The following is a 72,089-nucleotide window of genomic DNA, read 5'->3' as shown; positions in this document are numbered from 1 at the left end:
TTCTTGACAAAGGGGTCATCAGGCCTAGGACATCTCCTTGTGGGTCTCTTATTGTTTTGGCTCCAAAGAAGGATGGTACATGGTGCACGTGTGTGGATTTTAGAGATTTGAACAAGATCACCGTAAAGAATCACTATCCGATTCCTCGCATTGATTATTTTCTAGATCAATTAAAGGATGTTGATTACTTCACTAATTTTGATTTGAGAAACTTTTATCATCAAATAGGGATTGTTGAAGATGATATTTGGAAAATTGCTTTCAAGACAAAACAAGGTTTGTTTGAATGGTTAGTTATGTCGTTTGGGCTTTGTAATGCACCTGCAACATTCATGAGAGTTATGAATGATGTGTTGAGACCATTCCTTGATGATTTTGTCTTAGTATAATTAGATGATATTCTGATTTTCATTAAAACTTGTGAAGAGCATGTCAATCATGTGAAACAAGTTTTAGATGTCTTGAAAAAAGAGAATTTGTATTTGAAGATGTCTAAGTGTGAATTTGGGAAAACATCTTTGGTTTATTTGGGTCATATTTAATGAGGGGGTGAATTGAAAATTGATCCCTCAAAAGTTGAAGTCATTGTGAGTTGGCGAAAATCCACAATGTAACAAAAGTTAGGAACTTTTTGGGAGCAACCCAATAGTGGAGAAAATTTATAGCTAACTTCTCACTCATTGCAGCACCATTAAATGATTTGACAAGTGTGAAGTAGGTCTTTCAATGGGGAGGAAAGCAGCTGAAAGTATTCGACACATTGTAAGACAAAATTAGTGCAACACGAGTTCTAACACTTCTAGATATTAAGAAGCCATTTGAGATTCAAACTGATGCAAGTGATTATGCCATAGGAGCAGTTTTGATGCAGCATGATAACTCTATTTTTTATCATTCTGAAACCTTTACCAATGCAGTAATTAACTATCCAACCTATCATAAAGAGTTATATGCTTTGGTACAAAGAATGACTAAATGAAAGAATTATTTAATGGGCAAAGAAATGATTATTCATATTAACCATCAACTTTTGAAATATTTACAATCACAAACCAAGCTACAACAAGCTAGACATTTCAGGTGGATGGGATTCCTAAAACAATTTAATTTGGTAATCAGGTACAAGAAAGGTCTATACAAAATTTGATGATATGTTATCAAGGCCTATTGTTAATGCATTTTTCATTCTTAAGTATAACTCAATCATGCATGAAATTTATATTGAGCAGTATGCTCAAGATGATGATTTTAAATATGTTTATATAACTCTTATTCATGGCAATCATGTTGAAGATTTACATGATCATGTTCATAACAAGTTGTTGTATCACCTTGGCAAGTTAAGTGTTCCACGGGGTGAAAGAGTCAATGTCATAAGGGAAGCCCACACTTCTCTTATTGCTGGTCACTTTGGTGTAGGCAAAAAAATTGCACAAATTCAGAGTTATTGTTACTGACCTCGCATGAATGAAACCGTTTCAAGATATGTAAATGGATGTTCCATGTGTGCTACTATTAATCCTAGCAAAAGGAAATTGGATTTGTACACTTCACTCCCTGATCCTTCTCGTCCTTGGGAAAGTATTTCTATGTATTTTGTAGGGTGACTACCAATGTCTAGGAAAGGTCATGATTATCTACATGTTATTGTGGATCATTTCAGCAAAATGTGTGTGTTGATGCCATGTAAGAAACATGTTACAACTGAATAGACCACAAATATATTCTTCCAAAATGTGTGAGTTCACTTTGGGTTGCCCACTTCTATTATTTATGATCAAGATTCTCATTTTTTTGAGAAGTTTTGGTCAAGTTTATGGGAACTCATCGACACTAATTTGAAGAAGAGCACATCATTTCATCCACAAACCAATGGCCATACATAAGTGGTAAATAGAAAAGTATTTCATCTCCTTCATGGATATTTTGGTAAGCATCTTAAACTTTGGGATGAGCATTTGCATTACATTCAACATGCCTCCAATGTGTCAAGCACTCATCTATGCAAGTATCTCCATTTGAAGTTTGTTTGGGTTATTTTCCAAAGTATCCTTTAGATTTCATCTTTGGTACAGATATTGCAGTGGATGGGCAGAGGGATGTGGACAAAGCCAAAAATTTCATTGAACAAATTCAACTAGTAAAGTAAAGAAACCTGAGAAAAGTAACGAAAATTATAAAAGAAACCTGAGAAAAGTAAAGAAAATTATAAAGCAAGGAATGACAAGCATCGAGTTGATAATGATTTCCAAGTGGGAGATCAAGTTTGGTTGCATATCAGAAAGGAAAGACTTCAAGGTGGAGGTAAAAATATCAAACCAATCAAATATGGCCCTTTCAAAATATTGGAGAATATTGGTAATAATGCTTTCTGATTAGATTTTCCACCTTACGTGCAAATTTATTCTATTGTGAATGTGGAAAAATTAAGATTGTATGAGCCTCCAATGATTGATGATCATGAAGAGAATGTTCAGATTCCATCTATTGAATATTTTTCTCCTGAATATTTAGATGAGTTGTAGGAAGACTCAATTCTTGACAGGAGAATCAGGACTTCACATAGAGGCAATGTGGAGTATCTTCAAGTGGGGCTCAAAGGTACCAATCCAAGTAAATCAAGGTGGATTGAGATCAAGAAAGTGAGGGAGTTGTACCCTAACTTACTTGTTGAGTAAAAACAAAATGTTGGTGGTCCAAAAGCTTCTAGTGGGGACAAATGATCCAAGGGATCAAAAATATGCTGAAAAATCAAAGTGCTTAAAACTTCCAAGAAGTAGTTCGAAATCATATATCATTTTGTTCTAATTCCAACGATTCTTCAATCACCTCATTACGACACTTTATGTGAAAGTTATCATGTTCTGAAGTTTTTGGCAAATAATGAAAAAGTCAACTTGCAGGGTTGACTGGGATGCTGACTGGGAAAGCCGTATAGTGACGTGATGCTAACGTCAATAGGTTGACTGGGAAGGTATGGTGATTAAAGAGCCAATCCCTCGCTAACACGTGGAAGGTCATACAGGTTTGGGTGGTGGAATTTCATTGGTTGTTGTTGTTTTGGATGGACCAACAAAGAGTCACCACATGGCCTGATGGGAGAGCGCCACGTGGCCCTCAAGATTTGTACAAAATATTGCTGGTCCGATTACCTGACTCAGTGGGGTTCGACCTCGCAACCTCTATCAAATTTACCAATCGCTTTATCGTTCTGCCATTTTAGTTATTGTTATATGTATGTGGCATGATTATATTTAAAGTGGAGTCATTAGTAGATTTGTGGGGGAGTGAGCCGATGGGATTTCCTGACCCGCCCTGACCCCGGGTCATATAACACCATACAACCATGGTAAATGAAAAAGTGGAAGGGGTGGGTGGTTAGCCCAACCCCCGGTCTTGTTGTGTTAACATTACCGATGACTAATAACGCAGAGGGGCAGGGCACGTGGCATACTTCCTATGCTATAACCCTCGGTCACACGAAAACCAATATGAACAAGAGCGTAGACCCTGGCCAAATGGCTCCATATGACCAAACTTGAGGGCTAATACTTAGCGCTCAACCCTTATTGGTGTGATTAAATTTTTGACAAAATGCACCATTATTTGGAGGAATTTCCACCACTACCATGCTGATTTGTCTCCTGACGGTTCTGTCAAAGGAAGAAAATGTTGTCAGTTTTGTGAATCTGTAGGACATATAGCAAAGAAAGGAATAAGGATGCCTAACTTGGTCATTTTTCAACCTTTTTGAGCCCAAGAAGAGACTACGAAAGGGTTTTTGGGTGTTCTCAACACAATGACAACATTAATTTTGTGATTTGAGCATTGTATGTTGATCTAATTTACATTTTGAGCATATAATTTAAAGGGCCAACATTGGAAGCTAGACCCGGAGACGTAGACTAGGAAGGGTGAACTCTGTAATCAAATTGTTGTTTTGTGATGTTGCATGTTGTCTATTTTTCTTTGGTTATATCTCCAAAACTAAATAAAATCACTAAGTTTATGTGCTTTTGCAATTTTGATCCATTTCCCACAAGACATAAACTAGCTTGCAAACTTTTTCAAGAAGCCTTCAAATTTTAATTTAAAATCAAACAAAGGAGTTAGGGAGTCCATCCATGACCAATAAATTTGTCTTTGATCCATGTCCATCTGTAATTGCTTCTACTATTGAGTAACAATGCCTAAGATTCTTGAACATGCATAACTCACCCTTTGTAATAAATTTCCAACACATTATAAAATCCCCAATTGATATGCATTTTCCTCTTTGAGTTTTGGGGTTGTTTCTTGATGTATGATTGAACAATTTCCATTGTGAATGCTATATTTTTATCCAATTGTTCTACTCATGTCAATTTAATTGTTGGAATAGAATCAAGTTGGAACATGTTTTAATGGTATGAGTTATAGCTCTAGTTATTAATTATGGGTTCATTTCTTGAATGTTATGCAATGGCATGCTCATCGATGCAATCCTCTAGCTCAACATCATTTAGTATTGAACATATTGTATAAGTTTTGTCCATTAACCTACAATTACTATTAATTACCCTAATCATTAGTTCCAATATTGGTGTGTTTTATTCATGGACTATTGGATAGTCTCTCCTATAAATCACTTGAATGAATCACTTGTAGGTAGGAATATACATTGTTTATTCCTATGTAATAGCCAATGTACTATTTGATTTAATGGTGGGAAATTTATTCTATTGGTTTAGGTAACACATACAATCTCCACACCAATTTCTTATTACCAACCACCACCCCATAATTTTCTTAGTCCAATAACATCTCAATACAATTACAACCCAACACATTGAATGGACCAATCTGTATGGTAATGTGTATGAGGGTTAAAGTGCCCCCATCTTGATCACTTTGTTTATTTGTCCATTCCCTTATAAGAAAGTACATATTCGTCACATGGGATGATGGAAAGCATTTATTGCTAGTGTCTTGTTAATGAGATTGATAAGCTAAAATAGTCATAGATAAGGTCTACTTTAACTTTCCATTTGCACCTTCAAATAATAAGATATATATTAAGACAACACTTCAAGTTCTCCCTTGAATTTGTAAGCATAAAACACAACTAATAGACCAAGTACAAAAACCCATCTCAAAAATGAAAATGGAGCTTGCAAAGTGGAAAATGTTTATTTCTACAAATGGTTTATGTTGATAAAATGAACATACCATTATCCCATTGTTTACAAATTATAAACTTCTTTAGTCTTTCTAAATTTGCATAAAATTATTAGTGGGCAAAGAATTTGTAACCAAAAAACAAAAAGGAAAGGGAAATATTAGCAATTTCTTTGGAAGTGTTGTTGGGATATGAATTAATATTTTCCTGAAAATTGTATAATATGAATTGTTATACTACGATATCAATATTATGATAGTTGTGTCCTAGTCAACAATATGTGTGTGTGTGTGTGTGTTAGATGTTGTTTTTTATATTTTATTTATGGATGGCAATGACCTATTTATCCATTGTGACTATCATTGTTTTAAAAGTGTTATGGTTGTGTGGGTATGGTTGATATTTCTTCCTGTAATGACACGTGAGATAACATGTTCAATATATGATTACATTGAAGTTTATTTTAACAAAAATTAATCATTTGTTCATTTGATCAATGAATGGTCAGGTTGGCTCATGCAATCTAGTTTATTCGGTTGTCATATCATTCAACATGACACCCATTGGTAAAGTTCCTCATTTTTTGTTTATTGAATTTAAAGCATAGTTATCTAGTTATTAGGTATATTTTATTAATTTATTGAAAAATATTAAGAAGAAAAGATGGATTTGTATGAATCAGTATATTATAAACTTTGAAAACACTGAGGGCGGGGGGGGTGTGGGGTGGGGCAAATCAATATTGTATAAATTTTAACAATTCTCTTTTACTAGAGGACACCAATAAATACTTCAACATTAGTTCACATGAACATAAAAAGAATCAATTATTAGAAGAACAAATATAACACATAAATTCTTTGAAATTTTCTTCAATTTACTTCCCAAAGATAAGCTTATATATTCTGTTACAAATTTCTTTGGCTACAACCAAAAGGAAGCTACTACTCCCTCATTTATCAACTACAACTGAAAGGATCTACAACCCCTGCTCTATCAACTACCATTGAAAGTAGCTACAACCCCTAACTATTTACCATCCACTACTAGAAGGATCGACAATCCCTGATATGCAAGCTGATACTTACTTGACCTCAATGATTCATCTTTCATACAATTTTCAAAATTAAACCATGAGGGCCACTTCCTTACGTAAACAACTTTCACCAAATATGGTGTATAATGCCAAATTGCACATGTTGTCAACCAGTTCATGCTAAACCTTCATAGTATAGGCCCAATGAGTTAAAAATAAAGATTATAGATTTGTGTTTGGTGCTCAAGTGCTTAAAGCAAAAACCACACATACAACCACTGGATGGGCCCACTGTTTTAAGCCTTGAGGAATTATCCACCATTCATTAAAATTATGTGCCTGGGGTTTTACGTCTGCATAGAAACTCATCCCAGTCCTAAACTATAACTCTTGACCTTTATTTCTTAGTGAATACTTTCTTAGGAAAAAATTTGTGCCCTACTCTGGATTACCGTCGAGAAAGTTTATTTCGAGAGCATATTCCTACAAGTTCGCCTACCTAATGATGCAACCAATAAAATAACCTCAAAGAATGACCTACCTATCGCATCATTCGTCATCTTGTGCCATCAATATTCACATTTCTTGACTTCTATCTTCATGGAGCTTTTCACTAGTGCACCCTTCAATATTTTCTGAGGTTATTCCTTCTAAGGACTAAGTTTTCTCCATGTTGATGTGTCCTCGTAGACCAATCACAAAATTTTCAAGATTCCACCTCAATGCCATCATGTCCTGGACTAGTTTCTCAAATTTTATTTCTTGGAACTTTTCACTAGAGCCTCTCGGTAAAAACTTCTCAAAATTGTTTCTTCCGAGATTTATTTCTTTTGGGGTTATGTGTCTCCCAGTTTTTTGCCACCTCTATAAGGGTGCCACATATCACTCATTTTTTACCCACTCAAGTCCCCGAAAATGTTGAATGTGAAAGCCATATGTCACACTCTGATTGGGCTACATCATGTTGATGTCATACTACCCTTGTCTCCTTCAACCAATCAAATTTTGCCATGCGTCTTATTTTGGTCGGTCCATGTAGTCATGTCATCATGAAATGACGAGGGGGTCTGAGCCCTTGGCTTTTTCATAATTTTCTTTATTTTATATCGAAAACAGTTCATGGGTCGAAGAACTTAGTGAATATCAATTTTTCACACTTGCTCCTTCTCCCGACCTCCAAAACGCCTAGAAGTTTGACTACGTCCCACAAGGTTGGGGGTTGAGGGTCAGAGTGATATCCTTATTGCATACCCACACCTTCTCCCAAAGGTCCGACCTCTGACTAGGTTAAAGGCCTAAGTTCCGATCTCCACCAACTACTTTGTTGATTTTTTCCAAACACCAAGCTTTCACCAATTTGACCTTACCACCAACTATAGCTCTGCAACCTTTGACTTTGGGGGAACTAATATTTGACTTGGGAATAACATATGATCTAGGAGAATATTCACAAATTTCAATAAACCATTGGAAATATCTTTCAGATCTATACCCATCTAAGTGTGCCCCAAGTACACTTGAGTTGATCTACTGAACTAAAAATGGTTGCAAAGTCTCTTCACCTTTAGCATTCTTCTTATAGCTACATGTGCCTTTACCATCATCTTCTTCACCTTTTCGATCAATGACAACATATTTCTAACATTCTCCCCCTTTAGTATTGATGGCAATACCAATCACAAGCATACAAGTAAAATCTAAGTGTACTTCTTCTCCTTTTTCTCTTCCTTTGGATGTTACTCCCCCTATGTTGCACTTCTCCATAGGTGTACTTTTGTTGGTGTACTTCTCCTTTTGTGGTGTTACCTATCCCCATTCCTTTTGTTGGAGGTACTTATCCCCCTTAATATACTTTTTCTTTGAGGTAATTCTCCCCCTTTTTGTTATTTTGAGGTCCTTCTCCCCCTTTGACATCAATGGAAAAGAAACTAATATGCTCCCCCTGCAAACAATCTCCCCCTCTCTTGTGGATCCTGTGGACCTCACAACTTTCATTTGATATGTTGATTTCTTGTTGGATGCCTTTCCTCCTCTTGAGGAAGATCTAGTGGAGGTAGGTAAGAGGAACTACTACGAATCTTTGCCTTAAATACTCAAATTGATCTCTTGGGAGAGGGTTTTTATTATATCAACTACCTACTCTTTTGTAGGTACATATCCCAACTTGAAAATCTAATTTTCACTTTCTCTCTTAAGAAATGTTACTTGATTGGAATACGCTTTGTCTTTGAATAAAAAATAGGGTTCTTGGACATGCTTATGGAACTTGTATTATCACATATGATTGGAATAGACTAATCATAGAATACTTGTGCATCCTATAAAGTCTTCTTCATCCATAAGAGTTGAGTGCAAAAAGAAGTTGTTGATATATTCTACTTCAATGGTAGAAAGGAAAATTGAAGCTTGCTTCTTCCTCAACCATGAAACATGAAATTCACCAAGAAAGAAAGAACCACCACTAATGCTCTTTCGATCATCTACATCACCTTCCCAATCAACATTAGTAAAACAGATAGTGAAAAATATTTACGATGGGGGTAGCAAATTCCATAGTCCATTGTGGCTCTTAAATATCTAAGAATCCTCTTGGCTACTAGAAGATGGCTCTTCCTGGGAGCTGCTTGAAATCTTCCCACAGTACCAACTGCCTGCATGATGTCTAGTCTTGAGGTTGTCAAATATAAAAGGCCACCAATAATAGATTCGTATAAATTCTGATCCACCTCTAGTAAATCTCCAGTGTTGTCGATCTTGCATCCAGTCACCATTGGAGTGCTTACCAAACATTCCTCTATGCCAAATTTCTTCAAAACGTCCTTGAGATAATTTCTTTGTGACATAGATATTACTTCAGATGATTGTGCAATCTATAAACCAAGGAAATAAGAAAGTTCTCCAAGCATAGACATCTCAAATTTGGCCTTCATATCAGCTGCAAATTGGCATGTTAGAGAGTTTGAATCACTGGAAAAGATAATATTGTCAACATAGAAAACTACCACTAACAATTTTCCATCATTATATTTAACATATAAATTACTATTAGTTGTGCCTCTTTTAAAACCGCACTTAAATAATTGTCCTACTTGGAATACCAAGCCCATGGGGCTTGCTTGAGACCATATAAGTCCTTTTTCAACTTGCAAACATAATCATGCTTTTCTGACAGCTGAAAACCATCAGGATGCTCACTGTAGACTTCTTCCTGCAACTCTCCATTCAAGAAAGTGTATTTGACATCCATATGATATATCTTGAATTTATTGAATCTAGCAAAGGCCAAAAAAAATTGGATTGCCTCTAATCAAGGAACAGGAGCAAAGATTTCATCAAATTCCAGACATTCAATTTGTGCACAACCTTTGAAAACTATTTTTTCTTTGTTTCTTACCACTTCACCATGCTCATTCAATTTGTTCCCGAAGACCCACTTCGTTCCAATAACATTCTTGTTTGTTGGACTAAGAACAAGCTCCCATGTCTGATTTTTATCAAACTAATCAAGCTCTTCATGCATGGATTTTAACAAATTATCATCTTGGTTGGCCTGAGAAAAATAATTTGGTTCTATCATATAATATAACTACATGCACTTGAGTAGGGGGGTTTTCCAATATTCTTCTTTTCTGCACATTTGAATTTAAATCACCAACAATTTGGTCAGTTGGGTGGTGTTTTTTCACATACCTTGCAAGATCTTTGGTTTGAGGACTAATGGATTCTTAATTTTACTCATCTGAAAATGGTTCATCAACCTTCTCATCATCTTTGACTGGACCATTGGAATTGTTATTTATTGGATGATAGGCTTCAAATTCAATGTGCTCATCAACTTTGATAAACAACACCTTTTTGTCTTCTCTTTTAGGACATAGACATTACTATCTATTCTTACAGCTTTAACTACTATTTCTCTTGTGCCTGCATACTTGATTTGACAATTTTTAGCCTTTAACAACACATCATAGCCTTGGTCACACATTTGAGGCACATTAAGTAAATTATGGTTCAGCCCATCAACAAACAACACATTCTTGGATTTACTTCTTCCATTTACTAGGTTGACAACACCTTTACCAACAATCTTACTAGGTACATTATTTCTAAAGGCCACATTACCTTTCTCAACCAGTTTCCATGACAGAAACTTACTTTTGTCTCCTGACGTGTGCCCCGAACAACCACTATAAACATACCAATGACTTCCTTCATTCTGAGCATATAGGACAATATTATGTTTCTCTGTATTTTCCTTTTCCTTCCACTTTGGGTTACTCACTTGTTTGCTTGAAAATTGAATCATGCCATTTATTCTTAAGCCTGCATTTAACTTATTTATGGCCAAAATTATGACAGTTATAACATTGAATCCAATTATTCAACTGAGTAAATGGATTGTTGTACCTAGGTCTGTTCATCCTTTCCCTGAAAGATTGATTAATAGGGTGATAATTTCTTCTTCGTGGTCTAAGTTGTCTAAATGAAAAATTTACCCTGCAACTTGTTGCCTTATTCCCATAATTAGTGCATGTAAAAGAATATCCTGGAAAAATTCCTTCATAACTAGGAAAAAATCGATTTTTGAAATCTCGTTGGGTTGCCTTCTATGTATTTCAATTTCCCTCTACATTGTCTTTTTACTTTTGTTGAGTCAATTTCCTCTTTTTGATCATGTAGTTGCTGATTAATATTTGACTGGCTATTGGACCGTGCGTTTCGTTTGTCTCTTTGTTATTGTGTTGGATCTCCCTTTTTGGTTTCTCTCACAAATTAATCACTTTCTTGCCCTTTAAATTAGTTTTTTAGATTGGCTTGACCACAAATCCAAGCTTTTCTCTATTATGGGAGACCCTTTGTGCTTCAAGAATCTCATTTAAACTTTCAGTTCCCTTTCCAAATTTTTTATTAAATCTCAACATGGTTTTTTCCTTCTCAAGCTCTTTTCTTAGCAAAACAATTTCCCCATCAAGCCTTTCACATGATTGATTTTTCTCATTGAGAAGTTGATTCAGAGTTTCTTGAATCTTTTTTCCTTCTTCAATTTGTAGGAGAAAAGGTTCTATAGCTTCATATTTGTCTTTAATCAACAATTCATTTTGGGTTTTATTTTTCTTCCTCAATCTTTCAATCTCTTCAAGAGCACTGACAAAATATCTTTTTAAGACAACCTTGACCTCTTCTCCATCATAATTAATAACTTCTACTTCCAAATTATCTATGGCCATGAGCATAAATTCATTTGGACTTTCATCATCTCTGTCTTCATTTGAAGATTGACTACCTTCACTTTCAGAGGAGTTGGCATCTTGGGTGTAGAATCTTTTATTTTTAGCCTTCTTTATATCTAATGAGCCTCATAAATGGGTAATTATATGGGCTAATTTTACCTCCTAACCTAGTCAAATCAACCATTCTCTTAGCTTATTGTATGATTTTCTGATTATATTTATGCTTATGGAGTGGGTTGAGTTAGTTATGATGCCATGTGGTCTAACATGTGTTTAATGCAGATTATTGTTGAATTTTGAAGTCAAGGGCAAGGAACCAGTGGACAAAGGGCAGAAATAAATCGAAGTGGACAAAGGAGAGGACTTATAGGAGGGAATCCCCCTCATTTATTACTCCTCACTTTTAATTCCCCTTCATTCAGCTCGGAGTACAAGCAACCAAATCATGCACCAGAAGGCATCCTAGCAAGTGGAGGATGACTGATGATTATCTCGAGTTTTGGGAGCCAAGCCTCCCTGATTTTAAGGAAGTTGTTGGTAGCTTCATTTGTATAAGTAGAGAGGCCTAGGGCCTCACTAGGGTCAGATTTTTGTTGAATTTTTTCTTATGTAAACTCTGCTCCAACTTCTAGCTCATTATTTTTGAGACAGTTTCATGTAATCTTGTTATTGTTTTGATAATAAAGATGGAATCGTTTTTGAGCTAGCACTGAGTTACCTCAGAGGGCTGAAACTCTTGGGTTAAGGCCAAATCCGAGAAACCAAGCTCCTCTTTGCTTGTATTTGTATGTTTTATTCAGTTTGTAGATTAGGTTGTTGTTAAATGTATTTCTTTGATGGTTAAGAATATGTTGCTTTTGATGATTCAGTATTTTTCTTCCATTTGTGCTTTATATAGCAGGTTAGGCAGTGATAAAGAGAAGATTCAAAAGGCTAGCAACAATGCCTTGCCCTTTCTTCCTCCCTTTGGGACCATGATTTGAGGCAAAGACCCTCTTGTTGCCCCAAAAACACAGATTTTCCTCATTCATAGGACTTCTAGTGTTTGTAGCTTTTTAGTGGTTAATAGTCTAGTTTTGCTTTGCTTCAGAACTTCTTCATCATGCTCACTTTTTTATTTACAATAGTCTTCTTTCATGCTTTCCTTTCTTGCAACAGTTATCAGCATTTCCTTCCATAGATCATAGTTTATAATATTTTGATGCAAAACTCTGTTTTCCTAGGTGCACTTATTTCATTGCTTGCTTGATCTTATTGGTTGACTGTTAGTTGTTTATGCAGCAGATATCTTCTAGCAGTAGGCTAGCCTATCATCCATCCCATCCTCCATCTGATCCATGCCCTACAGGTCGCCCAAGTCTCCCCTCAATTATGCCTTAGTTTTCTGCATTTTCCATAGAATTTCTTCCTCTCTCCTTGAGCAAATCCAATCATCTTTCTCTCTCCTGATGATTCTTGGTAGACCCTAGGTTCCCTAACACCTCATTCCAACCTTCATCCACCTCTTTCACCCACTCTCACACCCTCAAAACAGTGAAAACTGCTCTCGGCCTCCTCCTGTAGGCCTCCTATAGAACATTGTTTTCCTCTTGTAGATTTCCTGTGTCCACCTGTAGATTTTCCTGTAGGCTTTCTTTTGAAGGCCAAGTGTGGAAAAAGCCTCCAAAAGGCCACCTGAGATGTCCTAGGACCCATACACACCATCCTACATCTTCTCAAGTCCCAAAACCACCCTCCAATGCCACCTATTCACTACCACATTCACAAACAATAAACTACATGCATGTCAAATTCACATAAAAATACATAAAAATCCAAAAAGATGTCTTTTGCTCATTTACTTCCAGAAATAGCTTAGTTAGATGTTGTTTACTTCCTTGAGTAGGTAATGGCATTGTTTTCTCTTGGGTGTGGAGCATGATTATTTAGAGGCCTTTGTTTCAGTCGGATGTATACCCGAGGAAGTTTGTACACCCCTCCACGCGGGGGGGTGCAGGGGGGACTTGTCCCCCCCGCGGGGGTTTCGGGGGACTAGTCCCCCCCTGCTAGGGGTTTCGGGGCCCAGTGGTCCCATGGTGGGTGTTTCGGGGGCAGCGCCCCCAAAGATAAAAACAGATGTAAAATTTCCTTGTAAAAGTATAGCAATTTCTAGTCAATCTGGGCCGTTCATTAGGAGGATGATCTGACGGTAGAAATTATGTTTATTTTAGGGTTTTCTTCCCTAGAAGGAAACCCCTCTCTTTGTATGAGGGCATTGTATTGAGGTTGTGTATTAGATGTGTATTCTCTGAGTGAGAAATAGAGAGGTGAGACTGTGAGAGAAAACAGAGGATATTACAGCGGATTTGTTGTAGGTTGTGTCTCTTCATTTTGCTGGATAATAGAAAGGAAGGACTGGCTGTTCAGGGTGGACGTAGCCAAAACTGGGTGAACCATGTATATCTGTGTCTCTCTGCTTTTATGCATTTTCTGTGTTTATATTTATGCAATATTCTATGTGTTCCATTTCTCTGTAATATATAATTTTCTAACATTTTCATGGTTTTCATAGTGCTTTTTGCAAAAGTTGGATTAGTTGGTTAATTTGGGTTTACTAATTTTGCTTTATATGTCAGACTTTCTCCTTTTTGCAGTTAGGATAGTATCTGTAGAGTAGTCTTTCTCTCCACTCATCACATATAGAGCTTCTTTTGGAATCCATAGAAGTTAGCTTGAGCTCCTAGTGATCTTGTGCCAGCTGACCAAGTGACAACCTACAGTAAGAACTAGTACTTGTGCATACAGCACCGTCGCTTCCAACTTTGTTACGAACTGTCGGGTTGATAAGAGTAAAGTAGGCAGCCCAGGAGTTGCAGCATTATTGCTATAATATTGGTGCTCACCACTTTTTGGCGCCGTTGCCGGGGAAGCGTCAAAGTATTCTGTGATTACTGCTTTCTTCTATTTTCTATTGCAACATTATGCTAATAGTTTATTTCAGCAAAAGTAGACTAGTCATTTCCTTTCCTTTGAAGTTCTATATTTCCTTGCTTTCCTTTTCAATTCTGAAAATTTCATTTCAGCAAGTTCATTTCAGTGAGTTGCAATTTATTTTGTTCCATCAATTTTAGTTTTGTAAGTACTATCAATGTGGGAAAAAGAAACAAAAACCAACCAAAAAAAATTATTTTCATGCCTCGTAGGAATAGAGATAACTCAGGAAAATTTTTGCCCAACACCCCCACTGCTTCACAGAGCCAACCTTCTCTCTTCTTTGGTGGCTGCGATCAAGAAGAACCCTTAGGTGAATAGCCAGACATATTTGAAGAACCTATAGGGTAAGAAGAAAAAGAAAACATTCCTTTGAAGCCAATGGCTGAACACAAAAATGCTAGGGGGAATGGAGAGAGAATAGAGGGTACCTTTCCCATTCGGGAGACAAATGGGGATACCAAAATGAAGAATATAAGCCCTTCCGCCCTACCTCATTTCCATGGTCTGACTACAGAAGATCCTGCCACCTTTTTGTTTGAGTTTGTTGTTATCTGTAGAACCTATGACAATGCAGAAGATGAGAAGAAGTTGAAACTATTCCCTTCTACTCTCAAGGATGCAGCATTGCGCTGCTTCATGGGATTACCTGGAAATAGCATCACAACTTGGGCTCAGATGCAACAAGCCTTTAACAACAAGTATCGAGACTATTGTAGGTCAAAATATACTAAAGAAGAAATTTTCCAAATTACTATAGGAAGTGATGAGTCCCTAGAAGACTACGAAGAAAGGTTCCAGCTCAGTTACAAAAGGGTCGGGTGTACACTTGACCCTAAGTCTCTAAAGTTCATCCTGCTCAGAGGAATTCGGGAAGATATTTTAAACACCCTCCATCTACTGGCCGGGGGAGACATCTACCAACTATCCTATGAGGACATAAAGACTATTTTTAGAAACCATTCTAGAGCAACCAGAAATAAAGGTAGGGGGAGTCAACCCATAGCTAGTACCTCATCCTCTAAATCATCCATTAAAGGAGAAATTGGAAACATGCTGGAAGACTTCAAGAATGAGATGCCGTAGACTCTTGCCATGAAGATGGATACCTTACATATCAAAAGGAAACAAGAAGAAGCAGAGAGGGCTTTGGCCATTTTTTTCCCTAGATGCACCCAAAAGGCATCCTAGGAATGAATGCCCATTGAACTCTATAGAGGTTTGTTCAGTCTATGAAGAAAAGCATTCTACAGACAAATGCCCTTCCTTACCCAGACTTAAAGCTATATATCAAGGGGCAGAGGGAGTCATTGAACAACTCTATTACATAAAATAATTAGGCCGCATGGACCTAGACCATATCAGCAGGGGATGCAAGGGACATCTTAGGCATACTACAACCCCAACCAAGTCACTTCCATACCTTCTTGGGGCCCCCCTTATCATCCTTCCTGGTCCACACCTCCTCCTTGTTCCTTCACATCTCCATATCATACCCAACCAGCCACCCATTCATTTCAATCCTATGCTCAGCCACAGCCTCAGTGGAATGCATCTCATTAGGGGTGGAGGCCCCAATACAACTCTCCTCCCGCTCTTTTGCCTCCACCACCTGCCCAACCACAACCATTACCTCCTGCTCCACCAAAGCAACCCCAAATGCCTACCTAGCCAAATCCGAACCTGAACAATAGACGGGCTCAACAAGTGTATAGTGGGGAACCATCATGCCTGACTTATGCTGTGGAGATTCAGGAAATTAACTTGCGATCTAGGAAAGTTCTCCCAGATATCCAGCCTCCACCTAGGGAGGTTGAGGAAGATAAAGAGGAAAGTGAACCTAAAGCAAATCCACCCTTTCCTGAGAGACTATCCGTGACAGTCCAGCCTACCCCAGAAGAAACTGAACTCCTGGGAGAATTGAAACATTTATGTGTGAAGATACCACTTCTCCAATCCATAAAATATGTGCATATATACAATAGGTTGATCAAAGAGAAGTGCTTTAGGCATCCAGGAAGGCACAAGAGAGATGCCTCAACCATCAATGTCATAGGGCAACTCTCCGACCTGATGTTAGGGCAGGTAATATGTCTAAAATATCTGGACCTTGGAAGCCCAGTAGTTGATGTCCACATAAATGACACCATGATCCCACACACCTTGATTGATCTAGGAGCTGCCATTAATGTGATGACAAAGAACACAATGCTCAAACTCAACCTCCATGGCTCCTTGAGGAAGACCACAATCGTGCTGTAGCTAGCAGACCGCTCAACCATGACCCCTAAGGGGATTGTGGAAGATGTGATGGTCTCCATTGATTCTTGGGAGTACCTTGCTAATTTCTTAGTTCTCCAACCCATGGAAAAGCTCACTGGGTATCCTCTCATTCTGGGAAGACCCTGGTTGGCTACTACCAATGCCTACATTAGCTGTTGAGCTGGGAACATGACCATAAAGAATGGGCACATGTACAAACAGGGAATCCTATATCCTCCTACCCAACCCTTGCTAGAACATGATCTACCCCTTTGGTTGGAGGAGGAAGATGAGGATGAAGTCTATTCTACACCGCTTTGCACATTAGAAATCACCATGAGGAGAAAACCACAAGATGAGGATGATATGATTGAAAATCTGATTTAGAATCACCTCCCAGTGTATCGCCATTAGAGGACATAGTAAGAGAAACCCAAAACAATCCCTCAATTTATCTCTGTGCGGTCGACTCCACTTCTCTCCGTGTTAAGAATATAGAGTTCGGCCCAGGAAGAACCTTGAAAATCAATCCATCCCTATCCACTTCCTAGGAGAAAGAACTGTGTAGCCTGCTGAGAAAACACCAAGATGCCTTTGCCTGGAGTTATAAGGAGATGAAGGGAGTACACCTTTTAGTATGTACTCAACATATATACATCAAGTAGGGTTGCAAGCCAGTCAGGCAGCCTCAAAGGAGGATGAATCTAGCACTTAAAGATATTGTTAATGAAGAACTGCAGAAATTGCTTGATGCAGGATTCATCTATCCCATCTCTGACAGTGAATGGGTCTCTCCTTTGGTGCTAGTGCCCAATAAAAATGGTAAGTGGAGAATCTGTGTCGACTATCAGGAATTGAACAAAGCCACTAAAAAGGACCATTTTCCTTTACCTTTCATAGATCAAGTGTTAGACGGTCTGGCAGGGGAAAATTTTTTCTCTTTCCTAGATGGGTTTAGTGGGTACAATCAGATTCAAATCAGCCCGGAAGACCAAGATAAGACCACTTTAACTTGTCCTTGGGGTACCTTTGCATACCGGGTCCTTCCTTTTGGCTTGTGCAACGCTCCAGCCACTTTCCAAAGACCGGTATTGAGTATATTTTCTGAACTGGTTCATGATGCAGTAGAAACATACATGGATGATTTTACTCCTTATGGTTCTGAATTTTACGAAGGTTTGTCTAACATAGGAAAAGTTTTGGATAAGTGTATTAAGATGAACCTGTTCCTCAGTCCGAAAAAATGTGAATTCTTGATGACTAAAGGGACTGTGCTAGGTCATGCAATATCTCAATAAGGACTGCAGGTGGACCCCAACAAAATTTCCATCATCCAAAGGGTCCCACCTCCTCAAAAAGTGAGAGATGTTAGAAGTTTCCTAGGCTTAGCTGGGTATTATCGGAGATTCATTAAAGATTCCAGCAAGCTAGCCTCTCCTTTGTTTGGCCTCTTAAGTAAATATGTCGAGTTCATATGGTTGAAAAACTATCAAGAACCCCTAGATACCTTGAAGAGCAAGCTCGTGACTGCCCCATTTCTGAGAGGCCCAAACTAGGCCCTACCTTTCCACATTCACACAAATGCCTCGAAAAAAGCAATAGGAGTAGCCTTAGGAAAAATTGATGAAAATTTACCATATACCATATACTTTATAAGCAAAAACTTGTCAAAGGCAGAGTTAAACTATACAATGACCGAGAAGGAATTCCTAGTTGTAGTGCATTCCTTAAACAAATTCAGACATTATATCACAGGCTACCAAACCTTTGTGCACACGGCTCATGCTGCAATTAGATATTTAATGAACAAACCGGATTTAAATGCTTGCATTATTAGATGGTTGCTTTTACTGCAGTAGTTTGATTGGACCATTATTAATAAGCCTAGTAAAGAAAATGTTGTTGCTGACTTTTTGTCTAGAGTAAAGCTGCCTGCAGGTGAAGAAGGAATGGTGGATGACCAAATGCTAGATGAACATCTATTTGCTATCTCAGTACTCTCTCCATGGTTTGTTGATATAGAAAACTACTTGGTTTCAGCACAGTTCCCACCACACCTGTCCTCAAAAGAGAAGAGAAAGATAGTAAGGAAAAGTGCCCCTTTCACCTGGATTGGGGGCAATCTCTTCAAACTTGGCCCAGATCAGATCTTGAGAAGATGTGTCAGGGAGGAGGAATTCTTTGACATCCTCTTAACTTGTCATGACGGGCCTTGTGGAGGTCATTTTGCAACAAAAAGAACTGCCTTCAAGATACTGCAAGCAGGCTACTACTGGCCCACTCTTCATTAGGATGTGAGGAGATATACCAGCCAGTGTGATCAGTGTCAGAGGATGGGGAAACCTACTCCAAAGGATGAGAGTCCCATGCAACCTCAAGTGACCTTTGAGCCATTTGAGAAAGCATGGACTTTGTAGGGCCTGTCAACCCTCCTTAAGAGCAGAAACAATACATCATTGGGTGCACCAATTACCTAACAAAGTGGGCAGAGACAAAAGAAATCAAAGCAGTGACAGAGGAAAAAGTAACTGAATTTTTGAGAGAGAACATATTCTACAAGTTTAGGTATCCAAGAGAGTTGGTCATAGATCAAGGTAGTCAGTTCACTTCTAATTTGATTGAAGACCTGCCCACACATCATAGAATCAAGCACAAGACTTTGACCCCTTACCATCCACAAGCCAATGGGAAGGTGGAGGTCACTAATGGAGCATTGGAAGGGATCCTGACAAAGGTAGTGAGCAACAGTAGAAAAGACTGGGCAGAAATATTAGTTGAGGCCACTTGGGCCTACAACACAACATGGAAGACCACCACAGGGTTCACACCCTATGAGCTAGTCTATGGGAAGAAGGCTTTGCTATCAATAGAATTTGAATTCAATACCCTAAGGATGGCAGCTCAGCTGGACCTATACCTCAGCCATGCACAAAAAGAAATATTAATTCAGCTCAATGGATTGGATGAACATAGAATGCAGGCCCTTTTCCATACAGAGGTAGTTCAGCTTCAAAGAAAGATATGGCATGACAAAAATATCAAGGAGAAGCAATTCCAAGAGGGAGATTGGGCACTACTCTATGATTCAAGATACAAATATTTCAAGGGAAAGCTAAGGAAAACATGGTTGGGACCCTACAATGTGGAGAAATGTAATGACAATGGTTCAGTTTTGATCAGAACCATTGATGATGAAGCCATCCCCATGCTTGTCAATGGACACCGGTTGAAAGTCTACAAGAAACCCCTCTCCAAGAGAGAGTTCATTGAAGATATGAATAAGACAATGATGGTAGTGGAGCATGTCTTAGCCACCACTTCACCCACTCACTAAAGAAAAAGAAAAAAAAAAAAAAAAAGGACTCAAGTGAAAACCTCCATGAGGCACCTGAGTCCCATCATTAGGTTGAAAACATCTTCTGAGGCGGCCCAGTGATGTCAAAAAGACAAAAGAGAAAAAATAAGATCCCGGGGTGAAAACCTCCTTGAGGCGCCCTAGTTGTTTTCAAAAAAAAAAAAAGGAGAAAAAAGAAAAAGAAAAATGAATTTTCATTTACATTGCAGGTTTGCAGGAGGACTACAGGAAGCAGCAGAAGGTGCTAAAGGAGCCTTGCAACTAACACCAGCACTTATCCTACCTTCCCATACCTTTCTCCATCATTCTTGGCATTTCTTTCACCTCACTGTGCTTTGTTTTCAAGAACTGTGTTTTCTACAGGAGGCTCCTATAGGAATTACAGAGAGCCAGAAATGGGTATAAAAGGCAGTTTGAGGGACAGGGAAGCTTCATAAAGAACCTATAAACCCTCCTACAGTCTTTAAACCTCCTTTCCATCATTTCTAGCCTGCATCACACCCCAAGCATCATTCTTCTTCCTGTCCAAGAAAAACACAGAAAAACCAAATTTTTAGGAAAAGAAAAAAAAAACAAAAAATAAGAAAGGAAACAGCACCATCCACCTCACTTGAAGCCTACCTATTACCTCTCCAGCTCTATTTACATCTATGGCATCATCCTCACAGCTCCAAGCATAGAAAGAAGCTGAAGTTTCAAGGGGAGAAGCAACTACATGAGCTCCTGTAGGAATTCCTGTAGCAGCTAATCCCATTAAAATCCAGCATCAGCAGCAAGAGAGTGCAAACATGAAGGTTGAAGAAGACACCTGAAGCTCAGATCCAGCCAAAGAAAAACTTGCACAAGACACAACCACACATCAACAAGAAGATAGCATGCATCAAAAGTAACAAAAGCATGCAACAGAGAGAGAGAGCCACAACACCTCACGACAAATACATCTGGATCTCAGGTAAGTAACTAACTTGCTCCTATGTTTGCATTTGTGTAATTAGAAGGCATGCAAAAGTAATGAGATGGTTGAGGTTGAACAAGGAAAAGGTGGCCAGTTAACTTGGCCACCTTCATCTAGTTGACTCCACTCATCCGAAGATGTCACCCACACGTGTGCACAATCAACTTAGGAAAGATGTCAAGGACATGTAGTGGAGGAAGTGTGAACTCCAATGCAATCATGAGGGATGATTACGAGGAGGGGCATGATGACAAGGCAGGTGGGGACCAATGGTCCCAATATAGCCAATGTATACTTTGCCAGCTCACCCTCCATCAGGGGCAATAAGTACTCCTCTCCGAGCACTCTCACCACCTTTTCCTTCATTCTCTCCTCAAAACTCAGCTACAACAGTTTCTTTGTGCCCCCAAAGCCTCGTAACCATCATTCTCCATTGATCTCTGCCATATTCCTGCTCTCGGCGTTTTCTACAGGAACACTTATAGGTTCTAAAAGAGCACTTACAGGAGTTCTACAGGAGGGACAACAGGCTTCTATAGGAGGGGCAGCGAGTTGTTTGAATGGAGAAAACACAGGTTTCAGCACAATTTTCAATCTGAGGAGGTAGGTTCCATGCATGCCCCCATTGAATATCAAAATATGCAAGCAGTGGTTTAAATTTGAGGAGGAGATAAAGCTTTTAGGAGGAGGAGATACATAAAAAAAATTCTACTTATTTAAAAAAAAAAGCACAGTCTCCTCTGTTTCTCTATTTTTCTTCAAAAATTGTTGTCTCCATCTCCACATTTGGTTTTCCAAAGAAGTATAAACAACATGACAAGAGGATTTATGAGGAAGGAGCCCACCAACTCCTCCAGGCTCCATGCACATCCCCAAGTAGTGGACATATTCACAAGAGCAATTTTGATGAACTTTTTTGAGAAATTCCGAGGGTTTGATGAGGAAATTGCCCAATAATTTGCCCACTCTTTGGTCCCTCACTCAAGAACACATGCCACTATCAAGTTTAGAGGTCTTTCCATGGAGATAACCCCTGAATTTATCAGTAGAGTCACTACCTTCCTCTTGGGCTGCCTTGGAGTAAGGATGAGAAACCCATTGGCCAGGCTGCTAAGAAAAACTTTTTCCAAAACAATGAAACCCCTTTAGAGGATAAAAATGCCATTAGAAGGGCTAGCATACCATATCCTTGGGATGAGGTTAGCTACCAAATAATCAAATATATTTCCTGTGAGGGGAGGTACATCATTGTCTATGGTTACCACTTTAGAATCCTTCTTGAATTAACGTATGGCATGGACACTTCAGCCCCTTAGAAGCTCAACATCCCCTACTTCCTCCTGCAGTCCCTCATTGACTCCAGCACTAAGGTTCGAGCAGGAAATTCAGAGCAGTTAGCTCACCATGGGTTAATTAAAATTTTAGTGGAAGAAGCCCTCCATACGTTTACACTCCCTATAGTATGGGAGATCTTCCGAAACATGACAACTGAGGATGACATAAAGACCCTAACCTATGATATCAGTCCTACTGGCAGTGAGGAGGAAAAGCAGCAAGGGGGAGAAGGTGAAGCAACAGGTGACTTAGTAGAACAAGAAAGAAAGGAGGAAGAAACTAAGATAGAGGAGGTGAAAGCTGAAGAAATAGAGACAGAAAAAGAGACAGAAGGGGGAGAGAAAGAGGCAGAAAAGACTAAACAAGGAGAAGTGTCCCTTGAGACTGTAGAAAGAGAGGCAGTAGCTGCTCTCACTGCTCTCAGTACACCAATCAAGCCAAAAAAAGAGAGGAAGAAGCAGGCCTCCATGTACTTCAGGGCTAGGAAGAGCACAAGAATCAAAATAGGGAAACCTCAGCTCTCTTCAAAAGTTCCAATTACAATTGAAGATTCACCCTCTGCCCAAGGAAAAGAATACCCTTCCAAGGCACCTATCACATATGAAAGGGGGACTTCTAGATCTCCCACATGGAAAGAAAAGGTAGAACTACAGGACCCAAAAACAGTCCTACAAGAGGCTCAGATAGTTCTATTGGAGACATTGTCAAAACTACAGGAGACCAAGAAACAAAGCTACAAGAACATCCCCAACCTAGTATTGCCTCCTACTACAATCTACTTGAGGGAGGAAGAATAATTCCGCAAAAACTTGAAATTCCACTATTCTTCAAATTAGAGAAAGAGAGAATAAGAACACATAGGTGGATAAAAATTGCCAAATCCAAAGGAGTTGAGGATATTGGCCATATGGAGAACAAACTCAGAGAAATGGGCAGAGATTTGAGTGCTATCAGACACAGGGAAGCAATTACAAGAAGCCACCTGAAACTGAAAATGAATTGCTAAGGAGGAAGCTACAAGAGAAAGAGACCTAGCTGGCATGCATGGTTAGCTTATCCATGGAGGCATTGCAATTTAGAACACCAACAAAATCCTATCGCCTATATCTCAAGGACCAATGGTTGCAATTTCAGATAAATACTTTGGCACAAAGAGGCACAATGCCTTTGCAAGATTACAGGCAATTTGTGGACCTGTGTGACCAAAGCACATTAGAGGATAAGGCAAAGATGGCAGGATTCTACCTACATAACATGGCCCTCACAGACATGAATGTGTGGGACCCCAATGCCAGGCTAGGGGGCCTGCAACTAATGGCCATGGTCTCATGTATGAACCATGAAGAGTTGAGGGCAGCATAAATAAGAAGGTTGATGATAAAAGAGTAGAATGAGCCATTAATGATCAGAACTGAGCCATCAAATCCCATGGCACTCATCAGCACACATAACCTACTTGCTAATAATCCTCAAATTTCCCCTAGATATATAAGTGATCAGGCACAAGCCATTTCACACTTTGAGGATATGCAAAGGCTACTTGGGGATGATTGTGTGCATGCATCCATGAGGAGATGGAACACCTTACCACACAGTCTGCAGATCAAGGAATATCATTCCCCCATAAGGATGAAGGAGGCATTAAGAAGAGTGCCACTATACAAGCGCTCCATGTAGAGGCTGAGGTCAACTAGATTGGCCTCAAACTGAGTCCCCCACTGCTATTAGGCATGCTGGAAGGCAGAAGAGAAGAAGAAGAGGAGGAGCAGTGGGAAGAGATAGAAAGGAAAGAAGGATTCTATGACAAGGAAGAGGAGACCACATCAAAAGCTTGGGATGCTAGGGAGGCCACTAGGGCCATAAAAGATGAGGATATGGACTAAGTTGCTTAGAGGATGAGCAACACCTTCAGTATGAGGGTGATGATGAGCCTCCTAAATGGGTAATTATATGGGCTCATTTTACCTCCTAACCTAGTCAAATCAACCATTCTCTTAGCTTATTGTGTGATTTTTTGATTATATTTATGCTTATGGAGTGAGTTGAGTTAGTTATGATGCCATGTGGTCTAACATGTGTTTAATGCAAATTATTGATGAATTTTGAAGTCAAAGGCAAGGATCTAGTGGAAAAGGGTAGAAATAACTCAAAGTGGACAAAGGAGAGGACTTATAGGAGGGAATCACCCTCATTTATTACTCCTCACTTCAAATTCCCCTTCATTCAGCTCGGAGTAGAAGCAACCAAATTATGCACCAGAAGGCAGTCGAGCAAGTGGAGGATGACTGATGATTATCTTGAGTTTTGGGAGCCAAGCCTCCCTGATTTTAAGGAAACTGTTGGTAGCTTCATTTGTATAAGTAGAGAGGCCTAGGGCCTCACTAGGGTCGGATTTTTGTTGAATTTTTTCTTATGTAAACTCTGCTCCAACTTCGAGCTCATTATTTTTGAGACAGTTTCATGTAATCTTGTTATTGTTTTGATAATAAAGATGGAATCCTTTTTGAGCTAGCACTGAGTTACCTCAGAGGGCTAAAGCTCTTGGGTTAGGGCCCAATCCAAGCAGCCAAGCTCCTCTTTACTTGTATTTGTATGTTTTATTTCAGTTTGTAGATTAGGTTGTTGTTAAATGTATTTCTTTGATGGTTAAGAATAGGTTGCTTTTGATGATTCAGTAGTTTGCTTCCATTTGTGATTTCTATAGTAGGTTAGGCAGTGATAAAGAGAAGATTCAAAAGGCTAGCAATAGTTCCTTGGCCTCTCTTCCTCCCTTTGGGACCATGATTTGAGGCAAAGACCCTCTTGCTACCCCAAAAACACAGATTTTCCTCATTCATAGGACTTCTAGTGTTTGCAGCTTTTTAGTGGTTAATAGTCTAATTTTGCTTTGCTTCAAAACTTCTTCACCATGCTCACTTATTTATTTACAATAGTGTTCTTTCATGCTTTCCTTTCTTGCAGCAGTTATCAACATTTCCCTCCATAGATCATAGTTTAGACTATTTTGATGCAAAACTTTGTTTTCGTAGGTGCACTTATTTCATTGCTTAATTGATCTTATTGGTTGACTGTCAGTTGTTTATGTAGCAGATCTCTTCTAGCAGTAGGCTAGCCTATCAGCCATCCCATCCTCCATCTGATCCATGCCCTACAAGTCGCCCAAGTCTCCCCTCAATTTTGCCTTAGCTTTTTGCATTTTCCATAGAATTTCTTCCTCTCTCCTTGAGCAAATCCAATCATCTTTCTCTCTCCTGATGATTCTTGGTAGACCCTAGGTGCCCTAACGCCTCATTCCAACCTTCATCCACCTCTTTCACCCACTCTCACACCCTTAAAATAGTGAAAACTGCTCTCGGTCTCCTCCTATAGGCCTCGTGTAGAACGTTGTTTTCCTCCTATAGATTCCCTGTGTCCTCCAGTAGATTTTCCTGTAGGCTTTCTTTTGAAGGCCGAGTGTGGGAAAAGCCTCCAAAAGGCCACCTGAGACCTCCTAGGACCCTCCCACGCCATCCTACATATTCTCGAGTCCCAAAACCACCCTCCAACGCCACCTATTCGCTGCCACATTCACAAACAATAAATTACATGCATGTCGAATTGACATAAAAATACATAAAAATCCAAAAAGATGTTTTTTCTCATTTACTTCTAGAAATAGCTTAGTTAGATGTTGTTTACTTCCTTGAGTAGGTAATGGCATTCTTTTCATGATTTTCATAGTGATTTTTGAAAAAGTTGGATTAGTTGGTTAATTTGGGTTTACTAGTTTTGCTTTACATTTCAGACTTTCTCCATTTTGCAGTTAGAATAGTATCTGTAGAGTATTCTTTCTCTCCTTTCATCACATATAGAGCTTCTTCTAGAATCCATAGAAGTTGGCTTGAGCTCCTAGTGATCTTGCGTCGGCTGACCAAGTGACAACCTGCAGTAATAACTAGTACTTGTGCATACAACACCGTTGCTTCCAAGTTTGTTACGAACTACCGGGTTGATAAGAGTAAAGTAGGCAGCCCAGGAGTTATAGCATTATTGCTGCAATACTTGTGCTCACCAATATCATTTTGCACTTTCCTGAACTTCTCTCTAGAATTATATTCTTTCTTCTTCTTTTCACGACACTTGGAAGTATAGTGACCAACTTTACCAAAGTTAAAGAACTTAGAGGGTAGCTTACCTTTGTACTTACTCGAGCCTTTCTTAAGCTTCCTCATGAACTTATCTTCCTCTTCATTTGATTCACAACATGAATCATCATGTTCTTCCTTGCTTTTCTTGTTTGCTTTGAAGGTTGACTCCTTTGTTGTAGGCTTTCCATTAGAAATTCTCATCTCATAAGCAGTAAGGGTACCAAGTAGTTGGTCCAAAGTGACAGTCTTCAACTCTGTCATCTCCTCAGTGGATGAAACTTTAGGATTAAATCACGCAGGGAGAGATCTCATCACTTTTTGAGATATTATACACTCTTCTAACTTTTCATAAAGACTTGGTATAATGTTCATTGCCTCATCAACTCTAAGAAAGTATTTATCACTATATTCATCATCATGCATCTTTAAAAACCTTGAAGTTTGGCTTGTTTTACCTTTTTTTCACTTTCATAACAACTGCTCATCTTGTCCCAAATAAATTTTTTAGTAGAGCAATCCATGATCTTGACCTCAATGATTTGTCTTTCACACAATTTTCAAACTCAAACCATGAAGGCCACTTCCATACACAAACACATCTCTTACTTCAAACAGTCACAAAAAACACCTTAAATTTACCTTCAGCTATCTCTGATCACTAACCAATCCACCATCCACACCAGTAACATTAATCCATGAACAATTGATGTACACCCACATCGCAAATTCGATTATTCTTATATATAAAATTGAGCTGATAATTTTAGTTATTAAACTTGTAGTTAAGTTTAACTCAATATCATGCATAGTTCTTTTATTTATTTTCCTTTGTCCTACTTTAAATATGTCTTTTGAATGTATTATTTAAGTTTCTAACTCTTCTCCCCTACCTTGTAAGAAAACTTTAGTTAAAATGCCCAATTATGCAATTATGGAATTTTGCAGAATTTAACAATGGCTTTTTAAATTTGGCTGACCTCCAAATTTAACAAATTTTCTAAATTTGCCTCCAAACTGTACATTCTGTCAATTTTGTTTCCAAATCTTTCATGCATGTTTTATATCAATTTTAGTGCTAATGGTTTGGTGGATTTTTATGAAATATGGCATATAACTCCAAATTCCACATTTTGTCAACGCATTCATGTTAAACCTTCACAGTATAGGCTCGAGGTGCTAAAAATCAAGACTATAGATCTCTTTTTGTGCCTGATCACTTAACACAAAAACCACACATATAACCACCTATTGTGCCCACTTTTCTAAGCCCCAAGGATTTATCCATCGTTCATAAAAATTGTATGTATGTGGTTTTACATCTGCATAGAACCTCATCCTAGTCCCGAACTATGGCTCTCGTCCTTTATTTCTCGATGAATACTTTCTTGAGAAAAAAATTGTGACATGCTCTAGATTATCACCAAGAATGTTTCTTCTGAGAGTATATTATTGCACACTGTGTGTCCACCTACTTGATGTTACAACCAATCAAATAACCTTCGAGAATGACTTGTCTGCCACATCATTTGTCATCTCCTATCATCAATCTTCACGTTTTTCATCTTTCGTCTTCTCGAAGCTTTGCTCTAGTGCACCCTTCAGTATTTTCTGAGGTCATTTTTTCCGAGGACTAAGTTTTATCCTAGATGATATGTCCTCAAGGACCAATCACAAAATTGCCAAGATGCCACCTCAATGCCATTGTGTGCCAGACTAGTTTCTCATATTTGATTTCTCAAAACTTTCCACTAGAGCCTCTTGGTAAAAATATTCAAGAACTATTTCTTTTGAGATTTATTTCTTTCGGGGTTATGTGTCCCTTAGTTGTTTTCCACCTCTGCAAGGGTGCCATGTGTCACTCATTTTTAGCTCACTTAGGTACTCGAAAATGTTGAATCTGCATGCCACGTGTCATGATCTAATTGGGCCATGTCATGTTGATGTGAGACTGCCACTGTGTCTCCTTCAACCAATCTAATCATTCCATGTGTCTTCTTCTAGTTCGTCCATGCTGTCAAGTCATCATATGGCAAAGAGTGGGTCAGATGCCTTGTTTTTTCGATGATTTTCTTTATTTTATATAGAAAACAAGTTGGGGGTCAAACAACTCAATGAATATCAACTTTGCACACCTAATTCTGCCCTCGACCTCTGACATACCTAGAAGTCCGACTAGGTCCCACAAGGTGTTGGGTTGGGGGTCAGAATGATTTCCCAGTTGTGTACCTACACCAAATCCCAAAGGCTCGACCTCTAACCATGCTAAAGGCCTAAGTTCCAACCTCCTCCAAATGCTCCACCGAGTTTGGCCAAACACCAAATTTTCACCAATTTGACCCTACAACCAACTATTGCTCTACAACCTTTGACTTTGAGGGTACTGATCTTTGACTTGGAAATAACTTCTAATTTAGAAGGCTATTCAAAAACTTCAATATACCACTAGAAAACGATTTTAGAGCTTTAACCATCTAAGGGGGTCCCAATTACACTTGAGTTGATCTGTTAAAATAAAATGGTTGCAAAATATCTACACCTTTAGAATTCTTCTTGCAATCACTTGTGCTTTTGCCATCATCTACTTCACCTTTGCCATCAATGACAACATTTTTCTAACACAATCATGGATCTTGGCCAAGTCATTAATGGGGTGAGCTTTTTCTTACTATTAATCCCTAGTTTGGCTTTGGGGTTTGGAGTGATTGCAAATTTCTATCCTATTAATGGACTAGTTTGACGCTTTTACCTAATGTTGTTAAATCGCTACAAGAGTTCAGAAGACAAAAGGTGAACACATGGATCTTAGAATATGTTAGTTGCAAGAGCGATCCCATGTAGGAGTCGTCACGGTTAATATAAAATTAAGGGAAAATAGTAAGCGCTACGAAGCAAGTCAATCATTGGCTCATTGTCTTTCCATATTGTTCATTGGATGAGAATAAAGTGATATTCAATGGACAAGATCAAAAATATCTAAACCAATGATTATCTTGGTGCATGGTGCTTAGTACTTGCTTAAAATCTAGGATCGGGTCACCCACATGACATCATCTATTTTTTATTTTACTCAAGAAAGTACACATGCATGAAACTTGAACTTGCTTGAAGGAGGAAATTTAATTCAAAAGCCTTGATTGAAACTCTTAATCCAACATTTGCATAAAATGTGATGAATAACGGTAAGAGTGAGGGCATGGTACACTAGAATGCCAACAATGTGGTTAGCACATGCATGTGGTTATATCTTGAAATGGTACTAGATTACAATTATAGTATATATGTATTTAGAAATTTTAAATATAGTTATTTATTTTATGAGAAAATCTGACTTCAAAATAAGAATTCTAACAGTGAAAACACATTTTTTTTTTGCCAAAGACACCAAAATCAACTCTTAAGTTGAGAAGTCATGCTATTAGAAAAACTTTTTTTGTTTCAAAGTTAAAATTACAACTTATTATAACTATGATCTCAAACCCTCATATTATTGTTAGCAAAACCTTGTAGTTCTGAAATTGAAGAGTGATGTCACCGAGGTCACACTTTTTTTTTATATTTATAATGGATAGTGGTTTAAAATTATAACCTTTTGCAACAACGACCTTAATAGTATTGTATCGTTGGTAATCAAAACCTTAAAATGCATCGTGGAATGCAAAAATGACACTATCATCAAACATTTTTCTTTTTATTTTTATTCGAAACTTAAAATTACAACTTATTTGATACTATAATTTAAAAATTGATACCATTACAAAAAATGAATATTTCATCAATACTTTCTTAACAATCTCAAATGGAAGATCTTTTCTGGCCGGAAAATCCTCATTGGTTTCGACTCTTTTGCTGGCTTCAGGGGTAATTTACAGGTTCCAGATCCTCTTCTTTTTTATCTCATTTGGTATTTTCACTTGGAACAGAGTTATCAAGGAATGGAGAGGGCCCTCTCCTTCGCTTAAGGATGCCGGCGATCTTGGTATTCCGCAGGCCTTGTCTTTCCTATGGGATAACCTCAAAATCTCCCTCGAACAGGGTGGCTTAAAGCGGTCTGGGATTGATGACCATATGGTATGGTCTTTATCTCTCTCTAACTCTCGAGCCAATGTTAAGGACATTTACTTGGACCTCATCTCCAAAAAATTCAGGCTGGCTAGACAGATTTTTCAAGTGTTCTGGTGGAAACTTGGCTGCCCCCTCAAAGTGATTATATTCTCTTGGTTAGTCTATTACAACAAAAATTTATCTTGGGACACCTTGAGAAAGCGTTCTTGGCACGGACCCAACAGATGTGTCTTATGCAAAATGGAGGAGGAAACAAACTATTATTTGTTTTTCAAGTGCATGGTCTCCCAACAAATCTGGTATGAATTAGCTCTGTTTTTTTCTTTTCCGCATCTAAACTTCATCTCTGTTGATGCAGCTTTTGCCTGGTGGGGAAGACAAGAAGCTGATAAGCGACCAATCCTTCCCATCACTATATGGTGCCTTTGGAAGTGGAGGAACTTAAAGTTCAAAGATTTTTAAGTTCCTACAGCACTTAGAGGAATTTGTTTGTGTCCGCACTTATAATTTTACTTCACCACAATATCAATCTATTTTTTTTAGTTTTTAGTATAGTGATATAATTTGTAGATGATCAATATTGTGTATATGTAGATATCTAATATTAATTTGATCATTTAAAATTTACTCAATTTATTCAATAAACACATAGAGTATTATTTAGAAGCATTATTTAGAAGTTTTGATATAGAAATGATGAAATATGTACACGGAAATCAATGCATTTACATTGAAATCAATTACTAATTTTAGTGTACATGGAAATTTCTATTTCTATTCAATTTTTGATGCATTGATTTCAGTTTACATGTCAATTTCTAAATGCAATGATTTGAATTTAAAATCTTGAAGGTCTATTAAAAATTTGCAAGTAAGTTTATGTATTATAGGCAATTGATCAAGTTGCAAAAGCACATAAACTTTAGTATTTTAAAAACTCAATTTGTAGAAATAAAATAGAGAAATATGAACCATACACAACAACACAAAACAACATTTGATAATGGAGTTAACCCCTCTTGGGCTACATCTCCAGGTCCAGTTTCCAATGTTGGTCCTCTTCAATTATGTGCTCAAAATGAAAAAATAGTGCTGCCAATCGATTCAAAATGCTCAAAAACCCCTATCTAGGATTTTCTTGAACTAAAAAAGGTAAAAAATCCCTCCCGCCAAGTCTGTTGTCATGGTTGCATGACCCTCCATGGAACTGGGGGCTAGAGCTAAGTCCCCACCCCCTATAACTTTGCTCCATTGTCGGTCAGGTGCATTGTGTGATGACCAGAGGACCAGGGTTAACGCCTGACACCTCTCCCCTATGGTCGTCACTGCTAGTTAAAGTTTATTAGTGGTGCATATGGGAGATAGGGGCTGGACATTAGCCCTGGCCCCTCATCATCACACAGTGCACCGGATTAACAATGAAGAAAAGTTGGAGGGGTTAGGAGCGAAGCAACGGAAGTGGGCGGTTAGCCCGACCCCCAAACACCTAGCTTCAATATGACGATATTCAGTGCTTAAGGGATATTGGCGTGATTAAGGAGGCAACAATTTTCCCATTTTTTGGCGTGAATCTCGCTGGCGGCAAGCGAATTTTCGCTCGGCAGTTGGCATAAAGGAAAAAAAATGTAGAACGATTAGCCAAAATGGCAGAATTGCATAACATTTAGCAAAAAATGAGCAAGTTATGCCTCCTTGAATAGTTTGTGTTAATTGTTTTGCAATTCTGCCATTTTGGCCAATCGTTCTACATTCTTTTGCCTTTCTGCCAACCACCGAGCGACAATTTCACCTGGCACCGACAATATTCGCCTCGAAAAAGGGGAAAATTGTCACCTCCTTAATTGCGCCAATATCCCTTAAGCATTGGATATGGTCATATTGAAGCCAAGTATTCGAGGGTCAAGCTAACTACCCGCCCCCACTATTCTGCTCCTTCCGCCTGTGGTGAGTGGTCATATTTTTCCATAGGGTTAGGGGTCAGGGCTAATAGTCTACCCCTTCTGTCGAAGCTCCCATATCTGTTTGTTGTTGGTATTGCCTTAAGCTAATAGGACTCGGACTAGGGCCAAGTGCCCCGCCCCTCCCGCAAAGCCTGTTGTCATGGTCGCATGACGCTCCATGGAACTTGGGGTTGGGGACGAGTCCTCGTTGATCTGAATTTTGGGAAAAATTGTTAATTCTATGCAAGCTCTCTCATCAGTATTAAAAATATGTGTTTAGGATCGTCTCAAATTAACCAAAATGTAAGGAATTATCTGTCAAGTGTTAAGTGTGTTTTATGAGAAATTTATGAGGTTAATCAGCTGTTCCATACACATATACAACAAGTAAGTTACAGAGAAATAAAGCACAGCAAATTCATAACACAAAGTTGATAAAAGAGTTCACCCCTCCTAGGCTACATCTCCTTGGACCTGCTTTAATGGCTGGGCCCTCTTTGGATTAATGGTCAATTCTCTGATTACATGAACCTGCATTTCTCCAATGGCTTTACAACCTGTTCCATTAGATTCAGAAGACCCAAAAACCCCAAAAATGACTTTCTAAGCTCTGCAATTGGACTTTAGTTGATCTAGGCTTGGCCTTCTCTCCTCGTGGCCTTAAGCTTCCTTAAACTTCGACGTAGTAAAATCATGGGCATAAGTGCCTTTCTACCTTTGCAACTTGTTCCATTGTGTTAAGAGCATCCAAATCATCTAAGAATGACTCTTTTTGAGCCAAAATTGGTCGAAAACTACCAAAGTTATGGCCTCTTCAGTTTTCCCTAGGAAAACTCCACCAAATCTGGAGAAACTCCCATTAACCCCGCCAAATTTGGAGTGACGTAGGATTTAGTGAACTTGCCTAAACTTCCGTCAAGTCAATCCCGCCATTAATTAAGGATAAGTACAGGTTAATTAACGTTAATCACGTTTAATCCACGCAGTTAGTAATTAGCGCTGGCCCCCAGTTTGCAAACTTGGTCACATGCGGAGGTTAAAAGCTAGCGGTTACCTCCTAAGCTGCCATGTATTAAACTTCAAATAAACATTGCGCCCTATGTTTATTAAGAAACATGTGTGTGGCATAGCGATGGAGTGTAGGGCTTGTGTGGGCGAGGTCGCGGGTTTGATTCTTCCGACCTGCAAATAATTTTACCCGACCTTTGAGAGAGCACGTGGCGGCCTCTGGGCTTACCATGTGTTAGCATCTCATCGGTCCACCTAAAATTCCATAAACCAATACCATACAGACACTTGTCACAATTTGATTGAGCCATATGTCAGAATATTCCAAGAATATTCTAAGGAATATTCCTCAGATTATTCTTTTTGCTAACTAAGTTGTACGAATGCCTAGTCAGCATCCCAGTCAGCCCTGTACCCAAAATTTGTTTGTTTAACAAAACGGATAGCAGGCTCTATCTTTCTCATACGAGGTCCATTTTGAGTGAAACGAGTTGCATTGGTATCGTATCACTGAGACAGATGTGGTAATTCAAGTTTTGAGCGATTTTGAGTAGATTTTTGAGCAAATTTTTGCCCCTAATCCAGATTCCAATCACTCCTTCCCACTGACAGGCTTTTGGACCCACAAAAGCTGGTTATTTGATGAGAGCTTAATACTCTTCTCCTTCCCAAGTTCTATCAATTGATTCTACTTGGAAAAATCTCCATGACAACCACTTGGGTTCATTGACATGCCTTGCCTTGCAAATGGCTTGGCACTTCAACCAATGTTCTCCTTTTGCTGCTAACCCAATCCAACACTTGTTGGCTTCTTGCTAATTAAACACCCTGTTGTACCAAAGCGATCCCTCGGTGCTTGGAAAGCTGACTGATGGCCTTCCCACTGAGAATCATGTTCCTCCTTTGCAACACATGCATTCGATGCAAGCTTCTCCTTGGAAACCACTTTTCCAAGTTAAGCCCATCTGAGTGAACTACAACAATGAGTTCCAATATCAGTAATAACAAGAAAAGAAATGACCATTATTTTACCTCCATGGTTCCAAATTCCACATCTGGAAGAATGCATTCGCCATCTCTTTCGCTTCTTGGCATCAACACATTAAATGCATTGTAGACCATTTGATATTTTACAAGGGTTGCAATTTTTTTTTTGGCATTTTTGTCCACTTTCACTTCTTGATTCCATCATCCTCTAGTATTAACATGCTTCTTGACGCTGCAATCCTCCTCTGATAAGACCAGGTTCCCACACACTTCTTCTAGCATCCCATGATGGCCTCAATCCACAATAGATTTAAGTCTCTTCGCTTTAGGCTTCACTCCAAACCAAATCACACTTCTCCCTCACACAACTAGATAGCTACAACTAGTAATAGCTTGTTGTCTACTCCAAACCAAAATAGCACTAGCACACCCACATTAACACTTAAACACTAGCTTGTGCTTGGGAAAAATGGAGGTTTATATAGGATGAATGGATGGGAGATGGATCCTCTTCTCATGGTAGAAGGGCTTATCCCTTGAGGTAGTTCCATCATTACTGGGGAAAGGAGCCCAAACTGACATCCTCGACCCCATCCGGCCAAACCATTTACCAAACTTCCGTTACGAAGCTTCTAGAGTTGGAAGCTTTGGCTCCTAATTTAAAAAAAAATTCCTTAACAGGACTGGCGTGACTGGAACACAACTCGATCGCTCTGGTCGGTGCTAGGGATAGTGCTAATATCTACACATCAACGCGGGGGAGACAAATTTCATTAGTTCCGGTCTTGTAAACTGGGCAAAAACAGAAATTTCAGGGGAAATGGTGCAAAGGGGAATTGATTTGCTCCTGAAGACAGACATAATGGGGGTTTCTTCATGAAGGGAAAGCCTGTAGGGTTCACTATAGAGGTCCTCCAGGATCAAGGAATGGGGAGTACAAGGACAGTGACAAAATGCTGTGTAACATATTCCACCTAAAGCATTAAGGCCGAGTTAGAGTGAGGGATGAAATTCTTTATGAATCAGTGCAGGGAACTGTAGTTTGCCATCGGAAAACCTGCAAGCAAGTACAGATACATATACATAACTTAGAACTCTGTCAAATGATACATGAATCATGGCATGGACGTAGCCATCCAAAGAATGATCATGTAAAGGGATCTAGGTATGGGCGCAGCCATCCGTCAAAGAGGATCATAATGAAACCAAGGTATGGTCACAGCCATCCAATAATGAGAGGGATCACATATGATAACTCATGGTATTGTCGCAACCATCCATCTGAAAGATACATGCATATCAAAATAACCATGTCACATCACTTTGCAACCTGGATTTTTGTGATCTGAGTCCAGGGTGTTGCGCTCCAACACGACCCGATCGAAGTACAGATTCTAACATGTGAATAGATGTGTTGATGTTGAACATGCTAGAAAGTCACTTGATTACCAGTCAATGATGTAAACGGTTAACAATCGCGAGAGAAACCACCAATAATGAAAATGGTCCTCAAGTTTCTATCAACACAATCCACGGAATGTGAATAGAGGAACTGAAGTCGAACACCTGTGAAATCACTCGATCAAAAGCTAATGATTTGAACTTGTCATCGAGTGCGAAGAATTGGCCATTAGGGCATGCAAGCTCTAAGGTACTGGAAAGGAGTCTCTCGGTCAACTTCTCGGATAATGAGTTGAAGTCGATGGAAAGCGACTGTGTCGAAGGAGGGCCATAATGTTTCTCACATCAATGACATGAGACGAAAGGATGCAAAATGATTTTAGATGATACAGAGAATCAGAGGTAAGTGTAATTGCAGAAGGACAACTCTTGAACATATCGTGACACAACTGGAAGTTTGGCAGCTTTTGGATCCATGGGATCGGTGGTCATGATGACATGGCAGAGATCGAATTGAAGGCAAAAATGAATGGCCCAACCCAAGAAGGTCAACAATACAAAGGAGGATATCCAAACCCAACACGAAGAAAAGAGTGTCATGTTCAAGAGTGAGTTGCCGACACAACTGATAGATTTCCAAATTTTCCCCCACCATTTCTGGCAGGTACCCCAATTATTTTTTAATCACAAGCTTGAAGGGGATAACATATGCTTGCACTGTAAGTTCATCCTTCGGACGAATCCAACCTAGTAAGTTTAACGAGCCCTAGGAAGGAGAAGCTCATGTTCGTCATGGTGATGAATCCGATGTCGTTTAATAGTTTAACAAGTCCGACAAAGGTGTAACTCAGTATCTTTTTCATGTTTAGAGAGTTTGAAAAAGACACGTAAAAGAAAACTCCACATGGTCCCTTTTCATACATTTGTGTCTCTCGAGCCCGAAAAGGTAGAAAACGATACTTGAGAGAACTGCTTGACCATTTCAGTCAAGGAGTACCTTTTTCATAAATAGTGCCTCCTAGCCCGAAAAATGGGTAAACTTATATTGGGCGCATGATGTTTCGCATCTGTTAACAAGTTCGAAACGACAAGGGCTCAGCCATCTTTTCGCTTTTAAAGGGTCAGAAAAGAGCTTGAAAGCGGACCCCCCATTTTATTTTCTTTTACGAGTCAAAAGGAAAAAACACTCTGCAATCTTTTCATATAAGTTTAACGAGTCGAGAAAAGAGCTGAAACATGATTCGCCCTGGAGGAACGAGTGGTATAAATAGTAGCAACTGGTTCTAGCAATGGAGGAACTACTCAAAACATGTAATGTTCAAGAGGCTAGCTAATAAAACCACTCATCACTACGGTTCCTCAGGAAAGGAAAAACAACCAAGTGAAAGCATATGATCAACCAAAGAGATGGTGGTGATGGAATGGAACAACCAAGGCTCATCTAGCAGAAATTAGTTGATAAAAAGAGTAATCACGAGATGTAAATTAGGCATGGGTTCATTTTTTCACAAGCTTTAACCATGGAGAACTCTGCTTGGATTCGGTTTCATGTTTACACAAGATTGAAACGAAAAAATATGCTTTCTATAAGTTTTCATGCCCCCAGCATAATGACTCAATCGAGGTACATGCCCCCCAAGCTTCATTTCAATCAACTAGATGGATGGAATGAAGGTTCACTTTCGAGATCTTGGAAAGACTCAACTGGGATTTTACGAGATCTTAATCAAAGACTTGATTTGGAAAAGGGAGTTGCTTCATTTTTTAACGAGGTTGACACAGTAAAAGAACTATCCTCAAGACCCTTGTTTCATTTTTTAACGAGATTGACACAAGAAAAAGAACTATGCTCATGACTCCTTATTTCATTTTTTAATGAGGTTGACAAAGGAAAAAACTATCCTCACACTCCTTGATTCCTTGTTTAATGAGGTTGACACAATACCAGGAACTATCCTCACACTCCTTGATTCATTTTTTAACAAGGTTGAGATAAGATCGGGAACTATCCTCACACTCCTTGATTCATTTTTTAACGAGATTGACACAAGACCAGGAACTATCCTCACACATCTATTCATGAACCATATGAAAACATGGCTCCCAAGAGGTCTTCACTAGACGGAAGAACCACACTCTGGGAGGAATACATGTCATTTGGTACCAAAGACAGATCGGGTTCCAATGCCCCCAATACATAATGTACAATACCATCTGTGTGATCATCAGCAGATGCGGAGACGGAATGGGTAGCCACATAATTAACCTATGGCGGGGAAGGTACTTCTTGCAAACAAGAGCCGATAGGGGACTATGGTTGCATAGGAGGCACTTGGTGACCAATGAATAAAAATTGATCAATAGTCACAATTCTCCCTTCGTGCGGAAAACAAACCACATGGAAAAGTGAAGAAAGAAGAGCTCCCATGACATAAACATAGTTGCGTCCAAGGAGAAGATTGAAATCTAATGGACCTTGGACTACCATCACATCTATATAGACAGTCTTTCCCCCCAAAGTAATAGGGAACTTAAAAAGGATCCCTAAGGGTTGACTGGTTCCTCCGTTGAAAGCCAGCAGATTCTTGGTGACAAGCACAAGCTATGGGGAACCCAATGCTTGCCAAGTAGTAGAAGACATGATGCTAACTGATGCGCCTTCATCCAATATAGTGCCAGGTACTACCATATTATAGGCTTGTACTGTGATCTAGAAAGGCACATAAGATGGGAGGCGGAAAGAAGTCAATGGACCCCAATCGAAAGAGACGACAGAACTACTTGGTGGGGGTATCATATGATTTCCCCCATGCTGTACAAGAATAGGAGAAGGACTCTCCTAAACAACCAGGACGGGAGGGTCACTCTTCGATTCATGAGAATCTAAGGAGATGAGAAGAACATGAGTAGTATGATCACCACTCTCTTTCGAAACAGAGTGAGCAACTGGTGGCGGAACCAAGTCGACACTCTTTTCGACCAATGGTTGGTCAAGAACAAACACAAGAGAGTCATGCTTAGGAAGAGAAGGAGGGGCAAGAGATGAATCCAGGTCAATCTCTTTACCAACTAGGAGAGGGTTAGAAGAAAGCCTATGATAACCAACAGGAAGTTGGGGTTGAGGAGTTGTAAGGTTTTCCAAAACTTTGGAAGCTTTATCCATAAGAGGACAAAGGTGAAGAAGATGCTTTCCTTCACATAACCTACAGGGGAATTTAATCTTTCCCTTCTTCTTACCATCATTAGTTGAAGGCGTAACATCGACATTATCTCCATAGGTCAATGGGGATGGTCGATTTAGGTTTCGAGACCATACCTCTAAGACTCTGGGAATGCCAGAACAGTCTCGAAGGACATGGTCACCCTTACACAGCTTGTAAGGGAATCTGACCTTTCGTGGAGGATCAGAAGTTTTTTCTACAGGAGGTGCATTTGGAGTAATAGCTGCACGGTTGGCCTCTTGCTTATTTGAATTCTTCTTCTTCGTCGTCTTCTTCTTCTTCTTAGCCTCCTGGTTACTAGATTTCAAACTTTCACCAAGCGAAGTAGAAGAGGAGGGTGAAGAAATGGGGGAAGAAGGCGAGGGGTCAACCTTAGAATCATCGTGACGTGATTCGAATGAAGGAGATGGCGGGGCAGGAGTTGGGACACTCGGGACCACCGAGGTCGAAAATAACTAGACAGGTAAACCAATGGTTAACCTAGGGAGGGACAATGTTTCCACATAAGGAACACCAGTGTTTCCAAAAGAAGGAGAAGGACCAAGATTCCCATCCGAGGGGTATCCTTGACTGGTGGACTCTGGGAATGTTGCCATTGGAATCGACCCCAAAGAATTACTAAGGAAGATAAATTTTACCAGGAATATTTTGTGGGAAGTTAATCTTAGAACACTGAAACAAAAATTTACCTTTTCATGTTTTAAGAGTCGAGAAAAGGACGAAAGATGACTCTAGTCGCTTTCGGAGTTAAAAAGCTCGAAAGGACAAGTTCTCGATGATCTTTTCAAATTTAAAGAGTTAGTAAAGATAAAAAATGACTACTCAGGGTACTCTAGGCATGAAGGATTACCAGGTAACGGTGAACTGCATGATACTTCCCGGCGAACTGAGAAGTACGGGCAGGTAATCTCCCCGAATGTTGTGTTTGGTGTATCAAGTTTACAAGGTGGCAGACTTGGCTTCCAACGGATAAATGATTACAAACCTAGTGGGGTATCCCTTTATATACATGACGGTATGAGTAGCACAAGTCCGTACTAGCGTTGTCTAATGCTGAAACAAACGACAGCTGCTAGGTTTAAATATGTCGGAACACGTCTCTAGCCTAGACCACTAAATGTGAGTGTTAAGTTTCAATGCTTACTTAGGTTAATTCAATAAATTTTAACGGTTGATCTTGAATTAGGTTTCCATTACAAGGCCCTGCCACTATCATCTGAACACTCGTATATGCAGCTATATGGGAAAAGAGATCTTTGTCTTCGATGAAAGTTATCACTAATTGAGAGATAGAGAACACAAAATCAATGCAACAATCAAAGAATGAAAGCTTTCACTAATAAACCTCCTAAATGCACTTAATCTTCCCTTAACAACAAAAGAAGTTTCATTTCATTTCCAAGCCTATGATGATGCAATTCTAGCTTCTCAATAACACTACTAATGCAATATTTTCACTTAAGAAAACTAGAATGATGTTCTTTTTTTCATAAAATGCAAAATGAATCTTTCACATAAAGCACTTTAATGAAACTTTTCACAATTCCGAACAAACAAGCATCAATCAAATCCAAAGTATGATAAATGAAACTAAAAGCAACTTCTTCCCTAAATCGAACCAACCAAACACATAAATGCTTCAATCGAGAAACCAAGCAATGTAATCTATGCTCGGAATGAGATAAGAGACACTCAAAATAAGAGAACAAACAAGACTCTTTCACTCATTCAATTGAAAATGAAGCAAACAAAGCATCCTAGTCACTTTTGGGAGGAAGAAGAGAGTCTGAGGGTCAAGACACACTGGCATTGGAATCAGATAAATTCTTATTTTCTCTTAACTTAAAGACGGAGCAACTTTTGGGCCAAAAGTAGTGCTGATCGGCACGACTTTCAGGCTAAAACTAGCGTTGATAGGCCTAATTGGCACGAGTTTGGCCAAAAATAGCGCTGATCGAGGGATTCAAAGAAAAAATAAAAAAGAACTTCACACAGGGCTAAACTTAACACATCAGAGGGTGGGCTAAACCAAGAAAGCACACAAAGAAAGCTAAATGAAGCTCTCTAGTAAGGCAGAACACAGTCTAAAAGGCTTACGGGGTCGAAATCATGAGAGAAAAACACACTAGCCAAGATCAGGGACAAACCATAATCTTCACTTACAGGCATTGCCGCCACTGCCTAACTGACAACAGGCGCCAGAGGCTGGTCGGCGCGACTGTTTCTTAGCATATCGCACTGATCGACGTGACTGTCAGCGGATTAAGCACGCTCATCGAGGGAGCCAAGAAAAAAAATAAAAAAATTTTGAAACAGGGGCCAGATCTGCTATTATGAATTTCAAACTCAGGCCAGTAAGCAGGAGAAAAGAAACAGAACCAAAGGGAAAAAGTGGAACTAGAAAATTTCACACAAAATCATGAAATCTAAGACAAACAAAAGGATTGGGATCCCCAACAGAGTCGCCAATTTGTGGTGAAGTAAAATTATAAGTGCGGACACAAACAAATTCCTCTAGCCCGATAATGGGTCTAGCCACAATAGATACATTCTATGGAAGATTTCCTTAGGTTAGAACCAATCAAGAGGACTACCTCTTGGTACGCTTATCCCGTTTGATGATGTCCTTGCTTGCTCACTCCAGCTATCTCTCGCTTCCTTCTTCAAGCACCTGAAACAAGTAAACAACAACAGAAAACAAACATGATAATAGAAAAATTGTAATTCAACCTACTTAACAAGTCAAGAAACATTAAGCCATGAACATGTAAGATGAAAAATCATGTAGGAAATCAATCGATAGTTGCATATATTAATGTCAAAGGGAGATTACAACCATTTGTCTTGACATTGCAATCCTCCTTTGACAAGACATGTTCCCACACACTTTTGCTAGAATCCCATGATGGCTTCCATCCACAATAGTTTTATGGCTCTTCCCTTTAGGCTTCACTCCAAACCAAATCACACTTCTCCCTCACACAACTAGATAGCTACAACTAGTAATAGCGTGTTGTCTACTCCAAACCAAATAGCACTAGCGCACCCACATTAACACTTCAACACTAGCTTGTGCTTGGGAAAAATGGAGGTTTATATAGGATGAATGGATGGGAGATGGATCCTATTCTCATGGGAGAAGGGCTTATCCCTTGAGGTAGCTCCATCATTATAGGGGAAAGGAGCCCAAACTGACATCCTCGACCCCATCCAGGCAAACCATTTACCAGACTTCTGTTACGAAGCTTTTAGAGCTGGAAGCTTCGGCTCCTAATTTAAAAAACATTCCATAATAGGACCGGTGCGACTGGAACATAGCTCAGTCGCTCCGGTCGATGCTAGGGATAGTGCTAATCTTTGCACATCGGCGCGGGGGAGATAAAGGTCATTAGTGTTGGTCTTGTAAACTGGGCAAAAACAGAAGTTTCAAGGGAAATGGTGCACAAGGGAATTGATCTGCTCATGAAGAGGGACATAATGGGTGTTTCTTCATGAAGGGAAAGCATGTAGGTTTCACTGTAGAGGCCCTCCAAGATCAAGAAACGGGGAGTATAGGGACAGTGACAAAATGATGTGTAGCATGCGTAAACATGAAAGTTCAAGAATGCAACATGCATGCAAATTTGTAGTTGCAAATTGCCATCTTTGTTGCATCAACGTGAGTCAACATAACTCTACTTTTCCAACATCTTGCTTCATGCAATATCCAACATACTTTCAGGAGAAAAGAAATGCATACAAATAACAAGGAAATGCATCAATAAGGCAAGATTTGCATCAATTATCAAAAGCAATGTAAGGCCTTAATTGGTTAATAAATCTAACCATCTCTTTACAAACCATTTCAATGGTGCTTCTTTCAGCTGCACTTCATCATGTGTATCATCCTGACCCACATCAATTATGGAATCCTCTTTTCCATTCTTGCCAAAATCTCTCTCCACCTTCTTCAAATTTCATGGATGACTTGTTGGATGCAAAGTACAACACTTGTCTACAAGATGACCCTACTTATGGCAATGAGTGAAAAATAATTGCATCTTCTTTTCAACATGGTTTCCATTATCCAATGGACCTTTGGCTTTCTGTCTCTTTTGTTTTGAAATTTTCCTGTGTATGGCTATCCTCTTCCAACACCTTGAAATAGTATGGTTATTCAAACCACAAAAGAAACATGTAAATTTTCTCCAAATCTTATGTGAAGATTTACCATGTTTATCATAATCAAAAGAAACTTGATTAAAGGCATATTTATACCTTGCACATTCACCTTTGTCGCCTTCTTGAGGAGGTGAATTTGATGAGGTAGTGTCTCTCTTCAGAATACTAGCAATGGTTTCAATGACCTTAGAGCTTTCAACATCCTCTTGTTTTCCATTTCCACTAGTTGCATGCTTATGATCATCTTCTTGCAAAGTGGGTATAAAACTTTTGCATTCCTCATGAACACAAACTTCACAAGCTTGAGGTAATGAACATGTAATGAAAGTCCTTCTTGGAACACCTTCATGTGCCTCCTTGTCTTTGGAGCATCCTCCATCATGTTGTCCATAACCAAGACCCAAATACCTAGGCCTTTCGTCAACAACAATTGGATCAACTATGCCTTGTGCATGTTTGCCTAACCCTTTACCTTCATAGCCCATATTCATCAATAATTTGGACCCTAATCCTCTAGTGTGTCTTTCAAAAGCACCAAAACATTAATTTTTGGAGGAAATTGAAGATAAACTTGAATTGCATACCTCATTTTCATGCACATACTTGGCTAGGGTTTCCTTGGCATCATGGAGTTGAATATCCATCTCATGCATCTTTTCAAGAAGCTCTTTCTTCTCCTCCTTCATGGCCATAAAATCCTCTTGAAGTATAGTATTCTCCTTCCTATCATCATTCGTCTCTTGCACCATATCTCTCATGATGATAAGCTCTTGCAACATATCTAAATTAAAGAGTCTTGCTAAGGAAGATGGATTAGAAACATCACTTGATGAAGTTTCCATTACACTTGTAATGCATCAAAAAAGATTCACAAAGCTTTAAAAAGTTTCTCAACAAAGAAGCATCTCCCTTCTTTAGCTTACACACATAAACTTGCACACAGTTAAATTCTCCTTGCACAAATACAAAACCAATAGCTAATTTTCTAGCTAACCTTGGCAAACAATCTCAGGGTTAAAATTAGAAAACAGTGCTCTGATACCAACTTGATTTGAATGTTGGGAAAACTCGTTAATTCTATGCAAGCTCTCTCATCAGTAATAAAAATATGTGTTTAGGATCGTCCCAAATTAACCAAAATGTGAGGAATTATGTGTCAAGCATTGAGTGTATTTTATGAGAAATTTATGAGGTTAATTAGTTGTTTAAAAAACATATACAACAAGTAAATTGCAGAGAAATAAAACACAACAAACTCATAACACAAAGTTGATAAAGGAGTTCACCCCTCCTGGGCTACATCTCCTTGGACCTGCTTCAATGGCTAGACCCTCTTTGGATTAATGGTAAATTCTCTGATTACATGCACCTATAGTGCTCAAATGGATTTTCAACCTATTCCATTGGATTTAGAAGACCCGAAAACCCCAAAAATGACTTTCCAAGCTCTGTAATTGGACTTTAGATGATCTAGGCTTGACCTCCTCTCCTGGTGGCTCTAGGCTTCCTTAAATTTAAACGTAGAAAAATCACATACAAAAGTGCCTTTCTGTCTCTGAAACCTATTCCATTATGTTCAAAGCATCCAAATACTCTAGGAATGACTCTTTCTGTGCCAAAATTGGTCGAAAATTGCCGAAGTTATGGCCTCTTCACCTTTCCCTAGGAAAACTCCACCAAATCTGGAGAAACTCTAGTTAACCCCGCCAAATTTGGAGTGGCCTTGGATTTAGCGGACCTGCCTGAACTGCCACCAAGTTAATCCCGCCATTAATTAAGGATAATTACAGGTTAATTAATGCTAATCCCGTTTAATCCACACAGTTAGTAATTAGCACTAATCGTCGGTTTGCAAACTTGGTCACATTCGGAGGATAAATGCTAGCGGTTACCTCCCAATCCGCCATGTATTAAACTTGAAATAAACATTGCACCCTATGTTTATTAAGAAACATGTGTGTGGCATAGGAAGATTCTATTATAATTTCTATTTCTATTCAATACCAATAGGAAGATAAAGGTTCTAAGAATTGACAATGGGGGTGAATTATGTGATAAAGAGTTTGAGTAGTTATGCTAAGAGCATAATAGTACACCATATGACTAATACATATACTCCTCAACATAATGGAATTGCAAAAAGAATGAGCAAGGAATTGATGGAAAAGGAGATGAGCATGTTTCATAGTGTGGGGTTGGCACGATACTTTTGGGTGGAGGTATCCAACTCTGCATGTTACCTGGTGAATAGGTCTTCATCATCAACATTGGTCAACAAAAATCCATTTGAAGAAAGGTTTGGTAAAAATCCAAGACCCGTACATTTCAAAGTCTTTGGTTGTGAGGATTTCATCCATATCCCAAAGGACAAATCTGTATCACAAGGCATTCAAGTGTATTTCCATTGGAAACAAGTATGGAATGAAAGGAGATAAGTTGTGGGATCTAGTGACAATGATTATATTTTATAGTCGAGAGGGAAGTTAGATGTACTTCCAGGATGGAAGAGACTCTAGAAAAGGAAAATGAAAAACAAAAATTAGTGTTCGACTTGAATTCAAAAGAGTGTGACTTAGATAAGTCAATTAAGTTGGATGAAAAGGTGAAATAACAAACTCTAATTCTAAGGAGGTCTAGTTGAGTAAGGAAAGAACCTAAAAGGTATATCACACTTGAATTTTGGTTTGTTTTGTACCATATGCCATCGACGGTGAACCTAGGTCAAACGAGGAGGTAATTGACTCGACAAAGGATAAACTAATCCAGGTGGATATTGGTGGCCACCTGCCAATTCCACATGGACACCCACCATTGTTCTTTCAGTTTTTTTAGTTTCCTTAATTATAGCACAATTTACTATTTTTAGCAGTTTTTTTGGGTCCTAAACTTCTGGAGCCGTTTTGAGGCCCTAAACGACGTTTTTTGGCAATATACTGCCAGCGACTAATTGTAAGTTGTGTTTTCCTTCGTAGTCCTCAAAGAGATCTTTCCAATGGGGTATCATTCGCATCAAACGGAGATAATATGACCAAGTCACGACCCCGGGAAGTTAGCTGCCCAACTAACCCCAACGAGGCCCATAAACTCTTGGTGTTACATCTCCTTGGGTTAGTGTTTGCTCTTATTGTTCAATAATAAAAAGGCCCTTGAGCCTCATTGTAACACAGTTCAGAGGCATGTAGCCACCACATCTCTTCTCAGAGATAAGCTACCATCGTCGAGCTAGTATCATTTCCATACTATTTGTAAGCATATTTCATTATTTGATATTAATCAAAGGAAGTGTTATTTCTGCTACATCTATGTATTTATGGTTATATCTGTAATTTGTCACATTCCTGTTTAAATCCGGATTAGTGGTATCAGAGCGGTCTGCTCTTTCTCTATTTTTCTTTGCATGTCCCCAACGAGGTCGGGATATAAGGAGTTAGGGCTCGAACTGGTCAAACCTTTGCAAGACCAGCCTCGTAAATCCCGACGGCCTCCCATGGAGGAAGAAAAGAAAGACGAGGGAGTAGGATATCCTATCAAAATATTGCTCGAGGAGGCCCTCGAGAAACAAAGGAACGTGATGATGGATAACTTTGCCCAAATCCTTCAACGGTTGCCCACTGGCGGCGCATCCACATCCAACAGCCACTCTAGAGGCTCCACACCTTTTAAGGTACAAGTAAATTTTGACATTCCCATATTTGAGGGCCAAATAGATGCAGATGTCGTAGATAAATGGTTGAATCTATTAGAAGGATATTTTTTGTTCATGATTTTTCCAGCCGAGAAAATATTACTTTTTCTCTTCTCAAAGCCGCCCCCCACGTCAAGGACTGGTGGGAAACCTATTGTGAGTAGAAGGATGAAAGTACAAACTCACTGTTTTCAGCCGCTCCCACTTGGAATTCATTCCGGGATGCCATCAAGGAGCAGTACTACCCTGTCAGGAGCTATGAGGAAAAATACATAAAGTGGACCATGTTGCGGCAGGGAAGGGACCAAGATGTGCCAGAGTTTACCAATGTTTTTCATACCCTACGCACGAAGTTGGGCATCAAGGATTCTGAGAAACATTTGGTACTCAAGTACCGTGGCTTCCTACATAGATACATCCAGGACGAGATGGAGTTCCTGGACATCTCCTTGCCTAGCACAGTGTATCGATATCACGTCAAGATCGAGCAGAAGTTTAAATATAAGAAGTGATACTTTGGATCTGTGAATCTGAAGCAAGGGAAAGGTGCCCCCAAACCACAAAACAAAGGACAAAGCCAAGGCAGGACAACCTATGACAACCCGCCAAGAACACAAGAAAAGGACAACACTGCAAAGCCGAAGAAGGGCACGGGAAAGTGGTGTGAGTTCCATAAGAGCTCCACCCACAATGCTGTTGAAAATAGCAACAAGAAATGCTAAATATAGAAGTGCTAAAAATAGCACTGCTATAAATAGCATTTCGGGATACATTCCAATTTTAGTTAGTCCCTAAACTAAAATTGAGAATTCAAATTCAAATTTGATCTTAGCAGCTTTTTGAAAAATAATTAATTAATTCATCTTGAGTTAATTAGTTGGAGAAAATCAAACATGAAGTCTATGTGAAGACATGCAACAATTTCCCCTTTGATTGAGGAAGTTATCCCTTGATTAAGGAGATCAGGATGAGTTGTAATTAGTTAGCTTAGTTAACTGAGTTAAGTCCAGTTAGATTAGTTCCAACATTTTGTGGAACTGATTGTGAGTTCAGTTAGTTAATGCATGCATGCATGTAACTACTGCACTTCAATTAACTAAATATTATCTCATAAATAACTCATGTATGTTAGTTCAGTCAGAGACCCAGTTGAGATCAAATGATGGGATAATGTACTATCAGTTGCAGGAATATTCCATTGAGGATATGTCTTACATGCAGAAGGTATTCATTCCTTGGAGATTGCATAGTTACTTCTAAATTTGGTGAGTTGTGTGAGAGGTGAATTCACACAGGTGGCAGCCAGAGGACCCAGGAGAAACTGCGCAAGGAAATAGGAGGCTTGGAGGACTGGAGGAAGGCATATGTTGTGTCTATTCAGTCTATGAGCAGCATTGAGGGATTGTACTGAGAGCTGGATAGCTTGTGAGCTAAAGCTTTGTGTAATCTAGAGATATTTCCACTTGTATGATAATACAGAGATCGGGGTTTTTAGCTGAGGCTTTCCCCATAGTATTCTTTTGTGTTCATGTGTGATTGATTTCTCATTCTCTATTATATGTGTTCTATTTGATCTTGCTCAAAATCGATTAAGCTTCCGCAAGTTTGTTTGTAGAAGTAGATCAAGTATTTTGCTTTAGTGTATTGCATTATCTAGTGATCTACAGCGGTAAATTCTACATGGTATCAGAGCCAGGTTATCAAAGCGAAGAACAATATACAAATAAGGGAGAAGTTCGAAGTTTGAAGTTCCTGATTATAGAAATCGAATTCTTATCACATCTCAAATTTCACCAATGGCGTTCAACGGTTTGAGACTTGAGTATGCCCTTGATGGTAGGTCGAATTATATATCCTGGAAGGATCGCATGGAAATAGTATTAGAGGACAACGGTTTGAAGGACTTCATTGATCAAGAAGTCCCCAAGCCAGCAACTGCTAATGCCCAAGAATTGGCGGAATGGAAGAAATGTGTGGCTAAAGCGAGGAGGATTCTTCTGGAGGGATTTCGAGACCACACAGTCTTGAGTCTCCATGGGAAGGAGACACCGTTTTCAATGTGGAAAACATTGAAGGATCTATATCAGAACAACAACAATCAGAGGAAGTTGGCACTAAAAGACAAGCTTCGGAAAATCAAGTGTAAAAAGGGAGACACGATCTCTACATATTTGAACAAGCTCACCACCTGCAGGGATGAGCTTATAAGTGTAGCGATCACGACAACCGATGATGACATGGTGAGTCTTGCTCTCCTCGGTCTTCCTAAGAGTTGGCATAGCTACCAAGAATCGGTAAATGGAAGAGAGAAACTACCAGATTGGGAACGACTTTGGTCGGATCTGATGCAGGAGGAGATAAGGAGAAGCACCAGAGATGGATCTTCATCAAATCAAGATGATGAAGAAAATATAGCCTTAGCGAGTAAGGCGAGGAAAGGGAAAGGGAATGCATCCCATTCCAAATCTAGTTCTTACTTCCCATGGTGGGAAGAAGATTGACAAATCAAAAGTGAGATGCTTTCATTGTCATGAGGCGGGCCATTATGCTACGAATTGTCCATAGAAGAAATCCAAGAAGGGATCCTCGAAGGGATCAGATGGTGAGGCACTTCTCTCACAGTATGAATTGGATTTCACCCTCATCGCATGCATGTTTTCATCGATGGTGGGATTTTTTTGGTACCTAGACAGTGGAGCCTCATTCCACATGACCGGCGACAAGAATCTATTCAGTACCTTGGAGGAGAACGGCCTCCAGATGTGCATCGAGATGGGCGAGGATGGAAAGTACCATGTTTTAGGTGAAGGTACAGTTGTGTTTTAGAGGGAGCATGGAGCTCCTCTCACCCTGACTGATGTAAAGTATGTTCCTGGTCTGAAGAAGAATCTTATGTCCGTCACTATGCTGGAAGACAAAGGCTATGATGTAGTCTTTAGTAAAGGAAAGGCATTCCTGGGGCATATTGGCACTGGACGGACCAAGAGGATTGAGATTCGAGTAAAGAATCTCTACAAGCTGGAGGTAGACAACTGTGCTGCATTGAGTTCCAAAGCAGACTTGGTGCAGAGCCAAGATATTGGCGAGCTATGGCATAGAAGATTGGGCCACTTGCACCAAGGGGCCTTGAAGATCATGCAGCAGATTTCTACCGGACTTCCCAAGGGAAAACTAGAGCAAATGGATACATGCAAAGGTTGTACCTTGGGTAAGTATGCAAAATCTTCCTTTCAGGATCGAGACAGCAGAATTGGAGATATCCTGGAGCGAGTTCATACACATGTGTGTGGACCATTCTCTATAGCATCCACCGTTAAAAAAGGTACTGTGTTATTTTTATTGATGATTTTTCTCGTAGATGTTGGACCTACTTCATGCAGAAGAAGGATCAAACCTTCTCAAGGTTTTTCGAGTTCAAAGCCTTGGCAAAGAAAGAATCTGGAAAGAAAACAAGGGCCTTGCGTAGCGACAATGGTGGAGAGTATGTCTCCCAACAGTTTAAGGACTTCTGTGCAGCAGAAGGAATTAAGCGGGAGTTAACGGCACCCTGCAATATAGTAGTATACTTGCAGAATAGAAGCCTGCATCGTATACTAGGAATGAAGACACCAGTGGAGGCCTTCTCCAGGAAGAGACCAGATGTGAGTCACTTTAGGATCTTTGGATCATCGGTTTATTGCCATGTGACCAAAGATAACCGGAAGAAGCTAGATCCAACAGCTGAGTTGGGGATACTTGTGGGGTACACTAATACACCCACAACTATCGGGTGTTCTTTCCTACCAGTCAGAGGACAGTGGTATGCAGAGATCTGAAATTCGACAAGTAGAAATCCATGCGAGTATCACTTGAGAGGGAGCTCAAGTTGCATACAGGGGAGGAACTTTTAGTTCCTAAGGAGGAGGAGCCTCAGACTGATATGGAGCAACCACATGCAGAGGATCTGGGAGTGGAGACATCCACTCATGCAGAGTCTTCCAGATATGGGCGGAAATGCTCAAGGGAAGCTGATAGATTGATGCTGGATGCGAGAAAGAATGTGGGACAGCTAACTTCTTAGCGTAGACAGAGGAGTTCACCCGAGTGGTACACTAGTTACATGGCCCTGGTTGGGGATTGTGTAGAGACTGAACCTTCTTCCTTTGAGGAAGCAGTGCAGCATCCAGTCTGGGTTGATGCTATGGTGGAGGAGTATGACTCCATCGTTCAGAACATTGTTTGGTATGTTCTCCCAAGACCAGAGGACAAGTCAGTAGTGAGTCCCCAATGGCTTTACAAGGTAAAGCAAGTAGTGGATGGCAATGTTGAGAAACATAAGGCAAGGTTTGTTGCTTGTGGTTTCTCATAGGTCAAGGGGATCGACTACGATGAGACTTTTGCTCCTGTAGCAAGGTACTCATCTATCAGATCGATGTTGGCACTATCAGCTCAGATGGGTTGGAAGATCCATTATATGGATGTGAAGACTACGTTCCTCAATGGCAGGATTTAGGAAGAGGTGTACATAGAGTAGTCGAAAGGTTTTGAGACCTTCGATTGTGAGTCGCATGTGTGCTGACTCAAGAGAGCTTGTACGGGCTGAAGCAAGCACCTCGTGCTTGGTACAACAGGATCAACAGCTATTTCACCGGGTTGGGCTTCACAAAGAGTGAAGCAGATGCGAACCTTTACCACATCATGGTAGAAGGTAAGCCATTGATCATTGTTCTTTATGTTGATGATCTGATATTGACAGGTGATGATTATTTGATCAAGTCTTGCAAGGAGGACCTTGCAAGAGAGTTCGAGATGAAAGACATGGGTCTTATGCACTACTTTCTAGGCATGGAAGTGTGGCAGAAGGATGGGGAAGTGTTTGTGTCTCAAGGCAAGTATGCCAATGAGATACTCAGGCGATTCCACATGGAGAAGTGCAAGCCCATGCAGACTCCTCTAGCTGGTAACTAGAGGAAGGAGGATGCTACTTTAGGTGAGGTAGTAGTTGCTACTATTTATCGGCAGCTTGTGGGTTCATTGATGTATCTAGTGAACACATGACCAGATTTGTGCTTTGCGGTGAACCAACTGAGTCAAGCTATGGTTCAGCCTACCAAGCTGTTTTGGAAGGCAGCGAAGCATGTGCTGAGATACCTCAGAGGCACATCTCAGTATGGATTGTGGTATAAACGGATAGAGGGAGTGAAGCTTCAAGGCTTCACAGATGCAGATTGGGCAGGGAGTCCATCAGACCGGAAGAGCACTTCAGGAGGAATTTTCAACCTTGGTTCAGCTGTAGTTTCTTGGTACAACAGGAAACAGAGGTTAGTTGCACTTAGCTCAGCAGAGGCTGAATACATGGCTACCAGTTAGGCAGCATGTGAGGCCATTTGGATGCAGAAAATTCTAGTTGGATTATTTGGTCATAGGATGGATCCAATTGTGATCTATTACGATAATCAGAGTTGCATCAAACTCTCTGAGAATACGGTATTTCATGACAAGTCCAAGCACATCAATATTCGGTATCATCATCTTTGAGACTGTGTGGTGAAGATGATCATGTTGTTTTTGTATGTTTCGCCCGAGGAACAGGATGCAGATATTTTGACTAAGGCATTGTCAAAATGCAAGTTCGAGTTCCACAGAGACAAAATTGGGGTGACAGATAATCCCTTTCTTGTTGAGAGGGAGTACTGAAAATAGCAACAAGAAATGCTAAATATAGAAGTGCTAAAAATAGCATTGCTATAAATAGCATTTCAGGATACATTCCAATTTTAGTTAGTCCCTGAACTAAAATTGAGAATTAAAATTCGAATTTTATCTTAGCAGCTGTTTGAAAAATAATTAATTAATTCATCTTGAGTTAATTGGTTGGAGAAAATAAAACATGAAGTCTATGTGAAGACATGCAACAATTTCCCCTTTGATTGAGGAAGTTATCCCTTGATTAAGGAGATCGAGGTGAGTTTTACTTTGAGTTGTAATTAGTTAGCTCAGTTAACTGAGTTAAGTCTAGTTAGATTAGTTCCAACAGTTTGTGGAACTGATTGTGAGTTCAGTTAGTTAATGCATGCATGCATGTAACTACTGCACTTCAGATAACTGAATATTCTCTCATAAATAACTCATGCATGTCAGTTCAGTCAGAGACCTAGTTGAGATCAGATGATGGGACAATGTACTATCAGTTGCAGGAATATTCCATTGAGGATATCTCTTGCATGTAGAAGGAATTCATTCCTTGGAGATTTCACAATTACTTCTGAGTTTGGTGAGTTGTGTGAGAGGTGAATTCACACAGGTGGCAACCAGAGGACCCAGGAGAAACTGCGCAAGGAAATAGGAGGCTTGGAGGACTGGAGGAAGGCATATGTTGTGTCTATTCAGTCTATGAGTAGCATTGAGGGATTGTAGTGAGAGCTCGATAGCTTGTGAGCTAAAGCTTTGTGTAATCCAGAGACATTTCCACTTGTATGATAATAAAGAGATCAGGATTTTTAGTCGAGGCTTTCCCTAGAGTATTCTTCTGTGTTCATGTGTGATTGATTTCTCATTCTCTGTTATATGTGTTCTATTTGATCTTGCTCAAAATCGATTAAGCTTCCACAAGTTTGTTTGTAGAGGTAGATCAAGTATTTTGCTTTAGTCTATTGCATTATCTGGTGATCTACAGTGGGAAATTCTACCGAGTAGAAGTTTAAATATAAGAAGTGAGACTTTGGATCTGTGAATCCAAAGCAAGGGAAAGGTGCCCCCAAACCACAAAACAAAGGACAAAGACAAGACGGGACGACCTAGGACAACCCGCCAAGACCACAAGCAAAGGACAACACTACAAAGCCGAAGAAGGGCATGTGAAAGTGGTGTGAGTTCCATAAGAGCTCCACCCACAACACAAGCGAGTGTCAGGCCAAGCAATCACTGGTGGCCGAGCTGACGGCTTTAGAATTAGATGCATGTTCCGACAAGGGGAATGACAAAGGGAAGAAGATTATTGATGCGGAGCCCAATGCTATCGTCGCTACCACAAAGATCCAGAAGGAGGAACCCGAAGATCCAGAGGAGGAGGAGCGTCTCTTCTACTCCTAGATGTGGGTGAAGATTTCCCCGCTATAGTTCATTATCGACAGCGGGAGCCAAAAGAACCTCATTGCAGCGGAGGTCATGAAAAGGCTGGGCTTACCGACCACAACACACCCACAACCGTACACTATCGGGTGGCTTCACCAAGGATAGGATCTGCATGTAAGCCAACAATGTCGCCTTCCATACAACATCAAGCCCTTCACGGGTGAGGTATTATGTGATGTTTCTCCTCTTGATGTTTGTGATGTATTATTATGCCAACCATACTTTTGGAAGTGACATGTTGTGTATGAGTCAAGGCCTCACGTTGTTATTGTTACATTAGGATATAAGTTGTACATGATACCGGAGGTAGCTCCGCCTACTGCCATCTCTCTGGTTAATGCAAAACAATGTAGTAATCTAATTTTAAAAACTGGGAAATTTGTTTTCCTGATGATATGCCCTCAAGGAAAGAAGAAGATATTGGCCACGACCTCCAGACAAGGCCCCTCCACTCAACAACAACATATGGACAAGGTCGTGGAGGAGTACGAGGACATATTCACCTCCCTTGTAGGGGTGCCTCTACACTGTCAGGTCAAGCACTCCATCGATCTGACCCCAGGTGCGCCGTTACCTAATGGACCAATCTATTGACACTTTGTTCTAGAGAACAATGAAATCAAGATTCAAATTCAAGAGCTATTGCAGAAAGGTCACATTTGGCCAAGTTCATCACCCTGTGTGAGCTCGATTGTGTTGGTACAAAAGAAGGATGGGACTTGGAGACTCTGTATTGACTATCAGGTGCTGAACAAGATCATTGTTCGAAATAGGTACCCGATCCCATGGATTGATGACCTTCTGGACCAAATCAAGGGAGAAAAATATTCAGCGAGATCGACTTGAAGTTCAAATATCACTAGGTACCAATCGAACCCTCCGATGTGTGGAAGACTGCCTTCAAAGCCAAGGAGGGCCTTTTCGAATGGTTGGTTATGCCTTTCGAGTTAACGAATGCTCTTGTAACCTTCATGAGGCTCATGGATGACATCTTACAGCCATTCACCAACTCAGTTGTAGTGGTATACTTGGATGACATCCTAATCTTCAGCTAGAGTTGGGAAGAGCACCTCCACCACATCTGACAGGTTCTCGAAACAATGCGACAACACAATTCGTGTGCCAATTTGGAGAAATGTACCTTTGGCATGACCTAGGTTCGGTATCTGGGATACATTATTGATGAACGAGGTTCATGTGGATCGAGCCAAGATCCAAGTCATTCGGGATTGGCCAGCCCCAACCACTCTGACATAGCTCCATAGCTTTCTGGGTCTTGCCAATTTCTACCGCAGGTTCATGTTGGGGTTCTCTCATATCACTTGGCCCTTGAGTCAAGTCACCAAAGGAGGAGCAAAAGAAAAATTATTTTGGTCTGAATCTCAATAAAAGGCATTCGCAGAGTTGAAACATCGCCTCTGCTCTGCACCAGTGCTCACATTACCAGACTTGCAACAACCATTTGAGATTGAGACAGATGCCTTTGACTATGCTATTGGGGCAGTCCTTACTCAATAGGGGCATCTAGTGGCATATCATAGTGAGAAACTTTCAGACACGGTCTGGAAGTATCCCACTTATGATAAAGAGATGTATTCCATTGTGCAGGCCTGCCGAAAATGGAAGCATTACATTTTGGGGAAGGAAACGGTCATCCACACAGACCACCGACCCCTATAATTCATACAGATGCAAGGGAAGTTGCAGAATGATCACCATCAGAAGTGGTCCACATACCTGCAACAGTTCCATTTGAATATCAAGTACAAGAAGGGCAACAAAAATAATGTTGCAGATTGCCTCAGTCGACCACCAATCATGGCGTTAACTACCGTGCTAAACTCTTGTGGGCATGAGAATTCTGTTTGGCCACTTCTCTACAAAATTGACCCAGAATTCAGCCACACACATCATATGCTCTTGGAGGGTCAGCAAGTTTCAAGTTTTCACCTCTAGGATGCTCTGTTATGCCATATGGGACACCTTTGTGTTCCTTCAAGCAAGCGTGCGAGGATGATTTGGGAAGCACACTACAGTCGGGCCGCTAGGAATTTCGGGGTCAAGAAAACCATGGCAGTACTACAAAAGTATTTCTATTGGCTGAATCTTCGACAGGATGTCAGGAAGTACATCAGATGCTGCACTGTCTGCGACATTGCCAAACCAACCATCAAGAAGCAAGGTCTCTATACTTCGTTGTCTACCCCTAGTCGACCTTGGGAATCCATCTCCATGGATTACATGTCAGGCCTTCCTTCTACTAAGCATGGAAATGACTGTGTTTTTGTGGTCGTCAATTGATTCTCGAAGATGGCCATTATAGCGGCTTGCAAGAAGAGTATCACAGCAGAAGCCACTACGAAACTCTTCTTTGGATGAGTGTGGGTACACTTTTGGATCCCATAGTCTATCATCTCAGATCGGGACAACAGGTTCCTTAGTACATTTTGGTCCAATCTCTGGTCGATGCTGGATACCAAGCTCACTAATTCCACAACTTTCCATCCCAAAACTGATGGCCAGACAGAGATCATCAACAGGATGATCGTACACATTCTGTGCATGTACAAATCAAAGCATCCACGCAAATGGGATGACAGCTTCCCCTATGTCCAAAATAGCTACAACTGGGCTCTCCACAGCTCGACTAGCCACAACCCTTTTCAGGTGGGCTTGGGATTCTAGCCACTATGTCCCATTGATGTGGCCATACCAGTTGCAGCGACTCAGGGAGATTCGGCTCATGTCCAGTCCAAAGCCGACAAGGAAAATAGCTTCATTGATCATATTCAATACATCCGCCAACAGGTCCATGACATATTGGACAAACAAATGCCAAGTATAAGCAACGACATGATCATCATCGGGTGCCACACAAGTTCCAGGTGGGCGAAAAAGTTTGGCTACATTTGCAGATGGAGCACTTCACTGGGCCTCACTACAAGATTCCCCTGCTTCGATATGGGCCATACACCATCACCAAGGCTATGGGAGATAATTCTTTTTAGCTCAACATTCCCCCATTCCTTTGCTTGCACCCAGTGTTTAATGTGAATCGCCTTCGGCCATACTTTCCACCATTACTAGACACATTCGACATTGCAGAACAACTCACACCAACAGAGTTAAATCTAGATTGCATGGAACAAGCTACAACTGATCGGATCATGGACACGTAGATCAAGAACACTCACCAACAGAAGATCCAACTATATCGAGTTGTTAAAGCAGGCCAACTCCTTCACCAGGGCAAGTGGCTCACTAGGGACCAAGTTCAGCAGAAGTTTCCTCATCTCATGGAGGAACTCAACACAATGGGTACCATTGCTTCCTAAGGGGGGAGGAATGATCTAGGTGGATATTGGTGGCCACCCACCAATTCCATGTGGACCCCCACCATTGTTCTTTCAGTTTTTTTAGTTTCCTTAATTGTAGCACAGTTTACTATTTTTAGCATTTTTTCGGGTCCTAAACTTCTGGAGCCGTTTTGAGGCCCTAAACGACATTTTTTTGGAATTCTACCGCCAACAACCAATGGTATGTCATTCTTTCCTTCGTAGTCCTCGAAGAGATCTTTCCAACAGGGTATCATGCGCATAAAATGGAGATAATATGACCAAGTAACGACCTCAGGAAGTTGGCTGCTCAACTAACCCCAATGGGGCCCATAAACTCTTGGTGTTACATCTCCTCGGGTTATCATTTTGGTTGTTTAGGGTTTTCTCTTATTGTTCAATAATAAAAAGGCCCTTGAGCCTCATTGTAACACAGTTCAGAGGTATGTAGCCACCACATCTCTTCTCAAAGATAAGCTACCATCGCCGAGGTAGTATTATTTCCATATTGTTTGTAAGCATATTTCATTATTTGATGTTAATCAAAGGAAGTGTTATTTTTGCTGCATCTCTGTATTTATGGTTATATCTGTAATTTGTTACTTTCCTGTTTAAATCTAGATCATAAACTCTAGACAAAATCCATGAGGGAAGAAATGGATTCTTTGCACAAGAATGAGACGTCGAATTTGGTCAAATTACATGATGGAAGGAATTTTGTTGGTTGAAAGTGGGTGTTCAAGAAAAAGTTGAATGTAACAAGTCAAGTTGACAAGTACAAGGCTTGATTGGTGGAAAATGGTCATTCTCAAGTGAAGGGAGTTTTGGTGAGATATTTTCCCCTATTGCAAAATTAACTTCCATCAAAGTATTGATGTCTTTAGCTGCACCATTTGATTTATAAATATAAAAAATAGACGTAAAGACAAATTTTCTGCATCGTGATTTGGAAAAATAAATCTACTTGAAATAACCTCATGGATTTGTAAGGAGATGTCAGTTTGTAACCCGAGGAAGTACCTTTATGGTATAAAGCAATCACCCAACATGTGATACCAGAAGTTTGACATGTACATCTAGGGATTTATGTTTGTGAGAAGCTAGGCTAATAATTATGTATGTCTCAAGTTGAAAGGCGAGTGTTTCATATATGTAGTATTGTATGTTGACGACATGTTGCTAATTGGAAACAAAATGGGTGTAATCAAGGAGGTGAATGCAACCATGCTCCAAATTCGACGTGAAGGATCTCGATGCTATATATTTCATTATTGGAATGGGTTCCTCACTTGTTTGCTTGAAAATTGAATCATGCCATTTATTCTTAAGCCTGCATTTAACTTATTTATGGCCAAAATTATGACAGTTATAACATTGAATCCAATTATTCAACTGAGTAAATGGATTTTTGTACCTAGGTCTGTTCATCCTTTCCCTGAAAGATTGATTAACAGGCTGATAATTTCTTCTTCGTGGTCTAAGTTGTCTAAATGAAAAATTTACCCTACAACTTGTTGCCTTATTCCCATAATTAGTGCATGTAAAAGAATATCCTGGAAAAATTCCTTCATAACTAGGAAAAAATCGATTTTTGAAATCTCGTTGGGTTGCCTTCTATGTATTTCAATTTCCCTCTACATTGTCTTTTTACTTTTGTTGAGTCAATTTCCTCTTTTTGATCATGTAGTTGTTGATTAATATTTGACTGGCTATTGGACCGTGCGTTTCGTTTGTCTCTTTGTTATTATGTTGGATCTCCCTTTTTGGTTTCTCTCACAAATTAATCACTTTCTTGCCCTTTAAATTAGTTTTTGAGATTGGCTTGACCACAAATCCAAGCTTTTCTCTATTATGGGAGACCCTTTGTGCTTCAAGAATCTCATTTAAACTTTTAGTTCCCTTTCCAAATTTTTTATTAAATCTCAACATGGTTTTTTCCTTCTCAAGCTCTTTTCTTAGCAAAACAATTTCCCCATCAAGCCTTTCACATGATTGATTTTTCTCATTGAGAAGTTGATTCAGAGTTTCTTGAATCTTTTTTCCTTCTTCAATTTGTAGGAGAAAAGGTTCTATAGCTTCATATTTGTCTTTAATCAACAATTCATTTTGGGTTTTATTTTTCTTCCTCAATCTTTCAATCTCTTCAAGAGCACTAACAAGACAACCTTGACCTCTTCTCCATCATAATTAATAACTTATACTTCCAAATTATTTATGGCCATGAGCATAAATTCATTTGGACTTTCATCATCTCTGTCTTCATTTGAAGATTGACTACCTTCACTTTTAGAGGAGTTGGCATCTTGGGTGTAGAATCTTTTATTTTTAGCCTTCTTTATATCTAATGAGCCTCATATATGGGTAATTATATGGGCTCATTTTACCTCCTAACCTAGTCAAATCAACCATTCTCTTAGCTTATTGTATGATTTTCTGATTATATTTATGCTTATGGAGTGAGTTGAGTTAGTTATGATGCCATGTGGTCTAACATGTGTTTAATGCAGATTATTGTTGAATTTTGAAGTCAAGGGCAAGGAACCAGTGGACAAAGGGCAGAAATAAATCGAAGTGGACAAAGGAGAGGACTTATAGGAGGGAATCCCCCTCATTTATTACTCCTCACTTTTAATTCCCCTTCATTCAGCTCGGAGTACAAGCAACCAAATCATGCACCAGAAGGCATCCTAGCAAGTGGAGGATGACTGATGATTATCTCGAGTTTTGGGAGCCAAGCCTCCCTGATTTTAAGGAAGTTGTTGGTAGCTTCATTTGCATAAGTAGAGAGGCCTAAGGCCTCACTAGGGTCAGATTTTTGTTGAATTTTTTCTTATGTAAACTCTGCTCCAACTTCTAGCTCATTATTTTTGAGACAGTTTCATGTAATCTTGTTATTGTTTTGATAATAAAGATGGAATCCTTTTTGAGCTAGCACTGAGTTACCTCAGAGGGCTGAAGCTCTTGGGTTAAGGCCAAATCCGAGAAACCAAGCTCCTCTTTGCTTGTATTTGTATGTTTTATTCAGTTTGTAGATTAGGTTGTTGTTAAATGTATTTCTTTGATGGTTAAGAATATGTTGCTTTTGATGATTCAGTAGTTTTCTTCCATTTGTGCTTTATATAGCAGGTTAGGCAGTGATAAAGAGAAGATTCAAAAGGCTAGCAACAATGCCTTGCCCTTTCTTCCTCCCTTTGGGACCATGATTTGAGGCAAAGACCCTCTTGTTGCCCCAAAAACACAGATTTTCCTCATTCATAGGACTTCTAGTGTTTGTAGCTTTTTAGTGGTTAATAGTCTAGTTTTTCTTTGCTTCAGAACTTCTTCATCATGCTCACTTCTTTATTTACAATAGTCTTCTTTCATGCTTTCCTTTCTTGCAACAGTTATCAGCATTTCCTTCCATAGATCATAGTTTAGACTATTTTGATGCAAAACTCTGTTTTCCTAGGTGCACTTATTTCATTGCTTGCTTGATCTTATTGGTTGACTGTTAGTTGTTTATGCAGCAGATATCTTCTAGCAGTAGGCTAGCCTATCAGCCATCCCATCCTCCATCTGATCCATGCCCTACAGGTCGCCCAAGTCTCCCCTCAATTCTGCCTTAGTTTTCTGCATTTTCCATAGAATTTCTTCCTCTCTCCTTGAGCAAATCCAATCATCTTTCTCTCTCCTGATGATTCTTGGTAGACCCTAGGTGCCCTAACACCTCATTCCAACCTTCATCCACCTCTTTCACCCACTCTCACACCCTCAAAACAGTGAAAACTGCTCTCGGCCTCCTCCTGTAGGCCTCCTATAGAACATTGTTTTCCTCTTGTAGATTTCCTGTGTCCTCCTGTAGATTTTCCTGTAGGCTTTCTTTTGAAGGCCAAGTGTGGAAAAAGCCTCCAAAAGGCCACCTGAGATGTCCTAGGACCCATACACACCATCCTGCATCTTCTCGAGTCCCAAAACCACCCTCCAATGCCACCTATTCACTACCACATTCACAAACAATAAATTACATGCATGTCAAATTCACATAAAAATACATAAAAATCCAAAAAGATGTCTTTTGCTCATTTACTTCCAGAAATAGCTTAGTTAGATGTTGTTTACTTCCTTGAGTAGGTAATGGCATTGTTTTCTCTTGGGTGTGGAGCATGATTATTTAGAGGCCTTTGTTTCAGTCGGATGTATACCCCAGGAAGTTTGTACACCCCTCCACGCGGAGGGGTGCAAGGGGGACTTGTCCCCCCCGCGGGGGTTTCGGGGGACTAATCCCCCCCTGCTAGGGGTTCCGGGGCCCAGCGGTCCCACAGTGGGTGTTTCGGGGGCAGCACCCCCAAAGATAAAAACAGATGTAAAATTTCCTTGTAAAAGTATAGCAATTTCTAGTCAATCTGGGCCATTCATTAGGCGGATGATCTGACGGTAGAAATTATGTTTATTTTAGGGTTTTTTTCCCTAGAAGGCAAACCCTCTCTTTGTATGAGGGCATTGTATTGAGGTTGTGTATTAGATGTGTATTCTCTGAGTGAGAAATAGAGAGGTGAGACTGTTATAGACATTTTTGTGCCTTACAGCATTGAGCATGAAATGTCCATAATATAAGGGATCCAAAGTCCCTAAACATGTTGTTCCTACCCCTAGAGGAACAAGGCTAGCAAACTACAGCAATTCACAGAAGTTCTCCACCTGAAACTGCTCAAAAACAAGTCAATTCTGGATCATGTCAACTGCTCCACTGAGCATCTGCGCTGAATGTCAACTGCTCCACTGTCTACCTGCGTTGAATGTCAACTCCAACAAAGGCTACCTGCGCTGAGCGAGTTTGGACAAGTGGCAGGCTCATTCCTCAATGTGTCAATGCCCAGGAAGCTTCCAAAATGACACTAGCATCAAGGAATTCGACTGGTGATGAGTAAGAGGTTCCAAATCTCCAAGTGGAAGTAAGAACCTCCAAGTGGACTCAAGAACTGAGAGAGGGAGAGGACACTAGTCAGATCTCAAGCTGACTCATCCTCTCTCCAAATATCTATATATGGATCTCTCCTCCATGAGATCTAGAGGCTGGAATGTTATGATTGCAAAGAATTGCTGCTAGTTTGAGATTTGAATCATTGGGTGCTTAATGCTTTGAAGGGGGTGAAGATAGGAATTTCATTTGCTGGGAAGGAGATGTTGGATTGGAGCCCTTGGGGTTGTATCTCTTCCTGAACCTTGTTATTCATCAATAAAGCTACCTTGTTTTCTCCTATATGCTGATGTTTTCTTGATGTATGATTGCATTAGTGTATTTGATTTATCTAATCCTGAATCATTTGTGAATATGAATATCTATCTTTGAATTGTGTTCTTCTCTTGTCGCAAGTAGCTGTTCTCTTGTGATCTCGCAGGTATCAAGTAGCTGTTCTCTTGAAGCTGGGCAAGCGAGGAGGCAAGTAGCTGTGAACACCCAAAGAGAAGAGGATCTTGATCGAGGGACAAACGGAAGACATCGGTAAGTCCATTGATCTCTCCTCTCTTTCAATTCATAAAGGAAGAAATACTTAGATAGCTGTCTCTGTTTGTTGCTAAGGCACTGTCACACCTTAGGTGGATAGGATCGTCCTGCATAGGCATTTTTCCCCACAACAAATTGGTGACTCCGCTGGGGAGATTTGTTTTAGTCATTTTATTTGTGTCTCTATCATTTGTTTATTTCATAGACTCAACAGCAACAATCGAACTGCATCTGTTTCTCAGATTGCAAAAGTAGATAGTGCTGCCTTGATCCAGTCTTTGGATGTGTCTATGATCTGAACAATAGACTCACAAATGATTTGATGATCCTTGTGATAGATCTTAGTACCCCCCTCAAAGCATCCCTTTGATATTACCTTGCTTTTGTTTCTGATTTGGCCTGAAACAGTTGATTTTTGAGTAAACTGTGACCCAGAACTTAAGGGAAACGAGAGTTTCTCCTTTCAGCGCAGACCCAGTGAAGGCAGTCTGCATTTCAACGCAGTTCCCGAAGGGGCTACCTGCGCTGAATGTCAAACTCACTGTGTTGAGGTTGCGCTGAACCAGTTTGTCCTTGTGCAGCTGGGGTTCTCTGTTGTCTGTTTCCCTGTTTTGATCTCTGTTTTTTGCAGCCTTTAACCAGCATAGGTACTGATCTGAAAACTCCTTTTCTCTACTTGCATTCCACCTCATTTTTTGCAAAAAGATTATGAATGTTTTTATGTGTTTGTGACTTCGTTCATAGTTTTCCTTTACAAGAGTGAAATAATCATCCTGTAGCCCTTGATTCAGATCTGATAGTGATCTTAAGAGAGAGTTCATTGGCTGTTTGCAGATTGATTATACATTTGCTTTTGTTTATGGTTTGAGTTTGTCTCTTTTAAATTGTCAAAACAAGTATTCATTTCAGAAATCGTTAAGTGTTGTAATCTCTTCTACCCTCTCTGATTTTGGAAAAGTGAACTTGTTTGTATTCGTCATTTAAAAGCAAATTCAAAGTTGTACAAAAAGCTTTCTTTGTAGGCATCAATACTAAGAAAGCAGAAAACAAACACCTGCATTGTGCATATTGCATCTTGATAGTTTGCATGTCTGATTTAGGAAAAGTGCATTAGAGTGTGCTGATTGCTCATTGAGAAAAGATGATGTCTTTCTTTTCCCTTTATAGTTAGGATTTTCATCTGTTGAAAAGATATATAAAGCTTGCTTATCATCTTTAGACTGAATTTAGGAAGTTGTATCATACATCTCGTGGTGATCCATAAAGGCAAACTGCTAAACAAGATCAACCTCAAATAAACTGAATGAACTTAACAATGCTTTGTAACATAACGCACAACATAGAGGTCTAGGCTAGAGACGTGTTCCGGCATCGTAAAACCTGGTATCTTACCGTTGAGTGGTTGGGTGATTCCTCCATGGTGAAGCGATAAGTATCAATACGGATTGTGCTCCCACGTACCGTCGCGTATATATTGGGAGACCCCTATAGGAATAAAGCCTTTATCCATAGGAAGCCGTGTCGGCCGCCCTACGATTCGCAATGCAGTGAACACAGCATTCACGAAGATCGACCGCCCGTACCTTAAAAAGTATTCTGCGGTTTTGCGAAAATTTTGGCACACCCTCTACCTAGAACTCCAGAGCAGTTCCTTTTTGCTTTTTCAGACTCTATAACGGAAAAAGTCCATCCGAGCATTTGTCACTTCGGGCTCGTTAAAACATCGAAGGAGACTAGAGTCATCTTTAGCTTTTTCTCGACTCTTTAAAAGTGAAAAAGCAAGTTGTGTCTAAAAGCGTCTAATAAAATTCATTCAATTCGGAAACACATTTTCCCCTTTTGTATTTTGGTTGATCGAGTAATCCGCAATCGTGGAAGAAAGTCAATTGAAACCCCGTCGTTCGCGGAGGCTTACGAGTCAACCGTCTTTGTCTCCGGAATCGAAAACAGTACGGACAAAGCGAACTCGTTTAACCGGTTCAAAATCTCCTTTAAAAGTTAGAACAAGTGTTCCAACAACATCTGAGATTCTGGTTACTCCAAACATTTCTGGAAACCCTGCCTCTATAGAAGAAGTTCAACAGCCACAGAGGGACAGTAATACTGATCCTAGTCTGAGAGCAAACACTTGTGTCACTGAACCAGTTCCATCTGTAACCGGTCCAGAGAGTCTTGCTCCTCAAACATCTGTCGCTGTCGATTCAACCCCTTCTTCAGCACCAGAAATATTTTACGGACCTGACGGTCTTCCTCTTCCACCTGGTCTGATTGCGATAGAGGAAATTGTAGAAGATCCGCAAGCAAGTACTCCAACTCATTTTGGAGTAGGGGTCACTCTATTTCCTGCTACAGCAGAAGTTTGTCTATCACCAGTGGAAGTTCCTGTAGAATCACTAGGCAATCAATTGGATAGACTCAAAATGTCTGAACAACCGTCTACATCTAGGATTGTGTCAAATGACACAGCGACGGCAGAGCCCCCTGTGGTCAATCCGATAATGTTTGCCGGCATACCATCTGTCCCAACTAGCTCACAACCGCTAGAAGGAGTCCACCCAGGGACTATTTCGACAGTGTGGTCTGTTCCAATTTGTTCTTCCGGAATAATATCTGGTAACTCTTATGTTGAGACTCGACAGATTGATCCCTATGGAGGTCAATTTGGGCCATCCAGTCCCCAAGGGCAAACAATCCCCTTGAGTTCCGGATTGCTACCGTATGGGGGGCAGTATGCCCTTTCATTACCCCCTCCGGGAGGATATCCATACAACAGTTCTCAACCGTATTCAGGTTATACTGGAGTTACGACAAGTGGTTGGGTACCTATGCTACCCCAACAACCAAGAGTTGTGTATTCTATGCAACAATGTGTACCTGTGACGAACATCCCAACTACACCGGCTATTGTAACCGTGTCGCAAGTTCAAACGATGCCTGTTGTATGTCAACCTCAGATTTCTCAGGTTGTAATGCAACAGCCCCTTGACCTTGGGACACAACCACAATCGCCAACTGGTGGGGCGACACAGGTCCAAACGGGTACAATTACCCCACATCTTGGTCCAACGGTTAGTATAGCACAACAGCCCATGGCCTCACAACCATGGCTGGTGCAGTACCAAAAACCATAATTCCAGCAAGTGTACCAAGGTTCTGAGCAGCAAATCTTTGCGAACAGTGGACAACCGTACATCCAAAACGGTCAAAATCAACCACTTTACAGTGGTCAAGCCCACCAGCCGTATCAGTCATACCAGCATCAACTCCATTATGCCGGTATGCAAAGACCAACTGTTCAGGTGATTCCATCGTATCCTGGGTACGCTTCGCCTAACCTGAATCAGTAGTTACCATTCGTGGCAACTTTAGAGTTACCTGATCTACACCGGTTAACAAACGATCCGATTGCTTACGCCCCATGGTGGCCAGCGATTCCTCACAAACTTCCATCGGACATTCCTAAATTCAACGGAAATCCAGGCGAAGACCCGTCAAATCATGTGATGACTTTTCATCTGTGGTGTTCGTCGAACACCCTGAACGATGATTCGATAAGGCTTCGCCTTTTTCAGAGGACATTGACAGGTCCAACGGCTAAATGGTATATTGAATTACCTAGAGCCTCTTTCGACAATTTCAGTTCCCTAGCCACGACTTTCTTAACCCATTTTCAATCACCAATAAGGTATGAAATTGGAACAGAAATCTTAACCAACTTCAAGCAAACGACGGCCACCCATATATCCGATCATATACATGAGTGGCGTCGTCGTCGCAGGATGGTGAAGACTTACGTTCCCGATCAGCTATTAGCTGAATGGTTTATAAAGTCGTTACTTCCTGCTATAATGGAAGATGTGGCCAAAGGGGGAGTCGTAACAGAGGAGCAGGTTATTGCTCGTGCACAGTATCTAGACTTAGTATATACTCAGTCTGGCACGCTCTACGACAAAATACCTGACGCCCCTAGACCGGAATTTTCAATTCCTCCTCCTCCTAAATCAAATAGTGACTCTCATGCCGGCGATGGTGTGATTGGCACAGCAAACGCAAAGTCGACAAAGGCTTCGTCTAAGAAAGCCCGTAAGACTTCGGATCAAAATGCAAATCAAGAAATTCTTGCTTCGGAAGTAAATGTCGTATCAGCAGATAAAGGCAAAGAACCCAATCAACCAGGAAGCAAGAAGAAGCAAAACAAAGGGAAGAAGAAGAAACAGGGTGAGTCATCCCCTGAAAAAACTTCTTCAAGCCCTCCTAAGAAAGGGAAACCGAAAAGTCCATGTTTTATATGTGACGAGGATCATTGGACGCAAGATTGTCCATACAAAGCTGAGCTCAAAAAGTTCTTCAAAAGTTCACATACCTCAGCCGTGTTGACTGATCCGTTTCCCAATCAAGGTCAAAATCTGGTTGATGGTGGAAATGCTTCCCCGTCGCAAGTGCTTATGTTGTCGATCTCTAAGCAACAAAATGATGCTTTGATTTCAACGAGGAACAAAGATTACGGGAATCCGCAGCTGTCGAACGGCAAGGAAAAAGATCAACCAAGCAGTTCGACAACAACTTCGACAGAAGTTGTACCACCCATCATTCCTGAATTAACAATAAAACTGCCAAAGGGAGTAGTACACAAGTCGACATTTAATCCTCGCGCCAGAGCAGCGCAGCATTATAATATAGTGGAAGATTTGGCCCAATCGCCATCCGCTATGTCGACTCTTGAAGTACTGCAAAATTTTCCATCCCAAAGGCAGGCTTTGTTATCAGCCATTGGTGGGGTTGATCCTAAAGATTCCAATCTTGTATCCTTTGATCATAAAGGATACGATCCTCAGTTACCAGCTCAACTAGCTTTCCTTATCCAAGTGAAAGCCCTCAACAATACTATTCATAGAACAATTATTGATGAGGGGGCATCGACATGTATTATGTTGATGAGTTGCTGGAAAACTTTAGGATCTCCAACCTTGTCTCGATCCTCGACAACATTGAAAGCATTTGACGGAAGGACATACACCCCATACGGTATCCTTAATGACTTGAAGGTTGAACTAGGGGGCAAAACAGTAGAAATAGATGTTGAAGTCATCGATGGGAATCTTGATTACAACATTCTACTGGGAAGACCATGGATTTATGCCATGGCGGCTGTTGTGTCGACCTATTTTAGAAAAATCGCATTTCCTTTTCAAGGAGGGATTACGATCGTTGACCAACAAAACTTCCTCCCTAACGGTTCACAAGTTACAGGAAGCATTCCCATGATCCATGGAAGTGACCATTCACTTCAAGATATTGGAGTAGGCCTACTGAAAGATCCTACCTTAATGGGAACTTTCGCACTTCCACCTCCGATATATATAGGGGAAGTAGCAATGGTAAGAGCCTGCAATATGATATCTTCTACGAAGATCTCAAAAAACGATATCAACATGGATCATGCAATGGTTTTGCCTCCAAGCCCCATAGAAATATTGTAGCAATCAATGTTTCAAGCTTGGAAAGCAAACCCAAATCAACGCTCATCAAGCGTTTGGGTAGATAGGTCTAGAGAATATGGTACACCTTCAGATCCTTGGTCGAGAGTGCATGAAACCGACGAAGGAATTATCGAATCGATGATGATTGAAGGAAAACCATGGAATGACTACCACCACCGTTCCCTTCTTCCAAATTGTGAAGAAGATACTCAAGAAGACCTCTATCACCCTTCAGTCTTTGAATTCCTTTCAAATACTGTAAATACGGTGGATTCCGAGCGAAACTTATCCAATATTGAAGAGACTATAGCCATAAATATCTCGACCAAAACAGATGTTGTAGAGAATATTCATGTTGGCAAGGGTTGTTCTCCTTTAGAACTGGAAATATATGACGCTCTTTTTCGCGAATTTAGAGATGTCTTTGCTTGGTCATATGATGAAATGCCGGGCATTGACTCGAGTATCGTTGAACATGAAATTAAAATGTATCCAGATGTCAAACCAGTAAGACAGCGGCTCAGGCAGGTGCACCCCAAGAAAGCCGCTGCCATTAAAGCAGAAGTTGAGAAACTCCTACATGCTGGTTTCATCTACCCGGTTCCTCTAACCGATTGGGTATCGAATATTGTCCCTGTTATGAAGAAACAAGGAACAATAAGAGTGTGTGTCGATTATAGGGATGTAAATCAAGCTTGTCCAAAGGACAACTACCCTACACCCTTCATCGACCAGATAATTGATGAATGCGCCGGATGTGAAATCTTTTCGTTTATGGATGGATTCTCCGGGTATAATCAAATTAATATCCGCCCACAGGACCAGTAAAAGACTGCATTCATCTGTCCGTGGGGCACATTCGCTTATCGAAAATTACCCTTTGGTTTAAAGAACGCAGGGGCGACATTTCAGAGGGCGATGAATTATGCCTTCCATGACATCAAGAGCATTGTTCAACCATATCTCGACGACCTTCCAGCTCATTCGCGAAAGCGGACTGATCATCCGCAGCATTTAAGAGCGATATTTCTACGTTGCCGACACTACAAGATAAGACTAAATCCACACAAGTGTGTGTTTTGCGTCGGTTCTGGTCGTTTACTTGGCTTTGTAGTCTCTAAGGATGGGATTCGTCTCGACCCATGTAAGGTTCAGGCAATCATTAATTTGCCTCCACCTTCAAATTTGCTTCAGATTCAGAAACTCCAAGGGAAAGCAAACTTTCTGAGGAGGTTCATTCCAAATTATGCAAAACTTGCTAAAGGTTATACACGTCTTTTGAAAAAAGATGTACCCTTCGATTGGGACCAGGTTGCGCAAGCTTCCTTTGATGCTTTGAAAGAATCTCTAGTAAAGGCATCATTAATGTACGCCCCTGACTATCTTAGGGATTTTAACCTGTATCTGGCTGCAGCGGATACGACCATTGCAATGGTCTTAGTTCAAGAGGTCGATGGAATTGAACATCCTGTATATTATTTAAGTAGAAACTTAAATGATACAGAAAGTAAATATTCTTACGTTGAAAAGCTAGCACTTGCTGCTGTTCAAGCGGTACAGAGATTTCGGCATTATATACTCTTTCGGAAAACTACCATTCTATCAGATTGCAACCCCATGACTTATATACTGTCGCGACAGTTGCTGGGGGCAAATATTCAAAATGGATAGCAATCCTTCAAGAGTTTGATCTGGAATTTGTGAAATCCAAATCAAAGAAAGCTCTGGTATTCGCAGAATTATTATACGATCTCCCATCGTCGTCCAACGATGAACCCTCTGAGGAATCAATCGTGGATGAGACTTTGTTTCTGATATCTACAAGCAATGAGTGGTATGGAGATATAATCATTTATCTCCAAACCCAAAAATTTCGGCCAAACACCTCACACTCTGAACAAAAACGTATTCGATACCAAGCAAAAGACTACATGATCGTCGGTGATACTCTTTACCGTCGTGGTATCGATACAGTTCTGAGGAGGTGCCTCACCCATGAGGAAGCCGAAAAAGCCCTGAATGAGTGTCATTCAGGCGCGTGTGGGGGGCATCAATCTGGTTTCGCTACAGCACAAAAGATCTTACGAGCAGGATACTTCTGGCCAACCATGTTCAAAGATTGCATAACCGCAGTCAGAAGTTGCCATGCTTGTCAAATCTTTGATAGCAAAACCAGAAGACCACCCGCACCTCTGCAGCCGATAGTTGCAGTTGGGCCATTCGCCAAATGGGGCATCGATTTCATGCAATGTAACCCCACCTCGACCGGGGGGCATGGGTATATTATAGTCGTCGTTGACTATTTTACCAAATGGGCCGAGGCGATGCCTACATTAGATAATACTGGTGAAACAGTTGCCCTATTCTTTTTCAATCATGTAGTCGCCAGGTTCGGCGTACCACAGGCTATAGTTACGGATCATGGGTCGCACTTCCGCAATCACATGATGGTTGAATTAGCTACCAAACTAGGGCTATCTCACGACAGCTCTACTCCGTACTATCCGCAAGCCAACGGACAAGTTGAAGCAATCAACAAGGTCCTGAAGCGTATGTTGCAAAGGATGATTGGGGTTCACAAAAGAAGATGGCACCTAATCCTGTACACAGCCTTGTGGGCTTACCGAACATCAGTAAGAAACGCAACCGGATTCACACCTTTCCAATTGGTGTATGGTCTGGAAGCAGTCTTACCAATCCAGTGTGAAATTTCGTCTCTTAAACTCGCAATTGATCTTCTCCCCAGAACTTCTAAAGAAGAGGCTCGTTTCTTGGAATTAATCCAATTGGATGAAACCCGTTGTGATGTCGCCCTGGCTAACGAAGCCCATAAGAAACGAGTCAAGGCGCAGTTCGACAAAAATGTCAAACCCCGTGTCTTCTCGGAAGGTGATTTGGTCTTGCTTTATGACCAAGAATCCGATAAATTGGGAGCAGGTAAATTTAATTCTTTATGGATGGGTCCCTATATTGTTAAACGTGTGTTAGCAAAAGGAGCCTACGAGTTAATGGATTATGACGGAATTCCACTGGCGCAACCTCGTAACGGGTTGTACCTCAAGCGTTACTATGCTTAAATAGTAACCAGCATGCTTTTGTTGTATTTTGTTTTCGCTAAAGTGGCTGTTATCGGTTGAGTAATCCACCTTTTTACATTTATTGCAGATGTCGAACCGTTCTGAGACATGTGTGGGATATGCTGACGGAGCAAGTCGTAGTTCGCGGAACCTATCCTCCGCAGCCTGGGCCATTTTTGATCCAAGCGGCGAGTTAGTAAGTTTCAGAGGGGTATGTATTGGTCAATCAACGAATAACATCGCTGAATATAGCGCGTTGATAGAACTACTCTCTGATGCCATCACCCATGGTATACGCCGACTAGTTGTCAGGCTAGACTCACAGCTCGTAATACTACAACTCAATGGTATATATTCCGTCCGCAACCCAGCTATTTATCGCATGTTCCTAAGGGTTAAGATTTTGGAAAGACAATTTGATTCAATTCAATACCAACATATTTCCAGAAACTTAAACACAATAACCGACTCATTAGCAAACTATGTGTTAGACATACATTTGCAGCATTTATAAAAGGAAAACATCATCAATGTTGAACATATGGATCATAAAACTCAACCAGAATAAAACCCCGAAAATCAAAATATACATATATAAAAGCTGTTTATGGTTTACATATAACGTTCTGTAACCAAGACAAAATCGGTCACATGACCCAAAAACTAAAAAATGCTAGGGGGCACCCTAGCCTAGTGATGCTCATG

The sequence above is a fragment of the Pinus tabuliformis genome, chromosome 1_2, assembly GCF_031772625.1.
Source record: "Pinus tabuliformis cultivar Carrire ecotype Pingquan chromosome 1_2, CPIR1, whole genome shotgun sequence".
Classification (NCBI taxonomy): Eukaryota; Viridiplantae; Streptophyta; class Pinopsida; order Pinales; family Pinaceae; genus Pinus; species Pinus tabuliformis.
The sequence above is the reverse complement of the archived record's forward strand: the minus strand, read 5'-3'. Positions refer to the sequence as shown.